The sequence below is a fragment of the Lepidochelys kempii genome, chromosome 7 (assembly GCF_965140285.1).
Source record: "Lepidochelys kempii isolate rLepKem1 chromosome 7, rLepKem1.hap1, whole genome shotgun sequence".
NCBI classification, from domain to species: domain Eukaryota; kingdom Metazoa; phylum Chordata; order Testudines; family Cheloniidae; genus Lepidochelys; species Lepidochelys kempii.
Genome location: NC_136386.1, coordinates 35,208,849 through 35,280,937, shown reverse-complemented (window position 1 = coordinate 35,280,937; position 72,089 = coordinate 35,208,849). Strand labels below are relative to the sequence as shown.

At 40.7% G+C, this 72,089-nt stretch overlaps 1 protein-coding gene across 1 annotated transcript; it reads right to left on the bottom strand.

The window, feature by feature from the left end:
- Window positions 1–17,839: 17,839 nt before the first annotated feature.
- WNT7A (Wnt family member 7A) lies at window positions 17,840–67,642 on the bottom strand. Its single transcript, XM_073354859.2, has 4 exons — window positions 67,370–67,642; window positions 65,495–65,721; window positions 49,877–50,148; window positions 17,840–18,779 (listed from the first exon to the last, which is right to left on the bottom strand). The coding sequence occupies exons 1-4, from the start codon at window positions 67,438–67,440 to the stop codon at window positions 18,300–18,302; spliced, it is 1,050 nt and encodes a 349-aa protein (XP_073210960.1). The 5' UTR covers window positions 67,441–67,642; the 3' UTR covers window positions 17,840–18,299.
- Window positions 67,643–72,089: the final 4,447 nt, after the last annotated feature.

Here is a 72,089-nt window from a genome sequence, read left to right as displayed (position 1 = left end):
TTATATATACTCCCAGTTACTGAGCCAATTGCCTAATTAGCCCAGCTATCACCACCCATGTGTCAATAATTCCCCTACCACAACTGGTTAGTTAACTTCATTCAAGCTTGTAGTCCTCCGTGTGGCAGCCACTTCAGCTACAGATAACGCCTATCACAGGCCTATATTTGTTTTCCATTCTGTGCACAGACCACTTCAGAGGATTCATAAGGAACAGAAAAAATTACTGTTAGGATCACTGTGTAGTGCAACTAATCTGAAAACATTGTGCCAAAATGTTCACACCCTATGGAAATGTCCGTTTCTCAATCTGCTGAAGATCTCCTCAAAGTATTTGCAATGAGTAGACTTGTTAAAGCAGAACAAATACATGAAACTCAGTGCTGAAAACTCAGTTCATGAACAGAGAGAGATTACTGGCCAGATTTCAATAGTTGAAACTCTGAGGTGCCTTTGTAACATAACCCTTTATCAATTATAGAAACTGGGTAAAAGCAAACTTTCGCAACCCACAGAAGGTAATCAATATGCCACTTAAATATAAATGTAGTTTGTGTTATCTGTAACTGAATAATGTCATGGAATCTATGACTTGCATTGTGAGCTTCCAGTGCCAACAAATTAGCATCAAAACCCCTGGCTTGACATACAGAGAAGAGCAATAACTAAAGTCCCTGAAAACGGCTCAACAGAGCTGCAAATTTAGGTGAACAAACCCCTTCAAGCCTGTGATCTTACTGTCCTTTATTCCAGCAGCCTGGCTCCTCATCACAAGCCTCAATGTTACTAGAAACAGTCACCTCAGCCTTAAAAACAACCACCAAAAACAGTGATGCCCAACCAGCTAGCGGGAAACTGCACCCGCGCAAAGCGCAGGCATCAACAGAGCTGCTGAAATGAATGGTAACACACTGAATAAATTCATGATGGCATCATTGCATTTTGATTCTCAATTTGTTTTTAGGGGGAGGGGCAAGAGTGAAGGGACCCAAAGGTCCCTCCTCCTTGTGAGGGAGACTGAAAGGACAGAAGGAGAACCAGCAAACGGAGAGCAGCAACTGTGAGCGCTTCTTTTCTCCTGAATATTAGAGTGAGGGACTGAGGGGGAGTGAAAAGGAAAGAGTTTGCATGAGCTTTTTGTGTGTGAAACTGAATGAAATAGGGAGGAGAAAAAAAGTGGAGCATCAAAATGTTCAACCAGTCACCCGCCATCCACAAGTAACTGAATGTTTCATATACTAAAGTACAGTTGATGAACCCCAAAGCATGCTATTATATCTATAGGGTTTTCCCACCTTTGGATAGAATCAAATTTGCCCTAATTAATTAATTAATTGTTTATAATCTGTTAAATACCGTGCAGTGCTGAGCACACTGTCAGGATAGAAGGGAAGACCTGGCCTCTTCCTTAGGTAGTTCAGTCTTGGAACTTGACTGGCATAATCCACTGGGGGTGGTGCCAAACCACACATGGAGCATTGGGAGGAAGAGGCTGGCTACTTACACTTCTTATGTGGATCAGTTTACCCCCTGTGCCATCGTCTGTCTGCCCCTTTTTGGAGTAGGGAAGGAGCTGTTACCAGAGCTCAATGGACCGGGATTCTGCTTAGCCCTGATGCGGAGAAAGAGGGCCTTATTTTATCCTTATGTACATACACACAAATGGTACTCCTGGGGAGGTAGAGTCTGGCCCTCAGATCACTTGTTTTTTTCATTTGAAGAACTTGAACGATTTCTGTTTTCTGGCTATTTTCCCCAATATCAACCAACTCTTTAAAAAAAACAAAACCTCAATGTGTTTGGTATCCAGATCTTACTTGGAAAGGGGAAAAAAAATGTAAAAGAGGGATCAGGTCTCAGTGCCATAATTATGTCTGCTACTGTATACTTATCAGGAACCAGATATGAGCTACCTTAATAACAACATTCTATTGCCTATTGACATGCAGAGCAGTTTCCTTTGATGGCAGTGCAATTGATACAAGCAGGACCTGTTAGAGTAAATCAAATAAAAAGTGGATTTCCATAATCTCACGTTGGAATAAAAAGGATTGCTGTAAATGAGATTCAGTAGAGTTTCATGAACATGTGAGTCTGACCTAAAAAACACCTTGTAACTTCTGTTATATTCATACAAATGTAGGATAACATGAAATATTAGAAATGAAAACAATTTTTTAACTTAAGATCATAGAACTAAGTCAGACTACTCAATGACTGATGAGCTATTTAACTTTGTGTATTTGACATGCAGGTTCAAAATTATTTTTAGATGTGGGGAAAGGGGTAAATTTGAGTTTTGATAGTAATCCTAAGTGGTCATTTTGGCCATGTTATCAAATTTGCAGTTACTTTCAGACTCTCCGTAAATGTTTCTTTTAGTCAATTAAGAATCAAGAGCATTGTAGCTTACAGCACACGTGTGTACTTTACATTTCCATTAATGTTATCTAGTGTATCTTAAGTGTGAAATTCACCCCTATGCAGAGGGCTACCACAAGAGCTATACTCTCAAACATCTCACGCATGCTCTCTGTATTTAGTTACCGCTGTCATCATCAAATATGGCTTCAGTGTGCTTAGAGCATCGCATTGGTCTTGTGTTGGCATTCCTCACAGGGATGACTTTTACTCTAAGCCAAGTATACCTAGAATGTAATGGGCCTGCTCTCATAAAAGACAAATGTGACTTGTGCCATTGATCTCAATTAGAGCAGGATCTGCTCCTTTATGTTATCTGCTATATTGGGTACAGCTAATGTCTCTGGTGTGCTACAGATATGGTATTTTGAAATCAATTTAAAACATGTGTGCCACACTGCACGTTTTGTGAATACACAGATCTAAAATTGTTAACATTGGAGATACTGTTTCATGTTTTGCAAGCCTGTTTAATCAACCACTGAATGGCCTATTGATCATACACTATCTAACTGAAAAAGAGTTTATCTTCATAATGCATCTCTTCATTGTGTAGTTCCTCTAAATTATAAATAATCTGAGCTATGAAACCATGCTTGCTCACAGCAATTTATTGGAGTTATCAATATCACTAATCAAATTCTGTTATCAAATATAACTTAAAGTGTCATCCATGACCTGGGGGAGATTTTCAGCCTAGAGTCATTTTATGTGAATACAGTGAGAACTTTAATGTAAATTCCATTCCCATGATGTTTCATTTTATGTTTACTCTGTGGGTTTTGCATGTTCTCTCCAGAACTTTTAATTAGATGGAACACGGGGAAAACAGTTGATAAAACACATTTTATGGTTCTAAAAGGTGATTTTTGCCTTATTTGGGGACACAAATGGTAACACTTAGAATTATGCTTAGTAGATTCATCTGGTCAAAATGTGGTGCGCAGAACTACAGTTCTGAACTTTACACTCTGATTGTAAACATTATAAACTGCTGAAATAGAAACATCAGAATGACACATGGGCTAATGATGACCTTGGTGAGGTTCCTATTGGGCTTTGGTGATCCTAAGGAAATTCCCCAGGATACTGATGAGCTTTAAAAAGTTCAGCAACCTGCTGGTTCAGCTATGCTGCCCCAAAGAATCCATCAAGCTGCACAGTTAAGTCTGCACCCCGCAAAAACACTGATAGTTTTCCGGGCATTGGAGACACCAATCATCCTTCTAAGGCACTGCATACCTTTCCCTCTCATGCGTCCTTCAGGCAGTGATAACCTCCTTTACAGTAGTGGACCCCAAACTAATAGAAGAACTAATGGATGTGTCAAGGTCTTTGTTGGTGTATTCAGGCTCGGTAGACTTTCTGAACACACCCCAAAGCAGTGTAGAAAACACAGTGGGCTCTATTATGAACATACTATATAGCCCAGCGTGCAACCTGTGTAATTTGAAGTGTGTGTGAAGAACTTGTAGTGGGAGGTAGAGGCATCCTCCTCTATGACACCTTTTGGAAATGCCTGGCATTTGGTCCAAATTGATCCCTTCTTAAAGGGGGAAGAAAATTACTCTTCCAAATGAATTTTATAAGCCCCTGAAATTAAGACATCTCTGACGAGGGTAACTGAGCAGTATCTGGAAAGGTGTGACATCTCTCTGACAGAGAAATCACTCCAACACCCCCTTCCTCAGTGTCCAAAATTTAACAAGGGGCTCTGAGTAGCACTCAAAATTTTTCTCTCTAGCACATCACTTTCCCCCATTGATACAAGCCAACTTCTTATTAGTTTAACATCCTATTACAATTACACATTGGACCAAGAATTTAAAGTTTGGGTTCATCAATCTGCCTAGATCTGTTTCCATGACTCTATTAACTAATTAAATGCCATTTAAACTACTCTTAGCTCTGGCATTATTTCTGTTCAAGTGAACTATGTCTAAGTCTGAACCTCTCCTTCTGTTTTTGTATCAAGTGTGATGATCATACTTTTTGTCTGAATTGCTAATACAAGTTTAGAATATCTAGTCTCAAGTACAACTCTGTGGGACTCTGCTTCTCACCAGACTCCATGAAGATCTCTCACTTCTAAATCCCAACTTTCTGTCTCGGTTCTCTCATATAGAGTCATCAAACTCCTCCACCACTTCAAAACTGATGTGTAGATGAAGGTCATGATGTTGAGATCTCATTCTTCACATACCATGAGCTGTATCAAGCTCCACTGTCTCCAACCCTTGGGGAGAGATTTAACTTTCCCAGTGGCTAAGCAGTGTGGTTTTTAGCAGATTCATTAGATTCATTTTATACCATGAACCTAATGGGCAAACCACAACTGCTAGGCTCACGGTGATGAGGGATTTTAATGGGTCAATGGCAGGGAATTGTCAGCCAAAGCTAATAAATTGGTGGAGCTTGTTCACTAGAATCAGAATTTTGGGGAACAACTACGTTGCAGCTTTAATTTAACCCCAGTTAATATTCAGCCTTCCAGAAAAACAAAGAGCATCTCAGACAGGTGATGCAAGGGGAATGTTGGCTCAAGGAAGTAATTACATATTAGGTGGAAAAAGTAAATTTAAGTGCTCAATAATTTACTTAAGTGGTTTACTTGACTGATGTATTGTCTTGACCCAACAGGGCATAGTAGTAGACACTAAGTTATGGCATAATTCCAGTAAAAACAGCCGTCATCACTGTCCAACATAAATTATTAACTACTGTCTCGTTCCAGGTGTACACAGGTGCTGTTTTAAAAAAAAGGTGATACAATTTATGTTTGTAAACACAACTCTGTCAAAACTAATCCTGTTTCTGGCAGATTAAGATGTTATCCATGCCTCTTTGGTAAGGGCATACTCATATTTTCCGGAAATAATGCTCCAAGTATATAATTAGGTTTAAAATGGCAAACTGTAAGATAGCAGGGTTGGGTTTTCTTTTTCTAAACTCAGCAGCCATGAAACAAATGACTCTGCTGGCTGAAATCCTTATGCTCTGCTCATGCAAATCAGCGATAACACAAGGAACCTATGTTGGTGGAGAGCAGGGAGATACTGATAGAGCATGCTACCCATTGACACTAATCTATCGTGCAAATAGGCTCAGGGCCTGTGCCAACTCCACCATCTCTCCCTTGACTCTGAGTCACTATCAGATGTTAGTGGCTTCTTACAGATATTATTTCAACTCGAACAGAATGTAATCTGGTAAACTTGCAAGACAGAGAGATTTCAGTTTGTAGTCATGACGACAAGGAGCACCCGCCTTCTCCTGCTTACTGTACCTGTAATAAACAGAGCCCTTTTGACTTAGTCATAAGAACGGCCATCCTGGGTCAGACCAAAGGTCCAGCTAGCCCAGTATCCTGTCTTCCAACAGTGGCCAATGCCAAGTGCTCCAGAGGGAATGAAGAGAACAGGTCACCATCAAGTGATCCATCCCCCTAGTCTTTTGTTCTACATAAATTGTGAGAGAATTGCATCTCAGGAAAGTGAAGCACTGATAGGACATTGGGCCAAATTGTGTTCTCACTTACTCTGGATTTCCACCCACGTAATTTAATTAAAATAAATACTTATTCCAGATTTACACCAGTGTAACTGAGATCAGAATTTAGCCCACTGCTTAGTTACCCTAATATATCTGCCAGTATTCCTGAATCCTGACCTGCAGTAACTCTATATCTTACCAGGCTTTGGCTCAGCTGAGACTCTCAGTTGTAGCAAAGCTTATGGTGGTTTTATTAATTGACCAAATGGGACCTATGTTGAGAGCAACAAAGTAATAATTTGAACCCAGGAATCTCTAAGTGATGAGCAATAACATAATAAGTTGCCCATTCCCCCGGTCTTACATTTACATGTTCTCTTGTATTTGTGATTTGACAGGTGGGTATGGTGTTCTGCCCTTCAGATTCAAAAATAGATTACATGTGGAATCTAAATGGGAAATATTTTGAGTAGGAATTCCAAATATGGGCATAAGGAGTTTTCTTGCAACGATATGGGGTAGGAGCAAAAATTTCCACCACTACTTCTGAAACTTGAGCAATATTTTAAGCTTCAAGAAGGGAAAATATTTTCCAAGTGTATCTTCCCTCCATTAAGGTTTGAAGAATAGAATTTATGCTGTGCTAATATCCAAAGCCATGTTCCCATTTTTCAGGTGCCTTTACGGTTACAGGACTAACATTAATAGTGGAGAGCATCAAGGAAAGTCAAGAAGCCCCTTCCCTTTAAGATGAGATTGAGCAGCCTAAAGCTTTATGGGCTACAACATGACTTCCCATCCAAACAATGTATGGGGAGTGTAGATCCCCTACCGATCCAGGATGTGATCCATTTTATCCCACAAAGCTTCCAGATCCCCCCCATTCAGATGATGGTGAGGAACTGCCATCATTTCCATTGGCCTGTTGGCACTTTGTTTATATTTGTAAAAAGATATTTCATAAATGTGGTGGTGACAAGGATAATATTAACATACATTGTCTATTTGTTATTTCAGAGGTGATGGAAGAGATGGAAATCCCAGTACTGGGAAAGAAGAGCATATATAGAGAAAACTTCAAAAGATTAATTTCATTTGGTGGCCTCTTGTTCTTGTATTATGAGAAGGAGTAAATAAGGAAGTGTTATTTACTCCTTCTCATAATACAAGAACAAGGGGCCACCAAATGAAATTAATAGGTAGCAGGTTTAAAACAAACACAAGAAAGTATTTTTTCACGCAATGCACTGTCAATCTCTGGAACTCCTTGCCAGAGGGTGTTGTCAAGGCCAATCCTATAACAGGGTTCAAAAAGGAGCTAGCTAGATTCATGGAAGATAGGTCCATCAATGGCTATTAGCCAGGATGGGCAGGAACGGTGTCCATAGCCTCTGTTTGCCAGAAGCTGGGATTGGGTGACAGGGCATGGATCACTTGTGATAACCTGTCTGTTCATTCCCTTTGGGGCACCTGCCATTGGCCACTGTCAGAGGACAGGATACTGGGCTTGATGGACAGTTGGTCTGACCCAGTATGGCCGTTCTTATGATGCCAAGGACAGGGTTAAAAAACATCAAAAACCAGGTATGTTCTTCATTGTAGAATACTTGTTATGTTAAATACTACAACTGTACTGGTTTATTTAGTCAGCTGACCTCGGCATAAGTAAATTGCTTAATATGTAACTTTTTTTGTAGCTGTTTTCTCTGTTATTATTTTTTTCTTCCTCACACAAGGTATTAACACTGTCTCACTATCTCGTATGTAGGATCTCTGTGACTTCCTGAGCTTCAATGGCTCCTGGCAGTTTTTTGGCCAGATTCCACCTCCCCTCTTCTCCCAGTAGTGATGAGTATCATCTCCAATCTGCCCTGGTCTCAGGTCTCTGAATGAGCTTTAGATCTACTGGTTCAAAACTTCAATGACATACTTTTTTTAAAGTACTATTATATTTATGATTTTTAGAGGTAAGTGTTGAAATTAGTTGCTTAGAAATTATTGGATAATTATGTCAATAAAGCTGTTAAACTTTTACTTCTGTCACGCTAATGTAAATCCTTTCTGGCTGTTCCTTCATACTGCATTTGGACTGTAAATGAACACAGCAGACTTACATTAATATTACCTTAATATTTTTAGCATCCAATAAGGTTAAATATGAAGAATGAGGCAGATCTTGCTGACGGAATAAAAATGAAGGGAGAAGAGTGGTTCATGAGTCATTTGGAAGGTGTGCAGGATAAAAAGAATTAGGAATAAAATGTTATTCTGTGGAAAATACTGAGAATTTATTTGGGTAATAAATATAGTGAAGTTACTTGCTTTAAAAGAAGAAGAGTGCTCTCTGCCCTCAATGCCTGCTCTATGCGTGATGGGTGCTGCAAATTAGTTCTCAGCTGCAATGGGATGCAGACTAAGCCTTAATCCCGTTAAGATAAAATGACAAGCAACATTTTTTCTAGTTTGAGGGAAATCAGATCCAAATTTTGTTGCTCGGGCTAATCTCCTAAGCCTGTAGTTGCTGCCACACTAGATGTATCAGAATATTTGTCCATTGTCCAGACAATGAGTGAGTTTTCACTGGACTGTTCATAGCTAGTTGCCAATTGGATCATTCTCCCACTCCTCAGACATCACTCCTGCCTCATTGGGCACATCATTCACCCTCCAGTAGGAGTACCCTATCCCTCCCCAGCGTCACAGCAGCATTCTCTGGCTGGAAGAAAAAGACACCCTCTTCCAGATGCCTGTGAATACTTTGTCTATAATTTGGTCCTTTGTGGGGACTGGTATATAGGAAGACAAGGTTCCCTTACCTCCCATGGGAGCTGGAAGCAAGAGACTTTATCTGGTATCCAAATCAGATTTCTCACAGTGTTTAGCAGCCCTTGGCATCTTCTGAAAATGTTACGTGTTAAATAAGTAAATAAATAACCCCCTCCTTAGCAAAGGATTGCTGTTAAAATCCAAAATAGTACACAGGAAAATGGAGGGCAATGTACATGTCGGAATGCTGCAGACACCAAGCTGTTCTGTGGAAAGTGCATTTGTTCTTTCTGTTTAAATCTCATTATTTATTTTCTCCATTCTTTGAACCTAATGGCTTACTAATGAATTCGGGGGGGGGGAGGGTGGAATCATGGTGATATCATGGGTTAAACCCCCTCTCTACTTTTTGAATGTAAATTCTTTTTGACAGTCTTACTTATTGCAGAACGTTGACTTTTTTCCAACAACAAAACCGGACGCTATTTGGTTTTGCATAGTTAACATTTTGCTAATGGGTAGCCAAGATTCTCTCAGCAGCTCAACAACATTTTCTAAAGCACACTGGCGTTGTTGTAGCAACTGGTGGCTGATCTGTGAATAAAGCAGATGTCATTGTAGCAGGATAAAGAATGAACAATCTATCACCCCGCTACTACCACTCTTTCTGCCCAAACAAGTCATCAGAATGACAACTTTGGTGCCATAGTCATCAATTCAAGTCATTGTATCACCTTTACTCATCTTGTTATTAAATAAACTGATGTTATAAGTGCTAAGAATTTGTCAGCCCTCTGCCACTGGCTTTCTCATGGAGGAAGTGAAGATCTGCTAAAGCACTGACTGTTTGCCAGCTTCCTTTTAGGCCTTGATTGATTTTGTACTTTCATACAAACTGGCCTGGCCTAAATAAACACAATATATGTTCCGAGAAGTTTTTTCTCTTTAGTGTTTAATCTGAATTCAGTTCATTAGAAATGCAATTAGAGATGGGCAAGCGTTGAAATAATCTGACTGGTGCCCAAACTTAGTACAAAGAGAGAGACAGAAGCAGATAAATTGCCTTTCTAACTTTTCAGAAAGACTCCAGTCCATTTTTTGTACTTATTCTCCAAGTCTCACCATGCGTACTTAGTGTGAGCACAGCTTGTCATCTAGGTTGAGTCACCTCACATCTCCCTCTTTAGGTGGCAGGCCGTTCCCTGCAGACGTTAAATATAGAAGTAATAGAATTTACCACTTCCATTTCCAAACTGTTTCCTAGACCTTTCCGGATAAAGCATCACAATACCGCTTGAGAGGTGGATAAGTAGTAGTATTCCCATTTTACATATGGAGAGCTTGATCCATTATATGTTTGCTTTTGATTTGCCCAAGCTCATTTACTGCCAATACTGGGATTAGAATGCAGGTCTTCTGACTTCTAGGCCTATTCTCTATCACCTTCTTTTTAAAGCTAGTGTTAAAAATGTGTTTAAAGGTGAAATTGTTAGACAAACCCTGAGCTCGGGTTTTGTCTAAGTTCCACTGCAACATCACTAATAATTAAGCAATGTGAAGGTTCTATTTATTAATTATTCATTATTATTCAGGAATTGGGGAAGTCATTGTAGGAGAAGAAAGAGGCAATCTCTATCCTGAGTTATTGGCATATACAGTAAGAGGAAGGAAAGCTGATTTTAAAAAGACTTCTGTTTAAAAAATAAATTTTGTCATTAAATCTCAACATGTATTTTGTTTGTTGTTGTTATGTTTAGAGACCAGACGTTAATCTAGTTCTTAAAGTAACATCCTAGAAGTCAGGAGACTTGGTTTCTATTCCTGACTTTTCCACAGACTTCCTATGTGCCTGTGGACAGGTCACTTAACTTCTGTGCCTCAGTTTCCCTTCATTATATGGGGATAATAATGCTGGATAATCAAACCAGAGTATCATGAGGTTTAATACTATACTTTTTGCAGAACACTTTCGCTGCTTCACTGGTTAGTACTACAAAAGTGCAAAGAATAATTATCTTAACGCAGGGAAACCCTATACATTTTAGTTTATTTCTACAAGATATAATTTAAGTACAAGATTTTAGTTCAGTCATCACTCTCATCACAATTGTACTTCCTTCTCTTCTTGAGATGGATCTCACTATATATCTGGATAAATCAAAAATCTCTGGACAAAATGTGCTCCCTGATAGCTTAAGCCAGCATTTAACTTCCCCTGTTGCTTAAACCAGATCTGTCTATCTTTAAACCAATGAAGGATCAGATTGCAAATGAACAATATATTTGCAGAACAAATTGTCCATATGTGCACGCACCTCTATAGTCTTATGTATAGATGTGAAGTTATTGAACATAAACTGAAACTGAGGAACCTCCTCACAAAAGAGATTTATTACTGTCTCAATGCAATTGATAAAGGTCTGTTAACAGCTAGAAATGTTTTCCTCTGTGTTCAAGCTTTTTCTCCTTGGTCATGTATCCTACGGGTGCTAGACTCCAGTGCACCACACCAATAAATATTATTTTTAATTTTGAAAAGGGGACATGGGACAGGTGAAATCATCTTGTGGGCTAATTCTGACCTTTGGGCCATCAGCTGGACAGCACTAACTTAGGTTACAAAGCAAGTCATTTTAGTCAAGCTACCAATATCCCTCCCTCCTTTCCCCAATGAATCCAATAATCTTCTTTCTCTGTCTTCCTTAATGGTTTTCAGTGACCTTCCTTTATTTCTTTCCTCCACTCCAACGCATCTCTGGGCTTCATTTTATTCCTCTGAGGTCATTTCTTTCTTTCTCTGTGATGGGCTATAATGTTCTTTTCACTACTTCTTAGGATGTTCCTTGTCCCCTGACCTGCCTTCCCCTGCCTAAAGCTACTTCCCAAACACTCCAACCCCCAGCAGCTCTTGCTGCTTTTCTGCAAAGTCCTGATACCATTGCTTTAAAAACACCATGCTCTGCTGCTGAGACTACAGAAAAGTACTTGAGATTTTAAAGTTACGGCATTGGAGGGCTCCACAAAACTCCCCAGCCGATTTTGAATATACAAGGAGAGATGGCCATTTGCAGAATCTTATAAGTCCACCTTATAATCAGTTTGCATTGCAACAATTTAGACTGTGTGTTGTTGCGGTGAGTTCAAAACTAACTGCATGAGAATAGGGAAACATATGCATGAAGAAAGGGGTGCAAACAATATGAGTAAATACTTTGAACAGATCTTCTTAGGCACCATCCACTGCATTTTGCTCTTTGCATACCTCTGCAATCCCATTTAAATCAGTAAGTGTACATGACTGAGGTCAGAATTTAGCACTATTCCTCCATATTTTTCACTACAACCCAGTATTTACAACAGACCAGATGGAAGTGGAAATTTGGTCACTAGTGAATGTTTAAAATTCTCCCTGTGTAGCACAATTAAAGAAACAGCTGAGCTTCTCTACTCTGCTGATTTAGTATGAAATAACCTTCAAACAGTCTGACTTTTCATTCTAGACCTGAATTGGTCTACTAGCTGGATATCATGCTGTAGGTAAAGACTGTTTCCAGACTTCTCATACCACGTGCGATAGAATGATAGGAACACGTCAAGACTGGATGGACATTTTTGTTTTATACCATATGCCTTTCTGTTTTACCATATTCTTGCATCTAGCTGCTACGATAATTGGCAAACCATCAGTAATATAGGGAGGTAGACTAGATAGCTAAACTTAATTTCACCCCCCCACCCAATTAATTTCCCTGCCAGTGCAAGAGGGATATAAAATACTAGCTAAACTATTGAGCAGGCAGCACATCCATTCTCCAAACTTGCACACTGGCTCCAAGTAGAGGTGAAAATGTGACAGAAGGGTTTTCAGAATAGGGTTCTGTGCACAATGCATTGATCCCAAGGCACACTTGTGCATATCTCGTTTTTTAAAATAAGATTATGACCTGTAACTAGTAGTGTTAGGTTTATGTGGCACGAGGCTTGTGACTTGTCAGTTAACCTGGGACTATGAAGTGGTATTTGCAGTCTACATTACCGATTGAGGGGAAAACGGATGATTGAGTATAGCAGGCATAAAAACTAGAGCTGGGCTTATCCATTTGGAGAAAATTCAGGTGCATCTAAACATGAAGGTGCTCACAGGTGAAGTGGGTATTTTGATTGTATCCTTTCTTACCACCCCACTTACTTGCTCTCTCATGCACGCAGCCAAATCTGGCATCCCTTTCCCCCAGAAAAAAATAATAGCTTCTTCCAGTGGAGTTGGTTTGCCGAAGAAGGTGGTAATATGGTGGCTTCATTGTCCAAAATACAGTCATCAGAGGAGATACAACAGACAGCCAGTGGAGAAAACAGGCAACTTAGGGTGCCATACTTCACAGAATAAGAAGTGTGATCTCTCTTGTAAGATACTCACGAGCATTTTGCAGATCCCACATCCAGTATGTTTATTTTGAAACTTAACATGTGTCAATAATTAGGGAGATCGCTCTCTCACACAGCCCCCCTCTATTCAATGTTTTGCTGTAGATCAAATCCAGGAATACACAAGAAATAACTGGTGCTTTCACATAACTCCAAAAGCATGATCAGAAATAGTCTCAATGGTTTAAAAATGTATCTGGAATGGTAAGAGTGAGAGAATTGCAAAGCTGAGTGATTCTGGCACCTTTACTTCAAACAAGGAGTACCTTAACTCCAGTTGTACCTCTTCGTTGATTAACTTACAATATATCATTAACATTTGTTCCCAAAGTTAGAATTCTCTGAATTTTTGTTCAGTGTTAGAAAATATGCCTTTAAGAAGAACTCCCACACACTCCGAATTAATGTTTTCCTGGAGGAAAACATCCCTTGTTAACCAGTTGGGAGGCATCATATTCTGAAAGTTGCACACAACATTACTCAGTTGAGTGTTTTAGAATTTAGGAGAATTCTATAGGCCACGGCCAGTACGGCATGATGCATGATAAAACCCACTATGTTAAATACTGCAAGCTATGTTGTAGTTTGCACTACATGTAAGTGCATATGCTGGAAAACTTTGTTATTGGCAGCAGAAGCACATGGCAGAACTTGCTATCCCAGTTCTGGCAGGTTCATATGCATACACTCCGCAGAATAGTCCTAGCAACAATAGATTTGGGGGACTTGTGTGCAACTAATCTTATTTTATAGGTGCGTGTGTGCTGCTGTGTCAGCATACCAACTTGGGTGTCCATTGTGGTCTTTCCAAATGTCTATTATTTAAATGTACAAATGTTATCTGAAGTATTTATACTGAATTTTCATTTGGGCAACAGAAGCCTGCCCCATTTCCAAATTTAACCATACAAATGGGCTTTTAAAACTGAGTTTTGCTTAAACAGTTTTATAATCTCTGAAATATACTATTAAATCCTGTACTCATGAGATGGTTCATATGTATCTTTCCTTGTCTCAAGTTAACTGTGCAACCTCAGAATAACCTTGCCATTTACCAAATGAGCCAATTAACTTTACATTTTAGGGAGGTTTTCAGTTTAATTATCACTGTTGAAAGATACGTCTCCATTAGTTTTGTGCAAACATGGCAAAGAAAACTTTAGGTCATTGATGGATTCTTGTTTTATGCAAGTACTTTTCCAAGTATGCAAGCTAACTGTGATCAAGATAGTTGTCAACTTAAAAAAAAATTAGGGCCATGAAGTGAAATAGATTAATGGAATCCTTTTTAATTTTCTTTAGAATTCCACTTGGAATTTATTTTCAGTTTTACAAAATGGAATTCCAATGTGGAAAAAAAAGAGTATAAGTCAAGTAAGGTTTTTAAAATTTCCAAACTCATAATTATCCTTGTTCAAATGTTTTTCTTAACTTTCTTACTGTTTTTACAATATTGAACATGTTTACTTTCTGAACATTACCCAGGTTATTTACGTGAACATCAATCCAGCACTCCACTCATTTAGTAGAAATGAAAAGATGAATTTTTCTATTGAAGGCTGTATTCCTCTGCAGTTGTATGCATTTCATTCCCATTGTGTGGTTATTTACCAAGTACAAACAGAGCTCTTCTATTCCCTGAGGACAAAGAACAAACTGTTTGGGGAAAAAATATCTACAAAATCATAAATCTTTCTTTCGCCTATTTATTCTTCATGCCATTCAGTCAAATTTAGGGAATGGCTAATTAACTCCGGACTCATGGCTGACTCAGATGAGCCAACTTTCTCTTATCTGGTAAGATGTAGCCAAACTTTCAGACACTTTCTAGTAGACTGCAGCTCTACATTTTCCTCATTTCTGAACTTGTAGGGCTACTTGTCAAATGCAGTATTCCTAACTTGAAATTCAACTTCAAAACAGATGAAAGACACCCTTCCTAATATTTGGACCACCAGAAAACTGCAAATATAGGAACAATGTCAGGGCCAGTGTTGTTTCTTATGTAAATGTTAAACTGATTTCACAAATGAGAATATTTCCACTGCAAAACATTTAAGAATTGGTAAGCTAATCAATCTCTTTTCTAGTTCTGCAATAAAAATAAATAGATTTTCTTTGTATATCCATCCAGTTCTTTATTATTGTGATTAAAATTCTTTAAAGAAATCTGTCTTTTAAGAGTTAATGTGCTAGTTGTACGCTGTGCATCACCAATGTATCGAAATATACAGAAAGCAGCAGTTTTACAGAATGCTTTTCCTATGGTCAAAACATACTGCAAAAATAACACTTTGTTAGATTACTGTAATCAGTGAAGAACAACAAACTGTTGACTGTGTTGTGTATCTATTTAATGAAAGCCAATGCATACTCTAAAAAAAAATTGCCCCATGATTAACTATATCAGAGATCTGCATTATTAAACCATGTATATAACTGTAATTAATCTCCATATTGTATGTATATTCTTGAATTTTAGGTCCCATTTTCAATCTTTAATACACAAAATTTAGAATCCTGAAAAAATATAAGCTCCATTATAAAAAAAATACTACTTTTAACTTGTGTCATGTTGACAAGTCATAAGGTTGAAAGTAAACTGTGTTAACCTTATCCGACTTCTACTTTGATATCTCATATATTGGTGTCTGAGTTGCTGTAACATGGTAAATGGCAGATCTGCAAAGAAACACTATATCCTTAATCTTAATTGTACATTGTAAGGAGCAGGTATTTTGTGTGTGTGTATATGTAAACAATAGTCTGCATTCAGGGCAATTCTGAAAATACATTATATTACCCAAATCCTGTAAAATTATATTGTACTACTTCCATCATTTCCTTTCTCAAGTGGTCCCAACCTTGCAGTCCTAGTACAGGCAAACGCCTACAAAAATCAATGGATCAGACCCATTCCTAATTTGCTTGTTATCTATTTGTTCTAATACCTATTAATATCAATGGGAGTCATTGGAGAGCACAGCCTCCTAGATAAGTTGTTTGTTTCCCTTGTTGTCAGTTGTCTCGACCTTTTTGACTGAGTGATCTCACATTTCTCAACGGTGGAAGTGTTTGTCATATGTCCCAAACATTGGAACATGTGATATCAATAAGAGCACAGTCCTGTATTCCTTACTCACGCAAAACCACCATTGAAATTAGAACTGTGGGTCAGGCTTTAAATGATTCAGGCAGGAGAAGCAAGCAAAAAGATTCCAGCTGGAGTGGGAATATTTATTTACTCACCCACATCACTTCTAGTTTCCCAGATGAGAAAGGAAATATCAAAAGAAAGCACAAGGAGGACTTAATGGGACTTTGGAGAAATAGATTGTTTAATGTTTGCCTAAATGTGGTTTGAGTTTTTTGACTCAGAACTTTTTGGAGAGAAAGAATAAGGCAAATGCCAAAACCAGTTGAACAAAAACTGTAAGCTTTGTATCTTATCTATGAGAATCAGGCGATGTGTGTCATGCTAGTTTTTACAGTCATAGTCTATAGTCTTCCACTGATAAAATCAAATTTGACAGTAACACAATATAGAGGTTTAACTGACAGCACACACAGCACATTTGCTAGTCATAACACCACAGTTTAATGACTGACGCATGTGGGAAGCTAATTCAGATTTTTTTTCTGAATGGGATAAATGAGCATCCAGTTAATACCAATCATGAATTCAAGCCATGTGACAAAATTGATGCTACATACCCTGTTCTTGTTTTGCATATTCTGCAAATTGAACTGCAGGAAAAGAGCCAGTTTGTACACACATCCGGAGAGAAAGTTCATTCTGCATTTTGACACATCTACCAATTGCAGCTAAATGTATCCTGCTTGCTGCTGTTGTGTCCACAAACTAATCAGCCTTTATCTGTTAAATAGCCTAAGAGTTACAAATTATATGCCTGTTTTGAGGAAAAAGTACAGGTTATAGAATTATACAAGCAGACATAGTATAAATAAAATATTCATATAAAAATAGTCTCTTACAAAATATACTCTTATCCTATGGTTCATTTTCCAAAGGTGGAAGTTTGTCTGGAGTTTCATATTTATTTTTGATGTATTCCAAACTGGATTTTCATAATGCTCCTCTTTAATTGGAAAAAAAAAGTGTATTGTAAAGAGATTATAATCACTACCAGTTTGATTTTTCCAGACAACTAGCAGCAAACAGAAAAAAATTATAAAAGATGCCTGCTTTTGTACTTAAACATCTAGTACTGCAGAAAATATCCTGCAAATCCAACTAGTAGAAATATCCAAGTAAAGAATAATATATACAGCTTCAGTTTTTTCCTTGCCGTATCTACAAAATAATTATTCCACAAAGAAAGCAAGCTATCTACTTTAATTGCAGAATAGTTCCAAAAATGTTGTAGAGTTCTTTTTTATTTAAATAAATTAATATTAGTTTTATCTGAATAAATTGTTAAATATTGCTATTATTATGCCCAGATGTCCCAAATCCCTGTGCTAAAATCTGCAGCACAAAAAAAGAAAGGCAGATAAACCAGTGTCTATGGAAAACTTCAACAGTTCTACTTGCTGTAGCAAATTGTGTGAAATGGAAAGACAGGCAAGACCAGCAGAAGCTTTTCACAAGTGTAGAAACCTAAATCTGCATAATCCACACTTAAGTAGGAATTCACACTGGGGCATTGTCACCCCCATCCTGTGCAAAGACCATTTTAAAGTTTTGTTTTGTTTCCCCCACCCAACCCATCCCTTATGCACAGTAGCTTGTGTATTTAACCATCTTTTTCCAAACCGAAAGAGTCAGTTGCCAAGCTCTCAGATTTTTTTCACTTGACTGGTGAAATTGGTTAGTCTCTAAGGTGCCACAAGTACTGCTTTTCTTTTCACTTGACTGGGTGTTCTTTTCATAAGGCAGCCCCTGCATTAAGCTTTGGAAGTGCAGATTAGCTGAGGTGATTTTTTTTTCCTCGGTTTTGTGCGTCAGGGTGGCTTGTTTTTCTGTTTTGGTTTGGTTTGGGGGATAATTTATACAAGCCTTTAATGTGTAGCCACCTAGGTACTGAAACATGAAAGGAAAAGACAGCTCCGTTCATTAGCTTTTCTTCTGGAAGGAAGCGGGGCCTTTGCTACAGGCTTGAGTAGTTCTGTTGAGCTCATGTGCAAATGTATTCATGCCTAAGGATCCGGCGTCACCTTCGCCAGCCACGCGGCTATTTGCAGGTGTGCACTTCTGTTCTTTCGCTGCACGTATTACACTTTACGTAGCAGCACCAGTGAAATTTGCAGTTGCACTGCCACACGCGTGAGTACTGGTGAGTATTGTAACCTCGACCACAGCACATCAGATCACAGCCATTGGACTGCTGGGCTGTTTTGTTGCACATTCTGCCCTGTGTTCCCACGCTGCCAGTGACAGGGTCTTCTTCGCAGTAGTTGGGAGATTTTTCGATGTACACTAAATCTGTATCCATGGGTTTGCGGTAGGACAGTGGCTTCTTTATTTTAAGGAAGGTTGGACGCTTGTTGCGACTCGCCCTCACCGGTTCAACCTGAACTGCGTCATTGTATTTGTCCTTAAGGATGTAGCCTAGCTCCCGGAATTTAGGAAGGGTTGTCCAGCATGTCTTAGTCGTACAAGATCCTGAAACTCCATGGCATTTGCACTCTAATTTCATGTTTTCTTCAAGAATCTAGATTTGAAAGAACACAGACTGTGTTAAAACAATAAGACTCCATCAAAGAGACATTGATCGGATGTAATGAACTATTGTTCTCAAAAGTGCTCTTTATAGCAACGGCTACTAAACCCAGGTCAAAATTCATGACCGCCCTGGCTGCAGATCTCACGTGCTGGGGCTGTGTAATTGTCACAGGCATCAAACGCCTATTGAGGTCAACTGATTCCCTCCCTACCCCATGTTGATCAGAGAGGAGAACTTTATCCAATTTCAAACAAAAGCAAAAATGGTGTCTTTAACCACCAACTGTGGTCTTCCCATTGCTTACTATGTGTTTATACTGTGCCCAGCCTGATGTGTCTATATTGCAATTTTGGCATATGCCAAGAAGATGGGGAGTTGCAGAGAAGCACAAATAACACACCTCGAGTATGGTATTTTCACATGGAATCTCATATGTACCAAATTCTGAAAATGCAATGATTTTTGCTACAAATGGATTTTGCAAACCAAACTGGGAAAATAAATTCCATTCCAGTATTTAGACCTGAAAATGGCATGAAACAAGCTAGTAAAAAACGTTGCAGAAAAACTTTCACCAGTTTCGCCTCATGGTAATGTATAGATAGACATACACACATAAATGCTTCATATTAATGTTACATCTAAGAAAATCTATACATTACTTTCCTATGTAGTAGTTTTATTATGTGCCAGGTACTCAAGTCTATTCTCCATGTGGAGAAGAAGACAAGACCCCTTAGTCTGTAAAATTCTCAGCCTTCATTGTAGTACAATTGTAGATTTCTCTTCCGATGTAAACTCTATATGTTCAAAAAAAGGTTTGCTGTGTACTTAGGAGAGTCTTAAATCACAACACAAATGGTGGGCTTCTTAAATTGTGTGCTACTTAATCCCAACCACAGAATTTTAGTTAATATCTGGTGCTGACCAGACCAATTCTTGTGCAAGTTGGGGCTACTGAAGATGGAAACAATCAGGCTACTTTAAGCATTGCAAGTATAGGTGCTACACTTACTGTTCTTATATACTGTAGCTTTATAGGTCGTATAGTAAGTGCTATTGCTTAGCCTTCTGAGGAAAGTTGGAACAGTATTGCATGTCTGCTACCAAAAAAAATGTTACTAGGCTTTTGTGTTTTTGTTTGAATTTTCCAAACATTGAAAAGTTGGAGTTCAAAAAATATTAGATATGGCCTGATCTCGCTTTTGTTCCATGTGTTGGACTGTCATGGAAGTCAATGAGGTTGGACTGATGCCAGGATTGGTAAAGTATCTGGAGAGTATAATTCTGAACAGACGATGGCAATAATTTTAGGGTACAATAGATCACATTTTGGGGAATTATGGGACAGTTTGCATCCAGATCCAAATTTAATGAGTAGCAGTGATCTATCTAATGGATGGACCAAAATCCAGATCTGGAAAAGTTTTTAGATTCAGATCTGCATCTGAACATCTTTGCAGCTCTGCTTAAATTTAGGCTTACATTATGGATTATTTTGGTTATTTTGAGATACTTCCTTACTCATTCAGTTACTGCATTGTTATTGCTCAGTCATTCATAATGGTAGTACACCAAGGAGCTAGATGGGGAGACAAAAAAGGAGCCAGAGCTCAGCAACCTGAAAATAATATAGATTCTCTCAGCCTTATTTGTAATGTATCCATTTTTTGAGGTGATCTGTGATACATTTCTCATTTTGATAACTTGTCTTGTTCAAGAGGCTGGTTTTGCAACCTAGTGCAAATATTCAGAGTGGCAAGAAAAATAATAAGGCCTAATAGCCTTGTACTAATTCTCACATGAATCCTCCATCCCAGAATAGTACAAATTGTCTTGAAATTGATGTTTTATTATCAATCTAGTCATGAGGTTTTTTCCCCCCTAAATGTAGTTTACATTTTAGATAGCCTCAGTTCCCTTTCAGTAACATCCCGTTTACAGACAGTGATCACTGAGGGAATAAACAGTTCGGTTGGAAAGAGCTGAGTAAGCTGATGCAATGGATCAACAATTGAAAGGATCTATGCCATGTGTTGAGCTTGCTGTTCTGTGTGACATATCTTGATGCCAGCTGGAACTAGCTGAGGAAGTTTTCTGGTCTCAGTTAGGACTGGGCGCAAGCCATTGGGATAAAAAGACCTGACTTCATTTGAACATGATACTTTTGAATAATAGTAAATGAACCCAAACATTATGGGTTCCTTTTAGAAGAACAAAACAATTATTTTTGTGTTGTGCCATACCTGATGGTACCCTTTTAGTTGTTTTTAATGTAAGTTTAGACGAAAAAGCTAACTCTTTTTGTGTTTTTATGCATCATCTAGGTGGGGCAAGTTTAGAGTCACTGTGCCAAATTCATCCCGACATATCTCCATAAGTGATCCATTGTAACTTGCAAATGCAAGTGCACTTCCCATCCCACCTCTGTCTTTCCTCCTAATCCACTCTTCCTACCTTCAACCCACCATCCCTCTTATAGATTATTCTCCTCTATCCCTTTCTTCCTGCTGCTGCTTCCAATCCACTACCGAGCAAGTTTGGCAAGAGACCAATCAAAAACATAACTCTGTATACAGTCTATCCTCTACCTGAAACAAAGCAAAACTCTGCAATATGGTGGTCTGTTACACTGTAGTATTGTGATGTCAGATGCTTGGGTTATTTGTCCTGCATTAAAAGGTACATACAGTGGCACCTTTATGCTTTCAGGTTACCTTAATATCCCACCAGTAATTCAGTTGTCTTCATAAATGCAAGGAAAGACCTGGGTGATATGTGGCTACCTAAAGTAGTTGGTGAGGAGGTGTGGAGCTATTCTCTTTGGCCTGGTCTACACTATGAGTTTATGTCAGGTTTAGCAGCGTTAAATCGAATTAACCCTACACCCATCCAGACAATGAAGCCATTTTTTCAACATAAAGGGCTTCAAACCAATTTCTGTACTCCTCCCCAATGAGGGGATTTGCGCTGAAATCGACATCGTCGTTTCCAATTAGGGTTAGTGTGGACGCAATTCAAAGGTATTGGCCTCCGGGAGCTCACACTGCATGTTTGCTGCTCAAAGGAAGCAGCTTACCCTTAAAAGCCCATCATTCTCCATTACAAAAAAATAAATATAAAAATGTCAAGTTGCCATATTTTGGGGAAGTCAGGATCTGTTTGTTTGAAGATTTAGTTAGTGGCTCATATTTTTCACATTAGACTAGGAATTAATTTACCATAGTTTGATTTGCTTTAAAATACTGGGGTCTGGGGAGTGCCTAATTGCAAACCTCTGTCCTTTGTTTCTTCACTTACCATACCTAACATTATCAGCCACAGAAGGCACATCTGTTGTGTACCAGTGAATGCTCGGGACTGTGCTAATTGCTGACAAAGGGAGTGTTTTTAGTTTTGCCCACTTTTTTTCAAGTTCCTACAGTAAACTGTCAGTATTTGTTGATCTTTCTCTCACCCGCCATTAGCCTCTGGGAAATAGTTTACATTAAAAGGGTGTGGAAAGGAAAACCTGCACAAGTACTCTCTGGTGATATTACCAGCAGCTATCCCATCTTTGGGCACTTCCATGTGGAGTTTAAACAATGGACAAAGAAGAAAAAAGTAGGAGGAAAATATACAGGATGAGAACTAATTTCATGTCTCACTTTTCTATAATATGTTGTCAGATCAGATCTTGTAGCATTTCTATTACCAAAGTTAGTCGGAATTCCATACTTTCTTTTTTTAAAATAGTTTATTTTTCACAATTTCACTTGCCAATCCATTGATACACTGTTCTGGGACAGTTTTACTGGGTCAATATAGCCTACCTTTCAGGGACAATGCAAGATCCTGAGTTTGGTGTGACACCAATGCACTGAGAGTGCTTTACTCTGTCAGCACAAACTAGGACACAGGCCCTTGGTGGCAAAAAGTCACCCAAAAAGTGAGTAGGGCAGGCCATAAGATTCACAAAGTCATTATACCTCCTGAGCAGCCTTCACCAACAGGGTTTCTGCAGCGTACCCTGCTCTGGGGACTCCTAAATATAACCCCTGAGCTGGAGAGGACCTCTCTACCAGCAGAGATGAATCTGGCCCCGTTCTATATATGAAATATGGATCCTCAGTGTTTGAAGGAATGTATGTAGCCACTGCAGTCAAAGCATACTCTGATCCCTGCCATAACCGGGGTATAATCTTTTGTAACTTTGGCTGATGTCACGTGAGGGACCAGGAAATATACCAGTCTCCTACAAGTATTCCTATGTGTACCTTTATTACATGGCATTCAGGAAAAAAAATCAGCCATTGGAAAAATGAAGCCACCCTCTATCTGGAAGAGAGGGTGGCAGAAAAGTGGAGGAGGTGGTTGCAAAACTTACCTGCTGTACTGTAAGCAAGTAGTATGAGAGAAGTTGGAGAGGATGAAATCGTTCCCTCACCCTCTGGTTGCCAACTTTCTACTTGCACAAAACCAAACACCCTTGCCCCACCCCCTACCCTGCCCCTCCTCTGAGGTCCTGCCCCGCCCCTTCTCTGAGGCCCCAACCCTGCTCACTCCATCCCCCCCTCCCTCTATCGCTCGCTCTCCGCACCCTCACTCACTCACTCATTTTCAGCGGGCTGGCTGAGGGGGTTGAGGTGCGGGAGGGGGTGAGGGCTGCAGTTTGGGGTGCGGGCTCCAGGGTGGGGCCAGAAAAGAGAAGTCAAAGGTGTGGGAGGGGGCTCCTGGGCTGAGGCAGTGGGTTGGGATGTGAGAATGGGTGAGGGCTCCAGCTGGGGGGTGTGGGCTCTGGGATGGGGCCAGGGATGCGGTATTTACAGTGCAGGAGGGGGCTCTGGGCTGGGGGGGGTGGAGCCAGAGGGTTTGGAGTATGGGAGGGGGCTCCAGGCTGAGGCGGGGGTTGGGCTGTGGGAGGAGGTACAGGCTCTGGGCTGGAGGTGCAGGTTCTGGGGTGGGGCCAGAAATGAGGGGTTCAGGGTGTGGGAGGAGGCTCTGGGCTAGGGCAGGGGGTTGGGGTGCAGGGGAAGTGAGGGCTACAGCTGGTGGTGCAAACACTGGGGTGGGGCTGGGGATGAGAGGTTTGGGGTGTAGGAGGGTGCTCTGGGCTGGGACTGAGGGGTTTGGAGGGCAGGAGGTGATCAGGGTTGGGGCAGGGGTTCGGGGTGCAGGAGGGGGTCAGGGATGTAGGTTCCAGGCGGCACTTACCTCAAGCAGCTCCTGGAAGTAGCAGGAGCTACTCTCCTCTCCGGTTCCTACACTGAGGCATGGCCAGGTGGCTCTGCACACTTCCCAATCCCCAGGCGCTGCCACCACAGCTCCCATTGGCTGTGATTCCTGGACAATGGAAGCTGCAGAGCCGGCACTTTGGGTGGGGCAGCATGTGGAGCCCCCTGGCTGCCCCTACATGTAGGAGCTGGACGGGGGACATGCCACTGCTTCTGGGAACTGCGCAGAGCCAGGGCAGGAAGGGAGCCTGCCTTAGCCCCGCTGTGTCACCAATTGTACTTTTAACGGCCTGGTCAGCAGTGCTGACTGGAGCCAGCAGGGTCCCTTTTTGACAGGGTGTTCTGGTCGAAAACTGGGCAACCCTACCTCACCCGCAATTTACATGTGCCAGACCCAGAAATATTGGAGATCTACATAATTTTCTAGTGGGACCATGAAGGGTAAAGCCAACCACTAGACAAAATCCTTCAGAAACTTCAAGACAAGTACTTACAAGAATGTCACGTGGGAAAGAGACATTTTCTTTACAAGAAACCACATACCAGAAGAGACTGTTGATCTCTATGGGTATGTCTACCTTTCAGCTAGGGTTGTAATTCCCAGCTTGAGGAGACATACCTGCACTAGCTCAGCTCAAGAATGTGCTAAAAATAGAGTATAGCCTTGGTGGCTGGAGTCATGGGAGGGGCTAGGCCTCCCTTCCCCCATGTATGTACCTAGCATTGCAGGTGGGTACATACTCAGGGTGTCTAGCTCTTCATGCTCCTCATTCCACCACAGCTTTTACCTTGCTAGCTCAATAAGAGTGAATATGTCTCCTCAAAGTGGTAATCGCTTCCCAGCTCCAAGTGTAGACATACCCTGTGTTACAGACTGATGTCATAAAGCTAAGTCATATAAATTTGACCAGTTACCAGATGAACTAATTAAAGACCAAATTATTTGTGCTGAAACTGGTAATCTGGGCAAAGCAAGGTTATTAAAAGAAATAGACCTGACTTTGAAAAGAGCAGTGGAGATCTGCAGAGCTAGTGAAAACTGTACTTCACAAATAAGAGTTAACAAGCAGTGAAAAACCTGAAATGCATCTAATTTAAAAATGACTACTACCACCTAAAAATAAAAGCAAACAAATAGCAGAGACCAGATTTGTTTACTATAAATGTGAGGGCAATCACAAGATGATGCAAAGGGGGTCAAGCATAAGGGGTGTGTTGTCATCCATGCAATAAGAGCAAGCATTTCCATAGAACCATAGAAATGTAGGGGCTGGAAGGGACCTTGAGAAGCCATCTAGTCCATCCCCTCATGGTGAGGCAGGACCAAGTATACCTAGACCATCCCAGATAGGTGTTTTGTCTAAGCTGTTCTTTAAAAACTCCAATGTTGGGCATTCCACAACTTCCCTAGGTAACTTGTTCCATTGCTTAACTATTCTTCCAGTTAGAAAGGTTTTCCTCATATCTAACCTAAATCTCCCTTGTTGCAGATTAAGCCGATTACTATCTGTCCTATGCTTGGTGAACAGTTGATCACCATCCTCTTTATAACAGCCTTTTATATATTTGAAGACAGTTACTAGGTTCCCCTCATTCTTCTAATCTCTTTAGACTAAAAATGCTAAAATCTTTCAACCCTTCCTCATAGGTCAGATTTTCCAAACCTCTTATCATTTTTTGTTGCTCTCCTCTGGACTTTCTAATGCGTTCACATCTTTCTTAAAGTGTGGTTCCCAAAACTGGACACAATACTCCAGCCGAGGCCTCACCAGGGCTATGTAGAGTAAAACAATTACCTCTTGTGTCTTGTATATGATACTCTTGTTAATATGTCCCAAATGTTTTTTTTCGCAACTGCATCACATTGTTGGCTCGTATTCAATTTGCAGAAGTGTGATGCCTTAACGGTAAGATAGATTCACAAACATACACTTTCAGGATAAAATGATAAGGCAGAAACAGTTCTTTGAGTCTGTAAATACATTTACAAATCAAGTTTCTACAACAGGTTGGGTTGGTGACATTGGATTAGATACTGGAGCAGGGTGCTGTAACCCCAGAATGCATACACACAAAAAGATTAGTGACCACCCAATGTTAAAACTAAGCTTGGTTCACGTAGCTGGTATAAAATGAGCTCGGTGGCAAAGCCACACTAGAATGCCTACATAAGGACAGGTTTCACTCAGAGTTTAGAATAATGGAAGGGAAAGACAAGTGTATTTGAGTTGAAGAGCAGAGTCCACATGCCTGTGATCAAACAGGGGTATAACTTACCTGAACAGGAGGCAAAACAATATGATGAGGGGTTTAACAGCATGGGTTGCATTACAGATCAAATAAGTACATCAATATAAATATATGATACACATATTTTTGGTGGCACAACTGATAAAGTCCTATTAGTAATGGGAGCTTAGCCAGATGGTAAAATAAGATCATGTCTCTGCTTCCAAATGTAAGAGTTGTTTAAGTTTGGGATGTATGCCAAGAGTTTTGGCAGGTCCAATTTCATACTGAAAGTACAAAACTGTGTACCTTCAACTCTCACTGTGGTAGATATGTTTGAGCAACTTCCCTTTGGGATTGCCTTGAACAGGAAGTGTATCAAAGCATCGTACCCCAGACCTTTGAGGATCTGGAAATAATACCTGAGGATCTGTTGATTTGGGGTAAAAACATTGGTAATACCATGAGAGAGTATACAATGTGTGACAATCAGGTTCGGAGGAGTTTGACCATAACCAAGAAAGGTAAAGGCATTTGTTCAAATTGGACCAGAGAGAGAGAGAGGGAGAATGACACCTGGGAGGTGGGAGACCAAAGTCCAGTCCCCCTGCACCAATGACTCTTTATTTAACCAAAGTGGAACAGCTTCAACAGGAAGGACTGAGGGAACCCTATATCTGAACATCCCATAGCTCAGTGGTTAGAGCACTCTTCCGAGAGGCGGAGGAGATCCCTGTTCAAACCCTTTCTCCCCATCTGCCTGAGGGAGGAATTTAACCTGATCTCCCACATCCCAAGTGAGTGCTCTAACCATTGGGCTAAAAGTTATAAGGTGGGCACCACTACCTGCTCCCCCAGCCAGAATTTGAATGGGACCTGACCCACTGGGTGGCCTCTGAGCACGGGCTACTGGATTGGGCACCACAGGTGAGATAGGCACTGCTGAACCTATCTTTCCCCACTTTTGTGGATTGCACTGGGACTTAGCTCTGAGATGGGCATCTGGAAGCCTAGAGTGAGGCAGCAATGCACATGCCCAGAGGCAGAAACTTAGTCACCTAGGGAACTTTGACCCTGAAAATTTAGGAACTGAGTGAGTTTAGCAGGCAGCCAAGTGGCAATTTTGTGGATTGCAGTGGCACCTGCCACTGGGACTTAGGTGCCCAAGTGCTTTTGTGGATCTGAACCATACAAATTAAGCTGTTGCATATTCTGTATGAAGGACATCTTGTTTATAGTACTATACAACATGATGTCAGAAATGCTAAGCTTTGTATACAAGACCCCTCTATCCATTGAGCAGTGTATGAAGAGAGCCTGAGATGTCAATTTCTGGCCAGGCATGAATGCTGCTATCAAAGATAAGTGTGAAATCTGCTTGAAACAACTTGGAAGAGCACTGAAACTACTTGATTAACCTTGCTCCAAGGTTAGCAAAGATCTAGTTGAATTAACCAGGAAAGATGATCTCTGTTCAGTGGACTACTACTAAATCTCTCTTTTTTAAAAGGGAGCTGTTGCAAAACAGTGTGTAGTAATGTAAAAAGAAAAGGAGTACTTGTGGCACCTTAGCGGCTAACACATCGGATGCCGATGAAGTGAGCTGTAGCTCACGAAAGCTTATGCTCAAATAAATGTGTTAGTCGCTAAGGTGCCACAAGTCCTCCTTTTCTTTTTGCGAATACAGACTAACACGGCTGCTATTCTGAAACCTGTAGTAATGTAGTAACATTTTAAATTGAAATTCCATGGTAAACTGGGGGGAAAGGACTTCAGCATCTAACAATCTTCTTGAGTTAAAGGCCATTACCCCTGAAGCTGTTAGCAAAAAACTAATATGGCAGCCGACTACTACAGAAGAAATATTACAACAAGAATTCTGAACAGTCAACCCCATTGATTGCAGGTGAATGTTCAGTTTCAAATAGAAAGTGGCTGGCAAACTGCCAATCATCTATGCCAAGGTCATGTGGCATCTTTACCCCCACCACCACCCATAAGAGTCAATCTTACGCTAGGAACAGAAGACAGCTAAACAAAATCAAGCAGGACCATTGTTCACTTGTCCTTGAGGACGCCCAGAATACTATTGATAGACGAAACATACGCCTGGTAGTGACCATGCAAGAGGTGCTTTCTAAGGTGCAGTATTTTCTGCTTTGGGACATAACTCAAGAATTTCACCCAATAAATAATCCTACCTTGATAATAAATGGTCTGTTTCTGAAGGGCAAATAGATTTCTTCCTGATTCTAGCTGATGACCTCCATATGAGCCTAAACGTGAAGACTGGTATTCCGTGTAACTTTTTCATGGCTTATGCAGTCATATGATGGCTTTGATTCTTGGCCTCCATGCTGAGTTCCAGAGTTTTCTTATACATCGTTGACGAGGGTTTAAAAAACACAACACCCTAATCTTACATGTGTTACCCTTGGATATCAACCGTCCCTTTGCTTTTGCATTATGGAAAAGTCGCCATCCCATAATAACTGTTTTCCAAACATGCTTTGTATTTGCATGAGATAAACAAGTAAAGAAACTAATGTCATTGCACAGGCACGCTACCCCCTGTCGCTGTCAGCCCAGGAAAATTGAGTAGTATTCAAATAAATGTAGTTTGTTTCTCCCTGAGGTCGATGTCATTGGGGAAGAAGAGCTATTGTATATTTTATTGATCAGCACTGTATAGAAAAAAAGAGGAAAAATACCCAGAAGGACACAGAAGAAGTCTGAAGAGAAAAGTTGGGAGGAATGTAGTGAAACTGCTTTTTTTAGACTATCCTATGTCTGATTTTCCTGTGATGATGATAAATACCACACTGGACTACTATGCTCTAAATCAGAGGTTCTTAACCTTTTTTCTTTCTGAGCTCCTCCTTCCTTCCCCGCTCCCCCTCCCCCACATGCTATAAAAACTCCACAGCCCACCTGTGCCACAATAACTGGTTTTCTGCATATAAAAGCCAGGGTTGTCAGTAGGGGGTAGCAAGCAGGACAATTGCCTGGGGCCCCACAGGGGCCCCCCACAAAGCTACATTGCTCAGGCTTCAGCTTCAGCCCTGGGTGGCAGGGCTCAGGGACCCGGGCTTCAGCCCCATGTGGTGGGGCATCAGCTTTCTGCCCTAGGCCCCAGCAAGTCTAATGTTGGCCCTGCTTAGAGGTCTCCCTGAAACCTGCTCAAGGCCCCCTAAGGGGACCCGGACACCTGATTGAGAACCACTGCTCTAAATGATTTTTTTTTCACCTCTGTTGATACCAAAGAAACAAAGAGAGGAAGAAAATACACTTTACAGGACCCATTAATGTGAGTTATTGTTTTAAAGAATAGTTTTGAAAAGAGAATAGAACTCTGCAGAAACAATATCACTTTTGAAGAATATGGACAGTAAGTGACACAGATTCTCCCATTCTTCCTAAATGCGTGCATGGAATGCCCTCCCTGACTTAATCCACAAGACAGGACCCTCTCCTTCAAATCATAGGAACTGTCATACGTGATCAGATCAGGGATCTATCTAGTCCAATGTCCTGTCAGTGACCACAGCTAGCACCAGCAGCTTCAGAGGAAAAAACCCTGCACTAGCCAGTTTGGGGATAACCCTTCCCCCCAAGGTATAATGCTTTCTAGCCCTGCTCAATTCTGAAAAGTGATTATAAAAATGGCCTTATAGGATTCCATGTATATGTCTCAAAGATTCTGTATCAAACTTGCTCAGTACTTAATCCCCCCCCTCCCCCGACAACCCTGAAAACATAATTTTGGACCCAGAGGTCAAACTAGATTCCTAAGTTCTCAGGTGTCTTCACCAAGATGCTGCTTGCCATATTATGCCCACAGTTACTTCTATCTCAGCAACACCTGTAGATAACTGAGCAAATCTGATATCGAATCCGAGGCACAATAAACATAGAATGCTCCATATTTGAGTCCCTTTTCAGAGTAGAACCATATATTAAGATTCTTACTTCCCCTTCCCTCCTTTCTCCCAGTTCTATCATGTTTGATAACACAGTGGTCTCCTGGATTGCTTCCTTTTAGATATCATATGAACAGACCTCAGCTGCCACCCACTGTCCATCAAAATGTAGATTGAAACTAACAAATTCAGCTTGTTTAATTAGGACCTTTGAAATGAATGATTTAATCACTTGGCTCAAGGTTGGATTTCAAACATACTCCTAAGGTGAATGTCAGTGACTAAGCTTGCAATCTAATGGCAAACATTTTAAACCACCCTTTCTTCTGTCAGTTGGCTCTGGACTAATAACAAAAGTATTTCATGATTATGCATTCAAGCCTTTTTACCAGTATGACTACATGAGTTCCTGTATCAGGAAATGCATTGCAAATTACTTATCCCCATTACTTTATTGGCAATCAAGCTTTTAAAATAAAGTTGCAAATAAAACATCTCTGCACTTACAAGTAGTTTTAGAAAAGAAAATTCGAATTTTGTTTATATCAAACCAGTGGCTACTGTTGTTCTTGGTGAATATCAAAGACCAGCTACCTCCAAGGCTGGCACCAGTTTCGTTTAAACGTCAGAATCTACAGACTGCAAATGTTAATCCAAATATTTTCACAGAGAAAATGGAATTATGTTTGAAAACATAACTATCACTGTTGTTGCTAAACGGCAACCGTTTGTTTTTAAAAAATAACCATAGGAAGATCCATTATCACCTAGATTAGGTTAGATAGTGCAGTGCCAAATAAGTGTCATCACATAGGAAATATAAAAAATAGAGTAATAAAAAGGTACTTGGAAAAACAGCTTTTGAAAAAAAAATCTAAATTTTCCAGCTTTTTCTTAATTTTAATAGGAAAAAGCAACTATCTGATTATTTATTTCATCTGATTTCTGTGCTGCATTGGGAGGAAACTACCTGTTCTGCCATGGGCTAAAAGTATTGTCAACAGCAATCACTAGAAGGTAACCAAACCATAGAACGATTCAATACATAGTTACATGTATTATAAAACATAACCAGAAGTATGATGTCCTGGGTGAAATGGGACAATGACACAAGGAAAGTTTTATTTAGGATTGTCGCTTGCTCTCAGCCAAGCAAAATTCTGACGCTTTGTGGAGATGATAGATTGCAATATATGAGATTAAATGGCCCTGTTGCCCTAAAGTACTGGCTTTTTCATGAAGTGACATTGAAACTGATTGGAAAAAGTGCTGGTGTCATGAAATTATAGGTGTTTGGGTTGTGGGGTGAACATTATATTATCTAGTCCATCTCCCTTTTGATATAAGATTGTGCCTTACTGTGCATTACCTTCGTCTCCAAAGAGATAATGGATGGCATGTTCAAGCCAAAAATGAAGGAAAAGATGATGGATGTGGAAAAGAAAAAAGCAGATTAGGTGAACTCCCCTAACCTGGAGGCAACTTTCATTAACTTGCAAGGAAGATGACGGTAGTGATATTCTGGAATTATACCTGACATCACCATAACAACTTATTACCTTTTGATCTATCTTCCTTGCTGCATGTTCACAGATAGATCATCTATAAAATAAATGACTGGTGTTGTACTCTGCAAGACGTAAGAAAAGCAAAGACATGGTCATGGTTTAAAAAGTCACTTTCTTAGTGCACACTTCGACCTAGGAGCTCAGTACTGCAGTCCAAGTACAGGCAAAAATCCAGTGGGCCACAAGAGAGGAATCTTTAGCCTACGTTTTGCTTTCAGACTTGCTTCTTCCATTAGTAGTGTGTGAAGTTACCATTATAAGGCAGGATAGTTGTGCTTTTTCACTCAAAGTTGCTGAATGTATAGTACACATTTCTGTAAGTTATTTATGAAGTGCTTTGAAGGTACTTCTGGATAAAATGTGCTGTAATAATATAAACCTATTTACAGTGATGAGTTTGAGAATAGAATGAATGAAAGTTCTGTCTTATTCAGGTTTAATTACAACCTTACTCTACTAGGAATGGAATATTCCTGTGTCTTGTCATTGACAGTTGTCACTGCAATCTTAGTTGCAGGGAATGATTCATTCCTCATTATTGTGCAAAGACTGTAATGGAAGCAAGAAATGACACAACTGGAATCCATTCTTGTCGCCGCGAATGTCCACAAAGTGATGTGTTTGATTGTTGACTGATTTCCATTGAATTCCATCTTCCTTGCAACTTTCTCCATTGGGAGTCAAGTTAAGTTTGAGTTAAGAGATGCTGGTGTTCTACATCGAAGAATCATGAGTGACCCAACTAGATCTCTTTAACAAATGCTTAAGCTATCAAGAAAATGACTTCCAAAGAGTGATAGAAACAAAAACAACAGCCTCACCAATTTCCAGACAGCTCATCAGAAAACATCTCTTTTGTGCTATTTTAGTTAAACCCTGTAGTGGCAAGAATACTAGTTACAAAGTAATATCACCTCTTATTGGTTCCAAACATTTCTAACCAATATAACTCACAGAGGCTCATGTACCTGTGTGCATGAACTGAGATAATTAACCCTCCAGTTATTGGATAAATAAAACTGTGCAAAGCATATATATCCCAAAAATGCAGCTAGTGTATTTTTTCTCATTATAATTCAGACTTTTCAGGTGATTTCCCGGCTACTTCTATCCAAATCTCTCAGTTAGGAAGCACTGACTCTGACAGTGTCTTGATAAAGGCAAAACTGACAGACTGTCAAGCCTCTGCTTTGCCCATAAAGGGAAATAAATCCTCTGAATCTGGAAAAGGCACAGTATTTCTTCACGTTTCATTCACAGAGTTAGTGTTTTTAAGCTTCGGAGTCTAATAACATTTTATACTTCACAGTAAATTACTGATGTATTTATCTCTTAACGTTACTTTTACAGTCAGAAGATATGTCCCTGAACTAATTACTTTTTAAATGACACTTTTATTCAATTTTCTCCTGTCTCCTCCCCTGCAATCTCCAAGAGTATTCTTTAGGAAAGAATACCCAGTTAGGCTCAAGTCTTTTTGGTTTACAAAATTGACATGAATTCTTTGTCATGGGTTCAAATCGTATTTCCAAAGATATCGGGATCTAGGAGTAGGCACGTTATGGGCCTGTGGTGATACATCACATTGTACACTCACCAACTCAATATCTTGATACAAATCTGGCTTTTAAAAAAATAGTGACAGTGACAGCTTTAGCTTTTTTAGCTAAAGTGTGGCCTTCATGCAATTTTTCCAACAATGTGACTTGCAAGGATTTCATTGTCATCACACAGAAACCCAACAGTATAGAGTCACTCTGTTGTGAGTTCATCTTTCCACACTGTGTATGTTCACCATACAAAACATTCACATCACCCTCTGAAATATGCAGTTTTAATTAATTTAGTTTAAGAACTGGCTCTTTGTCACTGCTGCATTCTTCTTGCAGAAATAGGAACTTCTTCCAAAAACAAAAATTCTAAAAATTGGACTTGGCTTTAAAGGATTTGCAACCTCTAATTGCAACTGGGATAATACATCAGCACTTCCATGTTTTCAGATAGATTATACTTATCAGAGATAAGATCCTACCATCAGAACCTATCTCAGCAGCTGCTAGGTTACAAAGATTAGCATACTCTTCTTCAGGCCAAGAATTTTAACAAGGAGCTTCTGGCCTGCTGTCAATGAAAATTTCCTCCCATGCATAAGTACCTGGAATTTCCTGATTCCAAATATAATACCCAGAGATTCTTTTTCTAAACAAAGGTTTGTTTAGTGTTTTGGTTTTGCTTACAGAATCTGTAATTAATTTGTCTTGGTCCCAACAGGCATTTTATGTGGTATGATGGCATCTATACCTACAGGTGGGACACCACATGCTAAAAGTTCTAATTTGGGATTCAGATGTACTGACACCTCGGTACATATTAATAAATTCTTGGTGTGCTCAAATGCCCTATTACCTTCTTCATTCCGAACCCAGTTACTATTCTTTTTTAACAGGTTTCAGAGTAACAGCCGTGTTAGTCTGTATTCACAAAAAGAAAAGGAGTACTTGTGGCACCTTAGAGACTAACCAATTTATTTGAGCATGAGCTTTCGTGAGCTACAGCTCATGCTCAAATAAAAGCTCATGCTCAAATAAATTGGTTAGTCTCTAAGGTGCCACAAGTACTCGTATTCTTTATTAACAATCATCTTTCTATTTACTACTGTAGACATGTTAGATAGCAAAGTTCCCAAATAAAATGAATGGCCCCTCTTTATATTAAGGTTCAATTTAGAAATTGCTTATAAGGGGTTAATAAATAATCTTTTAGTAAAGGGTTAATCAGTTAGAGTTTAACAGGACAATAGATTGCTTGCAATCATGGCTTATAACTACCTATCACATCTTGTACTGGTGTGCGTATACCCATCTATAATACATATCACTCATGCCTGTAATATGCTTACAACATCTATTTTATTAATCATTTATTAATCACTTATTAGCCCTGTATAAACCATCTACAAAAGGAACCTTAAATATAAAGTGTCACCCAGTTAACTAGGGATCTGACTACTGTGGCATGCCTAGGCATAGTTATTTTGGAAACTGTTCCACTTTTTTTTTCTGGAAGAGGTTTTAACCCTTCTACTTGCATCATTTATCTTACGTCTCCTGACTAGAAAAAAAGGCAAGTTTCTCCTTTAAAAAAACAAAACAAAAAAACAACCCTGTAAACCAAACCTTTTGGGTTCTTTTAATATGCATTCCAAGCTCCTCAAATAAATTTCATCATTGTCACCTTCATTAGTATGCCATCCAAATGGTTGATCACTTCACTTAAACACTTTCATACTGGACCATTTATATGTCGTAATATAGCCAATGTGCTAGCCACTCCAGGGAAAAGCCATATGGAAATAGCCCCATAAGAATATTGATGGTCAGATATTTAAAGGCTCTTGATTGTGTTTCACCTACTAGTATGCTTAAGGCAAATCTAATTTCATTAATATTGCCACCTTCTAGCAGTGGAAAAAGATGCTCTGTTTTTAGCACTGGAAATGGATCCAAATCTACTTCATAGTTTCTGCAAATGTGGACACTGCCATCTTCTTTCTGTATGCCCACAATGGACCAAATTCTAAAGGAGTTTGGTCCATTGTGTGCTTTGCAGGTTCCAAAAATGTCAGGACACCTTGCCTAACCAGTTCTCCTAAAGATTTTGCAACAGTCCCTGCTTTTGACTTATGGCACTGCTCTGGTCTTGAATCTGGCATCTCCTCTGCAGCCATATGTGACTTAGCATTTTACTAAAGCCATTACAGGAGCAAGCACTTCAATATCTGGTCTTGATGAATCTGGCATCTCCTCTGCAGCCATATGTGACTTAGCATTTTACTAAAGCCATTATAGGAGCAAGCACTTCAATATATTTTTCATCTAACCTTTTTAGAATATTAGGTATTTTAGATACCTTGGATCAGTTTAGGTGTTAAGTGCTTTTAACCATTTATGACCCAATGATGATAAATCTGAATATGTTGTTAAAGTGAAGTCCAGAATATGTTTCTACTCAGATCATTTTTCTAAAACCTCAAATCTTTTGTGCAAGTTTTCAGTACATCATTTTTGAAAACACAAATGATAGTTCTGGCATTAATTCCCACTTTAGCTATATAGTCATGTAACAGTACATGTACCTATTACTCTGTACTCATTAGTAGAGTGCCAGGAAATATTAGCTACACAGTCATCTAACAGTACTTGTACCTGTTACTCTGTGCTGATTAGTAGAATGCTCGGAATTATAATGGGCATTTCATCTTCAGCTCTATGTCTGGCAATATGGGTCTTATCTTTTCCTGGCTGTGCAAAGACTCTGCTCCTTCACAAGCTCTCACAGCGCATACTCTGCAGGTTAGCCTTTTAAAGAGCATGTCACTCTCTCATGTTTCCACAACAGGCATCTTAACTTTTGCCATTGTTTTCCCAAGATGATATGCTGGTTTTTTACTGAGTGGGTTTTAAACTGCTTGCTTCCAGATTTCTGTGCACTTCTTTTCATTAAATCAAACCTTTCTAGCCCATCTGAATGGCCTAGGCTAGTGCCAAGTCCTTTGTATGTCTGGATTGCATTTCGCATTCTCAGAGCTCATGGCTTTGCAGAGCGCAGGATTCTAGTCTCCACTGTGCTACAAACTTCTTAAGCAGCCTTTATAGTATGTAGTGTTGTTGTAGCAGTGTTCGCCCCAGGACATTAGAGAGATAAGGTAGGTGAGCCTTTCTTCAGGTCATCTGTGTAAGCTTGAAAGCTCATCACTCTCACCAACATAACCAATAAAAGATATTCCCTCACCCACCGGGCCACTACAGGCTACTTTGAGAAACTTACATTCATTGGGCTAAACTGTCTGCTGGTTTAAACTATTGCAACTCCATTGAAGCCAAGTGCCTCTCACATGCATTGCTTCAAACATCTTTATTTAGGCCAACTGTAAAAGTGGGCTTATAATGCTTACTCACCTTTGCAAGGCTCTTTAAGAGCATGGGTTTCTGTATTGTCAGTTATGGAACTTGTTAGACCTTTCTAGCACTGTTTACCAATGTTTGGAGGAAGAGGCATGCATATGTAATACCTGAGCTATGGGTACTGTGTCTCACACACAGACCACAATATCTGGCCCACACATAGGGTAAGAGTCAGGTACACCAACACTTCTTTGGCTCAGGTTGTAGAGGCTTGTGCTGAAGGCCCCAGGTTCCATTCCTGCTGACACCCCATGATGGGAGGAGCATTAAACATGTATAACTCATGTAACTGCATAGTGAATGAATATATCTTCTCAGGAATGCACTGAATGAAGCAAGACTGCATAGGAGCCTTAGTCTAATACGTGTTGTAGGTTATGTGTGGTATAAACACCCATCTCTTTAGGTGTGTGGAAAATGGCATTCCAGAAGGACCTAGCCAAACAGTTATTAGATTGTCAAAAACTTGCAAAGAAGTTAACTTGCCAAGCACCAATAAATCCTTTAAAATCTGGCGGCTCCTCTATTCCATTTATTTAATTTTTAATGGCCAAAATATCCATATTGTCATGCCTAGGGTAGATGCACAAATCCATATTTAGACACCTAAATAAGAGACTTGAATTTCAGAGGTGCTGGATACCTATAACTCCCAATGAAATTTAATGGCAGTCCAGTCATGTTAAGCACCTACCTCTGAAAATCTTACCACCACTTTAAGAGTCCTAACTTTAAGTGCCAAGTTTGAAAATGTTAGCCTATGATGTTCTTTTCCCTTTATGTAGGCAAATGAACATCAAAAACACAAACAAAGTCACTGACCCACACACCCAACTACACAGGGAAATTCCAAAAACAAGTACAAAGGAAAACATATTTCAACATAACCAAGATCAAGATAACAGAAATTATACAGAAAAAGCCTCTACCATCCATGGGACAGAGTTAAGATTGCCGTGTTGTGATGTAATGTAATGTGCATTTCTTTATCTTGACCACAATAATATGTTTGTGGTTTTTAGTATGTGAGTAGGGTAAGATTTACAATGCTCTTAAACATTCCATTTCTTTGCTTTCAGTGTTTATATTTTGTAAGTGATGTGATAAGTAAGTACACTGTTGTCTCTAAACAAGTGTAAAACAAAGTGTTTTGGTTTTGGAATATTAATGGGACACCAACAACTCTTAGAGGGCCTAATCTAAAGCACACTGAAGTCATAGGGCATCTTTCCATAGACTTCAGTGGGAACTGGATCAGACCTATAGAGCAGTGGACTATATAATGTCTAAAATAATCCTTCATTTCTCCTAGGGTACTTGTGATGGTGTGTCCAGGGATTTGAAGGGGTTAAAGTGGCCAGGTAGACCAATTAACTCCACATGCTGCACCTGGAGGGAGAGCCAGGGAGCAGGGAATTGATGGTGAACAGAAATAAATGGGGTCTAAACCCCAGGAGCTGAGAACAGACAGGGTGCCTGGGGAAAAGGGCAGTCACTCCCTTGGAAAAGAGAGGAAGAAGTTGGTTTGGAGCTGGTACTCTCAGAGAAGGGGGGAACAAGGAAGAGTAGGAAGCAGTCCAGGAAAGGAGCAGTGAGGGCTGAGAGGGTAGAGCTCAGAACTGCTGAGCTGAGGGTCCCTGGATTGGAACCCAGAGTACAGGGCAGGCCCAGGTTCCCCTACCGGCCACTGGGTAAATGGCATCATCAGGGCAGCACAGGAGAAGACTGCCTGGGACTATTTCTATAGAAGGACTTTAGGTAACTCCAGAAGGGAGAATAATGAAGAGGATGCTGCAGTTCCTGGAGTGAGGCGGGTCCGCAGGGTGAGAGGACAACAGGAGAGGCACCCCCTGAAGAGGGCGCACAACTGACAGAGCTAATCCCCAGGATGGCCAGCAGGAGGTGCCGCTGTGGTGAGTGGACCCCGTGACAGTCGTGGATCTCAGTGGTCTCTAAATGACATATGCTGCCAACTATCCAAAGAGCAAACATGGATTAACTTTGGAAACATCTCCCATGTTCCTTGAAAAGTTTGTGAACCAGCCAGTGACTTTGTATTATTTAAGCAAATTAATCATTACAGTGATCCTCTGATTGTTTCTGTTATGAAAAATTCATGATATTAAATGTGGAACTTGAGAGGGGTTTTATTATTTATTAACAGGACATGGCCCTTTCTTACCTATCATTGTCAGCACTAGTAATCACCCACATGAAATGCCTGTTTTGCTCATAATGCCAGAATCCTCTAAAATTGTGACTGCAGGTAAGTGATAGCATTTATCATTCCCTAATCTTTGGTGTAAATCAGGAATTCAATTTTCAACCACATAAGATATAAGAGGGAGTTGAAAGCCAAAATACAAGTAGGACCATGTATCACAACTTCTGATGAGTTGAAAGTGGAGGACAAGTGGAATGAAAATTCATTCTTGTGGATTACAGCTCTTGTGCAGTCTGATTCCTTCTCATAATTTAGAATAACATTAATGTTCCCTTTATCTTTACTCTGGGCTGTTGAGAAGATGCAGAGCTTGTCTGTCAAGTTTAGTCTTGTTTTAAGACTATTATCTAAAAGCAGTAGGAAAGCCATAAAATAGATCTTTGATCCCTTCAAATACAAACAAAATACTGTGAGAGAGCCCAGGACCTGTAATTTTTTTTTCACACCTAGGAAATTACCCTGCATAGGCCTGTCAGGTGTAGTGCAAACATTCATGCCGGCTGCGGGCGGGGGAGCGTTAAGAGAGGAAAATGGAGGGTGGAGGTTCCAAATTGTTCCTCATTTCCCTTACTTTGTTCCCATTGAAATGAATGGAAGTTTCACCATTGACTTTACTGGGAGCAGCGTTCATTCAATGCTGGGCCCTCCTGAAAATCCTACCTTACAAACTGCATGTCAAAGGAGTTGTAGGTGGGCTTGCCAGAAACAACTTGCTGTGTCTAATGCCTCTTCAGGAGATTGCCTGGAACTATGACATCAGGGCATCGTTATAGTGATGGGTTGTACAGGCCCCATTCGGTGGTCATCAAGGAGAAGGTAAATACACTCTCCCTGAGCAGAATGTCTACAATAGCACAGGGATTGCAGGGGTGGGATATGTCCAGGTCTCACTAAAACAAGCTGCTCTGTCAGGAAAGGACTCTAAATTGGGCTGACTCATCCTCTTCTTCTGCATTTGGCTGGACCTAGGAACCACACCAACTGGGAAGTTGGAAGCAGCTTGCTGGGAGCAGCCTTGTTACCTTTGTTTATACCCATAAACATTTGGATGAGCCCCATAAGTCCCCAATTTTTTTGGTTTGTTCTTCTCCTGGCTTCAACCAAGCTGACTTGAAACACTGTTAAATCATTGAGCAAGCCAATGTGTGGGGATATTTGGGTGCCTAGAGGAGTATTTTCAAAATGGTACATGCAGTTTTAGCAGTAGAGCTTCCATATATTGAGATCACAGGTTTGAGTGAAATGCCGCACGCTGCTTTTGTCAGTTTATCGTGTAAGATATTTTCATTTGTGTTTTTGGTGAGTTTCCTTTGAGATTCCCTTTATTTCTTCAGCTCTATGCATCCCTGTCTCCTCTATGTCCTCACTCACCCTGCCCCACACTTTTGGACTCCAGTATTGCAATAACCTCCTCTGGCCAGAAGGACTAAATACAGCTCCTAGTGGAACCTGACAACATCTCTCCAGCTACCATCCAGAAGGAAAAAATGACCTATGTAAAAAGCATTCCCTCTTCATAAAGGAATGAACACATACTAGGCTTTATCCTGAGCTCACATCATTGCACGTTAGGAGCAAATCCACTGAAGGCAATGAAGTTAAACCAGTGACGTAGTCTGTTTGTCTCCACAAGGCTCCCAGCCTCCGTTCCTCAGGGGCCTAGGACCCAAACTCTGATCCTTTGTTTCATAGTACAATACAGTGACAGACTCCCAGACGTAAGGCCAATCCTACTTCTTTGTAGTCCGTGGGAATTTGGCCATTGTCTTCAGTGGGACAGGATTTGGCTGTTAATACTTCAGCGTTGTACATGACAGATTTACCATTCATTGTAGAAGCAAACAGACAAAGAAAAGAGAAAAGATTGGACCAGTTCCGTACACCATACATGGGATTTCTGTGACTAAGTGGCTTTCCACACTCCGAAGCCAGACATATTGGTGTTTCTACATGTTACATCCCCTTTTGAAATGGTATGGTGCAACAGCCAGTTCTCCTGGATATATTTGCCTCTCCAAATGTTCCTGACACCCAGTGATACGAGCAACTGAACAGAAGGTGGAGAATCAACTCCTGAGAGACTATTTACAACTTTAAACTATTTTCACTCAGGAATAACTAGCAATTGTGGTTATTCCATTCATATTTACTGCCTAACTGTAATGGGGAAAGTGGATTATCAGCTTTACATTTAAAGGGCATGCAAAAAGTGAAACACTGGACGTTTCTAAAAGCAAAGATCAGTAGGTTTTTGAAGCAAAGTTAGAAAATAACTAGTGTAACTTTTTAAAGGGCATTAGGAAGTTCTGAGCTTCAAGAAACATACGGCTCTGCTGCAGATACTTTTGGTATCAGTGATCAAGTGATATTATGGTAACAGAGCAGCCTCACCCAGGTTTTAATTATTCCACTATAAATTGGTCTCTTCGACTCTCTGGAGTCTACCTTAATTTTCAGCAGCTCCAGACACAGTGGAGCATTTATCCTGATGTATAACCCATTTAAGACACTCCTGTTAGTGTGACTGTTGGGATATTTGAATACAAAAGTACATACGTTTGGTTACTGTACATTGGTCAGTTGGTCTCCGTTCAAAGCTCTCTAAGAGCCAGATTGTGGCAGGCTCTTTTCCCAGTACAAGGGGCATTCTCCCCGTGCTCACTCCTCGTGCTGTCATGGCGCTGTGGCTGCTCCCTGCTAGCACTCTTGTGACACAGCCATCTCTGATGAGGTGGGGAGGGCAGGCATGGCCTTAGCTCCATCTCTGTTCCACAGTGGCTAGCTCAGGGAGGGTTTTGCACCCTGCTTTGCACCTTGCTAAAGGATAGTACAATGACTGCGCTCTCCAAGAGACACTATAAATACATAGGTTTCAGAGTAACAGCCGTGTTAGTCTGTATTCGCAAAAAGAAAAGGAGGACTTGTGGCACCTTAGAGACTAACCAATTTATTTGAGCATAAGCTTGAAGTGAGCTGTAGCTCACGAAAGCTTATGCTCAAATAAATTGGTTAGTCTCTAAGGTGCCACAAGTACTCCTTTTCTTTTTATAAATACATAACAAAGCTGCAACACAAATGATGGTGAGTGGCAGTCTGTTCAAGGGTTGCCACAGGCTTGATTTCCCCTGGGGTTCCACCCATGCAAGTGTCACCCATGCCTACTTGGTATGGTGCTCTGTTCCACTCTAGGGGCACCCAGACAATCTAGAGATTGATGAGTCTGCTACCGAGACAGACTGAGCTTTAGAGGTCCTTTGATGTAGCCAGGTGGCTTTTAGCTCATACATCAAAGGCTAGCTACATACACTGAGCTTCAGAGGTCCTAGGTTTGTAATGCTGGCGTCTGTCAGCGTTACACAAGCTGGCGGAGCCCAAGAAGTAGGTCCCTCATCGCAGAAAATCTGACTAGACAAGAGGTTGTAGCTGTGCAAGACAATCCACAAATGCGTTCTTCTGGAGGGCCTGGAGCCAGCCAGCATAAATCCTTGACAGTCTTCACACATGGAGCACCTATGGCACCCAGATTGTACTTTAAAACTGCCCTCCCCTGGCTGGACCCCTTGGAAGGACAGCAATGGAGGTATCCTCCCTCAGGTGCAGCTGCTCCCATTTGATCAACTGCATTCCGTCCCTATTCCACACCAGCAAGGGTGAATCAAGCCTCAAGCATGCACAGGCAGGGGGTGGGGTACAGTGGTAGAACTCTTGGTAGCTTTTACAATGCCTGACTGCATTTTGTCTGGCTCCAGGCAATGTTGTTAGTTCCTTTAAAGCTCATGCATCAATTTGAAATTTTAAAATATTTACCTGGCCTTTAATTTCACACATTTTTTCAAGCTATTGCTTACTGTTGTTTTAAGTGTCAATAGTGTGCAGGGTGCTATGTTAAAAAAATAGTTCCCGCCCCCAAGAGCTGACACTGTTATTTCATGTTCATGTTACCATGTTCGTCAGCATGCATGGACTGAAGTCAAACATGTTCAGATTGAATTGAGTGAGAACTGCTGTCAACTGCAGATTTGCAGTTAACTTCTTTGACCTCACTGTGGGGGTCTGGTGATACTAGCACCAAAAGAGGGTGGGGAAAGTTACAAGGCAGCATGTCTGAGGAATCCAAACCTATTTCTGAGGTTAAACTCTTTGCTAGGCAATAAAAGAGACATGGACAGGAAAGGGGACTAGAATATCACGTTAGGCATCACACAATAGTTTTGTGGGAATCCTATGGCACGGTTTCATCTCAACTTCCTCTTCCCAAAAAATAGGACAGTAAATATTACAGTAGATTAATTCTCAGAGTTACTGGATCAATTTGGGGGGCTGCACCCCTTGTAATTTCTCACAGCCTTGCTTGATAGTTACAGTAATCCTCTGTTATGCTCGCTCTGAACCTCATCTACAATGCATATTTAAACTCAAGAGCCCAAAAAGCATTGGAGCACTACCAATGCATGATAGAATTACAAGTTAGCACACCTATGTGTGTCTGCAAAGAGAAACATCAAATAAAAATCCACCTTGATGTGCCCTTGAATTGCAAAAGCCTTCTAATGTAGCCTGTGTCATGATTTATAACAATGACTCATAATGTGGCGTTATATTTAATATGATGTAACTCTGATGCAAGATGTCATTCACAGAACTGCAATGTCAGAGAGAGAGGGAGAGAGAGAGAGCAATTTGATAATGTCCTTGCCTCTGACTCAGAATGAAAATCTTTCAGTCAAATCACCAAAATCTCTAGGCCCTTTCATGCGTACTTTGCTATTTTAGCAGTTATACTGGTAGAAATGTAATCTTTTCCCCCTAGACCAGAACTACCCTTCAGCAGTGGGAGTTACCTGCAATAATTCAAGTACCTCTGTATGTGGTAAGTCTAATTTGCTAACTGAGGATTCAGTTCCACAGTTGTTCCTTGTATGGGATTCCCATGCAGTTAGTGGAAATTCTAAGAGCAGGTCAGTAGTTGAATCATGCCTACAAATTAATAGGAGCTTTATTTCCATTTTCTGACACAGCTGTTATGAATTCTCCTACAATTCTCCCTATGTTGCTTGCTTCTCACTGTGGTAAATCAGCATTTCAGGACATACTAATTCACTGAAGCAAGGGACACCTGATGTAACATGTCTCAGATATGGGAGAGAACTACAGGAGCCCTCTTAACAGAGACAGACATGCCAGACAAATGAACTACGGCTTCTAACATTGATTGGGCCATTTTTCAGGGTGCATGCAAAAATCACCTGGAGAATGGTCAGTTTAGATGAGCTATTACCAGCAGGAGAGTGAGTTTGTGTGTGTATGGGGGTGGGGGGGATGTGAGAAAACCTTGATCTATGCAGGAAATAGCCCGACTTGATTATGTAAAGAGTTGTCACTTTGGATGGGCTAGCACCAGCAGGAGAGTGAATTTGTGTGGGGGGGTGGAGGGTGAGAAAACCTGGATTTGTGCTGGAAATGGCCCACCTGTTGATCACTTTAGATAAGCTATTACCAGCAGGACAGTGGGGTGGGAGGAGGTATTGTTTCATGATTTCTGTGTGTATATAAAGTCTGCTGCAGTTTCCACGGTAAACATCTGATGAAGTGAGCTGTAGCTCACGAAAGCTCATGCTCAAATAAATTGGTTAGTCTCTAAGGTGCCACAAGTCCTCCTTTTCTTTTTGCGAATACAGACTAACACGGCTGTTCCTCTGAAACTTCCAGGACTGTAATTTGTAATTTCCATCTTGGGTAGATGTTCATGTGCGAACTTTGATTGAGCTAGTGCACTAAAAATAGCAGTGTATCCCGGGCGGTGGCATGGGCTAGCTATGCAAGTACTTAATGAGGAGGGCCTGGAGGGGATTTTACTTGGGTGGCTAACCTGCACCACTGCAGCTATGCTGCTATGTTTAGTGCTACCTCAATCAAAGTGAGCATGTGGATGCCTACCCAAGCTGGGAATTATACCTGCAGCTGCAGTGCAGATGTACCCTAAAAAGAGTTTCTGGGAACTCCAGCGCTGCAGTACAGGAGCAACTATTGAAGAAACTGGGAGAACTTCTGCTTGCACAGGTCAGACGGAAACGCAGAGATACAGATGAAAACTGTTTATCCCTTGACCCAAGCAGATAAACCTTTGTAGATACCGTACATACATGAGACCAGTTGCTGACACCCATTGTCAGTACTGGGTCTATTTCCTAGCATAGATGGGGTTAGGGACCAGGAACACATTGTACAAATTGATTCTACATGAGGGCACTCATTATATTATCCTTGATCTGAATGTTACTGCTTTCTAGGCATCAGAGTTCATTAGCTATTACACTAGTGAGACACTGTCAGGAGAAGAACAGGTGTACTTGTGGCACCTCAGAGACTAACAAATTTATCTGAGCATAAGCTTTCATGAGCTACAGCTCACTTCATCAGATTCATTCAGTAGAAAATACAGTGGGGAGATTTTATAAACACAGACAACATGAAACAATGGGTGTTACCATACACACTGTAACGAGAGTGATCAGGTAAGGTGAGCTATTACCAGCAGGAGAGAAAAAAACTTTTTGTAGTGATAATCAAGGTGGGCCATTTCCAGCAGTTGACAAGAACGGCTGAGGAACAGTGGGGGGGGGGAGGAATAAACATGGGGAAAATACTTTTACTTTATGTCATGACCCATCCACTCCCAGTCTTTATTCAAGCCTAAGTTAATTGTGACCAGTTTGCAAATTAATTCCAATTCAGCAGTCTCTCGTTGGAGTCTGTTTTTGACGTTTTTTTGTTAAAGAATTGCCACTTTTAGGTCTGTAATCGAGTGACCAGAGAGATTGAAGTGTTCTCCAATTGGTTTTTGAATGTTATAATTCTTGATGTCTGATTTGTGTCCATTTATTCTTTTACATAGAGACTGTCCAGCTTGGCCAATGTACATGGCAGAGGGGCATTGCTGGCACATGATGGCATATATCACATTGGTAGATGTGCAGGTGAACGAGCCTCTGATAGTGTGGCTGATGTGATTAGGCCCTATGATGGTGTCCCCTGAATAGATGTGGACACAGTTGGCAATGGGCTTTGTTGCAAGGATAGGTTCCTGGGTTAGTGTTTTTGTTGTGTGGTATGTGGTTGCTGGTGAGTATTTGCTTCAGGTTGGGGGGCTGTCTGTAAGCAAGGACTAGCCTGTCTCCCAAGATCTGTGAGAGTGATGGGTCGTCCTCCAGGATAGGATGTAGATTCTTGATGATGCGCTGGAGAGGTTTTAGTTGGGGGCTGAAGGTGACAGCTAGTGGCATTCTATTATTTTCTTTGTTGGGCCTGTCCTGTAGTAGGTGACTTCTGGGTACTCTTCTGGGTCTGTCAATCTGTCACTACAAAAGGTTTTTTTTCTCTCCTGCTGGTAATAGCTCACCTTACCTCATCACTCTCGTTACAGTGTGTATGGTAACACCCATTGTTTCATGTTGTCTGTGTATATAAAATCTCCCCACTGTATTTTCTACTGTATGCATCCGATGATGTGAGCTGTAGCTCACAAAAGCTTATGCTCAAATAAATTTGTTAGTCTCTGAGGTGCCAAAAGTACTCCTGTTCTTTTTGCAGATACAGACTAACACAGCTGCTACTCTGAAACCTGTCAGGAGAAGGAGGCTGAGATTAAAATCAGAATAAACTAAAAAATGCATGGCAAAAATCAACACCTACACCTGAAGTACCTACCGATACCTACTAACGTTCTTCCCTTGTTACTCTTCTTACTTAATCAGTCTCAAACACGCTTGCTGAAACCCAGCTGATAACTCTCTTATACTGTCTGCACTAGCAGTTAAACTATAGGCTGTTCCAGAGAACCAATTGCTGACAACTGTTGTCAGCAGTAGGTAAGTCTCCTAGAGTAGACCAGGTTATTCCTAGTATTTGGAATCTCTTGGAAAAAGAGCCCCAAAAATATACGGATCTCAGATATTCCTTGAGTGCTGCCTGTTGACACACAACATGCCAATCTTTTGCGTGTCCAATTTCAGCATTTAAAGTCAGCAGTCTCTCCCACGTTGATGTAAGCCCTCAATCAGTGCTTGCTGTAGAATGGAACAGGTGATGAAAACATTGTGATCCCTCACAGGTATATGGGAGCAAAGCCTGATCTCTGTACAAAACACAGTCATTAGTTCTTCATTCTCTACTGGTTTGTGGACATGCAATAACACCTTCCCAGGCTTGTGTTGGTCTCGCACCCCACTGGATCATTAAAGATTTCAAATAAGATCAGTAGTTCGGCACTGTGAGAGTTTCAGTAACAGGCATATAAATATCTCCATATCAGAATAGTTTCTGAGCTTGCTGGAGACCTGGCAGTTTGCCAAAGATAGCACACACCACAAGCTCTTCCAGATAGTAACACAAACACAGTGAAACTTCCCAGGCTCCAGTTTTTTAGGACACACAAATTTGTGCACACAAATTAGCCATAAAGTCATTGTGATTGTGTGCACATTGGTGCTAAAAGCAAAGGACCAGGAAGAACATTTTGTGCTGCATGTCTCAGAGGCACAACACAAAGCTCACAGTCTAGCAAGACAAGAGGCAAATGTGCCTCTGCCTTGGCTGGCTCCAGGACTTCTACGACCCCTGTGCTCTGCCACAGAAACATACGTACGGCTATAGTGGGGCCCAAAATCACATCCTAGGATCCTGATGTCTAATACATTTTTGTCTATATAATTCTGAAAACCTGGGCCCTGTAACTATAATATGTAAAGTTTGGGATGCTTTGCCCCATCCTTCAGCTGTGCACTAGTGATGCTTTCCTAAAACAATCCCCAGTGCCAAACAAGCTTACAGCCAGCCAGATTTCAGTAAGCCATTTTAAGCTTCTTCTCTTTCTGCCAGCCCTGAGCTGTACCAGTTAGGTGGAAATGAGCCTCTCCATGAACCAGCTCTTGCAAGTGACAACACAAAAGGTGGGAATCCACATATAATGGTCCAATTTCCTCTGTTATCGTTGACTTCAGTGGAGTTACACTGGTGTAACAGAATAAATGTGACCCTACGTGTTAAACAAGATGGTGGAATACAAACAGGTATGCTAACTCATCTGCTGTAAGGAGCCTAGCAGCCAAGAGGCTGATTCTCAGAGCACTGGAGCCTAGCACAGGGACTGTTAGAATCAAGCTCTTTGAACAGTTACTCTATATGAGATAAGTTCAGGAGACATTAATATTCTGTTGTGATAACAACTTAGTGTTCTGAGAGATCATCTCTGCACTGGAGTGCCAGACCCAGGCGTTTGGAACACTGAAAAAAGAAATTGTTAACATAACCTCTCTAGCTTTCAGCGGGAATAAGTCTGAGGAAGGCTATGCTGTTGTTTGTGACAGAAGCCGTCGTTCTTTTTCAAGTCCCAAATGCTGTGGTCTTGTGATCTCTCAGAGCCCTAATTATTGTTACTGCAACAGAAATATTAGTGTCTTCAAGCCACTTTCCACTTCAATCTACTCAAATCCAGCACCAAGACAAAGACAAAGCCACCACTTATGGGCTGGCTGAAAAATTCCATTGAAATGCCAACAGTGGAGAAAGTGAAATAAAGAGCTAAGAAAGCATGGGAATTATTTTAACTCAAGGGGCTGGAGCAAGGGCCAAGATAGGGCTGTAGGACAGTGAATTACTATGTTCAAGAGCCCTTCCACTCTGGAAGGGAACTGTGTATCAATAACAGAACTGTTTGCTGAGTCTCATTCAGTTACACTGTGCAAACCCAGCAAAGGCCATGGGGCTGCACAGGAGTCACTGAGGCCATTATTTGGTGAACCATTCTGTTGATGATGCACCTGAAGGAACAGACTCCAGCTCACTGTCCTTAGCTCTCTTGCTCTGTAATACTTAACAGTATTTAAAAGGCGGTAAAAAAATCACTAACCACTAAAGTCAGCAGACAGGACTCTAAACCACAGGGAGCAGATCTGTTCAATAAGAAGGTGTTTTTACACAGTTGCTTTTCAGAGTAGGACCACACTCGCGCATAGTAATTTAATGTCCTATGGGCCAGAGATCCTGGCCCCTTTGTGCCACTGGCCAGTGTAAAGACCCACATTGGGCAATTTCTAGCTATCACAAGTTAGAGTGCTCCGAGGCTGCTCTCATGTATCCTGGGGATCAATCCAGCTCACGAGGATCTGAGGAGGACACTGGTGGCCCGCTTCACGAGTCCTGTGCTGAGCACAGCTCTGCTACACAGGAGTGCCAAGGCCTCCGTCTTTGCCACATGACAATAGGAAATCTGAATACTATATACTATATACTTTGCAATATATTGCAAAGGAAGCAAAACCAAGAGATGTCAAGATTCCCAGAACTGCTGTGTAGATTCCACATAAAATGTACATGTTTAAAGCTGCCAGGGAGACAAGAGTTCAAACACTGTTTCTGCATGAATGTGCTTTAAGCTGCTGGTTCTAAGGAATTGTGGGGGAGCGCTCCATTTAAAATGATAACCCTGCCTTACGTGTGTATATATTATGTTGTGTTAAAATGAGTCAGTCTGTGGTCTCTTAGTTCCACTTCACTCAAGTTTTTTTTCCTTTAGCTGTAGTCCCCACACAAAGAGCAAGGTTTAGACAGTTGGGTTGAAAGTGATCCCTTTTCAACTGAATGATGAGAAGTTCATGTCTGAACCTGAAGAGAAGCAGATTCAGCCACACAGTAGCAGGCAAGCTTTCTATCTTAAGCACCATTTGACTTTCCAGCTAAACTGTTTGTTTGCATTTTCTGTTTTATGACTGGAAAGAGCAACATTTAGACAAATATTTGACAGATGGATCATCCAACAAGTTTGTGTAGCTTACAAAAGTGCCTATTCGGCTACTGTAAAATGGCATTAGCCTTAAAGCACATTTCATTCTGAACATTGTGTTGTAATCAGACCTCTGATTCTAGACAAGGAATTGTCATATGACGGTGGAGAGCAGAGAGATACCTACCTTACGCCCCGCCTCGTTGTTGTGCAAGTTCATGAGAGTCCTTGCGTTCTGTTTAATCTCCCTTGCATCCACAAACACTTTGGCGAATCCTATTCCATATCTGATGTCAGCAGAACAGCCTCCCCATTTCCATCCTTCGTCTTTATGGTACTGTCCCTGTTTTTCTTTATCACAACCACAGTCGCTTAGGTTTCCCTGGGTACAGGCAGCAGTGATCGCATGTGCTACTCCAGCAGCAATGATGGCATATGTGAAAGCTGCTTCTCTGCTACCTGAAATTAAAACAGTGCTGTAAATATATGGGACAACATTTGTGATAGGGTTATTTAGAAAAATATGTGCAAGTCAGTGCAGTGCAAATGCCATATGGTTATAATTAGAAGTGTTGTAAACATGCAGACATAGGCAGTACTCCACCATTCAAAGTTTTGATCTTTGTTGATGTTTAGGCACTCTCTGAAAAAATAGAGCTCCAGGCTGCAGTATATTTAAGCGTAGGTGTTATCCAGATAACCACATACATATTTTTCTGGGTTATCATTAGAGCTAGTTGGGTGTTTTCCAACTAAATGTTTTTTGCTGAAAAAATGTCAATTCATCAGAACTGTTTGTGGAAAATTGATAAAACTCCCAATTTGAAAAAAAAATTAGATTTTTTTTTTCCAAAATTATCAAACTTTCCCATTTTAAAGGAAAAATTTCAAATTTTTGTCACCACTGTAGTGGGTGACAAAATTCTTATTTGCTTCAATAGGATTAGAATCAGGCCTTTTATAAAGAGAGGATGGATAGGAAGATGTAATCCCCTTGTTAAACATCTGCCAACTCAGCCCTGTCATATTCCAAACAACTACTGGTGATAGCTTATGATTCATGGAACAAGCAAATTTCTGTTATTCATCAGACTTCATGAGAAACATCAGTTAAGGAAGGAAATATTACAGACACTTCATTCTCAGCAGCATCTCTCTTCACATATGTGATCTATATTTTTATGTTTGTCTCTAAGTGGTTCATTCTTTTAATGAAAAATATCTACTTTCTTACCTCATGGCAAGGAAGCATAATGGAGAGAAAAAAAAACAACAATCTATTAATAAGGAAACTTCTTTGCCAATTATCAGCATGAACAGTCTTTCCGCTGATGGTACTGTGTGCTATGTTTACAAATGAACTAGCAATCAAAGACTTTCCTAAAAGATTTCTTGATTTGTCCTTCGTAAAAGAAACAATTTATATCAATGTTGAATTGATGGGATATTTATGCCTCTGCAGACTCTGCCGATCTATTATTGTTGGACTACTGGTTTGTCATGAAAATTTAAAGGAGAAGGAGAAGTCTCCAGTAGCCTCCAGTTCAAGATCCTGGTCTACAACTCCAAAACACTGAGGGTACATCTACCCTGCAATAAAAAACCCGCAGCTCCAAGTGTCAGAACCCAGGTAAATTGACTCCAGGGCTCAGGCTGTAGGGCTAAAAATAGCAGTGTAGACATTCTGGCTAAGATTGGAGCCAAGGTTTGGAGACCCTCTCCCCACACGGGATCTCAGAGCCAGAGCTCCAGCCCGAGCCTGAACATTTACACTGCATTTTTAACCTCATGGCCTGATTCCCAGTCAGCTGACCCAGGCCAACCAAGGCCATCCCACAGGTCTTTAGTTGTCGTGTAGACATACCCTTGGTGAACTAGGCTCCCTAAGAGATTGCTTAGTTTGCTTAAGAGCCTTTGATGAGGGACTTTGTCAAAGGCTTTCTTAAAGTCCAAGTACACTATATCCATTGGAGCATCCTTGTCCTCATGTTTCTTTGACCCCCTCAAAGAATTCTAATAGATCAGTGAAGTATGATTTGTCTTCATAAAAGCCATCCTCTTCAGACAGTTATGGTAAACTGGGACATCCTACCTAGTTTACTAAGGAGGCTACTAAAGAGGTTGTGCTGCCAGGAAGGAGGCTGTCAAAGTTGGATGCACTGAGATCTCTAGGATTTCCTACAGTTTATGGGGCATCTCTATAGTAAATGGGCCTTAAAACCCTTTAAGGGATGACTTGGCAACTTTGTGGGGTGAGCCTTGCAGAGATACTAAGCAAAATTATTTCTCATTAGATTATTCTGTGGAAGGGAGTGGATTCTTTAGGTCTACATTTACATCTGTTCGTATTTTTGCTTTAGATGCACCATTTCTCATCTAACAAAGGTTGTTTTCAGGAATTGCTTTTCTTCACATAAGAAAAAGACATGGGCCTGACTCTAATCCTACTTAAACCACTGTAAATCAGAAGTAATGTCAAATTTTAAAAAAAAATCTCCTCTTTTGTGGAAAAACAGTTGTCAGCTCTTCAGTGCTGAAGGACAGGAGATTGCACTGTAAAGAAGGCAGGTATCCAAAGGAATTCACCACATGGGAAGACTCAAAGCCTCATACAGTATTCATAATGTATCACACACTTGTCTCATCTATTTCAGGCTGCTGTGTTTTGCATAGATGACTCATATGCTGAAGCAGTTACACTTGTTCTGTCCTTAGGAATATAAATGGTGTAGTGAGACATTCTGGCATTAGTATATGTAATTTTGTGTTTATCTAATTTTACTGCTTTTGTGCCAGTTCCATGATTGTGCTTTAAATACTCAAAAGGTGCAACAGGACTTTTACCTTTGTATTCAAGCAAGTAAGTTATAAAGTGCAAGATTTAACCTACTCTGTAATATGTGTTTTGCTCAGAACACTGCATATATTATACTTTTTAAAAAAAGAGAGTGAGAGAGATTAACTAAGGGAGGGGTGGGACATGTCTCTTTTTTTCTTTTACTGAATAAAGATTTTTTTTTAAGTTTTTGGTTTTGGCACACTCTGCATTTGGCCAGAAAACAGGTGCGCATTAAAACATCAAAAGCACTGTTGCAGTGTGTTCAATTTCTGGCCAGCTTCTGCCTCACACATCTTTATGTGCAGGTATATGTCACAGCAGGAGTAATCTATTAAGGAGGGGAAGGGATGAGGCTGGGCACAAGATGTCTTAAAATACACTAACTACACCCGCTTACAGTTAGTCTTCACCTTGAAATGTTGCTACAGCACCATGTAAGGACAACATGGGGAACAACCCACGGTGAGTTTTGAAAGAGCCAGAACTAAAGTGGAATAATTTCACTCTACTTCCTCCATCTGTCAGGAATGTATGTATATGCATCTCACAGCCAAATTAGCTCCCTTACCTTCACTTTCCTGCAAAGATTTAGCAGTGTAAAATTCGCGTTCTTATTGCTAGAAGTACCATTCTAAGGGCTCAGGCTTTAACCTCAAGCCAGTGCAGTTATTTTAGTAGTAGTAGAAGTATTTTTAAATCCAGAGCTACTGATGATTATAGCATCAAAAGTGCTTTATAGACGGGACCAGAAACACTTGTACAAGGAAAAGAGGTAAAGTGGCATAAAAAGATTGTTAGAGTCAAAGAAAAGCAAGGGCAAAGAAGCAAGTAATTATTCCTGCCAAGTTTTTATTGTGAGGGGATGACAAAGGGATGCTGTAAAGAAGGAAGGGAAAGATGAATAGGGCTCAGAGCAGTGGTTTCCACACTATTAACCATGGAGCCCTCTTTGGGGGATATCCAGAACACTCACAACACTTTCCCTGGGGGAAGGAGGGTGATTAGGAAAGCTTGTTTCAGTGATCCTCTCTCATCTGTAGAACCTGAAAGGTTGGAGAACCCCAAACAGCATTGCTTGGCACTCTGTAAATGCCTAAGAAAGTCAGACATGGGGTGTAAAAGCGAAAGAGCATGTCTTAAGGGGGAACTCTGAAGAGACAGAATATATTCATAGGAATGATCTGCCAGACTGGAAATATGTCACATGAACAATCCTCCAACCCAACAGCTAAAAACATCAGAAAGGGACCCAGAAATTAAAAAAAAAATATTTGCAAGGTGGTGACATCCATAGCAAATCTTAATAATCTTTACTTACAACTCCTCTTGGAGCTTCAATTTAATATAAATCTATACAATGAACAAACTAAGAGGGGATGAGTAGGATCCATGCAAACCACAATCCAGGAGGTTGGGTCAGTGAAGGAAATGTCATACATCCAAATTATGGTTCTTCCAGCCAATGGAGTGCTGGGGTGCAGAATGCCTGGGGCATCTGAGTGGGGGGTGGAATGAGGTGTGGTGCCTACATAAGCCTCCTAGGATTGCTGGGGGAGGGTGGAGAGTTCTCTACTCTTGTACAAAAGTTGTAGCTTGTACTGACTGGTACTCTAGCTAGAGTTAAACTCATTTTGACGTGCCCCCGTTAGGATATGCAGCACCCCTCTAGTAATGCTAGGCTACCCCTCAATCTTCCCCACGCTCTCCCAAGCAGCTGCATTATGTCTGCCTCTTGTTCCCATGAAGTGCCCATGAAGGGGAAGCCATATTTTGGCTTGTATTGCATAAATACTTATAAACAACTTGGCAAAATCCACTTAGGCTAAGAAGTCAATTGATGGACTGGTACACTGCCCTACTCTCCACTCTTTCTGCTTTGCAAAAGTTGCTGCAAAGCTAAAGACAGGGATGGGGGAGAAATTCAAGCATAGAGACAAAGTCACAGTGAGGAAATTGTCCTTAAGCCTCCTAACCAGCTAGTAACTTATTCCCTCCTTTTTGTCTATGGTGAGCAAGGCCTACAAAGGATAATAACTTTAGAACATCAGATTTTAGAAACCTTTAGAAAAATATCTATTTGTGCAAGTAAAGGTTGCACCTGTAATTACATGGGAGATGATCAAGCTGTTTCTGATCTTGGCTACATTACAGGTACAATCTTTACGTTAAGCTGAACTATACTTGAACAAGTGCTTCAGTGCTCTAGGAACACGGGTTTCTTCTTCAGTGTTGGACATGAATATCTTCTGCTTTTTCTACTTTCTTCTGGACTTAACCTATGCACTGGGCTATTGGAAGAAATTCTTGCTCTCCCACATGTCTTGCTCTACCAGTACCATAGTACTGTTTGCTTTGATGGAATATAGTTTGGTATTCATGGCTCTAAAAACCATTGAGACTTCACTATCACAGAGCAACTGGTAGTGCCTTATCTGTCTTCTGATTCACTGGAGTTCTGTCTTTGGACAATGGAATAGATCCTTCTCATTGTAACATGTGATAATTCCAAAGCTGTCTTCAGTCCTGTCACCAAGGACTGCACAGTAATACCAACCACAGGAGATGCTGAGAAAGCTCATTACATGTCATAAATAGAAGCACTGGGATTATCATGAATAAACTAAACCATAAATACCACCAGTTCCATACTGCTCACACTTTATGAATGGAAACTCCCTCTGTTGCTGAATATCAGATCAAGTATTTAGTAAGCTGTAAAACACGAAGAATTCTTTTGTTTGGGCAGTACAAATCCATAGATAGACAAGCAATACCAAGATATCAGTGCATGGTCAAATATGAAGTGCTTTTTGGTGAAGAGATCACTTGTTCTGATGATTATTAAATACATAGAAATAAAGGGTATGAAATATGCCATAAACAGTAGGTAAAAAATACTTAAGGAGTGGTGTTACGTCTTTTAGCTGCCAAGACACAAATTCATGCTTTCAGGTTCTTGTGTTTTTCTTGCAACATCTAAAGCAAAGTTATATTCTATGAAAAGAACAATATCCTGACCTTTCAGGGGATGGGCTTGGTGATCTACTAGTTCTCTTCTATCTCGAACTTCTGTGAGTTTAGCATCAGTTACACCATCAGCTGCTTCAGGGGGAAACTTTGAACTCAGATTTAGCAAATACTTGAATGAGGGAATAATGTTTTGACCCTTTTAGTTTTTAAATGTGTTTATTTGTACTTAAAAGTGTATGTATGACAGTTGCTTCTTGCACAGAACAGCTACTGAAGTCAAGAAGAGAGTGCAGCATAAACTTAACACTTGTTAAGTTGGCCACAGTGTGGCTCTTCTAACATTTAATGTAACTATAGGAAATGTGTACTGTACACTACAGCCCTAATCCTACAAACCTGCACATCCATCACTTTACCTCCATGAATAAAGTGTTGACAGGACTGGGATCTGGCAAGTCAGTGCGGGATCTGTTTGTGTACTTGAGGCAAACATAGATCCATATTCTGTTACTTGATTTGGGATTGCCAGTCTTTTCCCCCCTGCCCCAAACATTTCTGTTCTTCTTTAAAAGAGAGTTCTTCATTTGTAATTAATTTAAATTAAACCCTTTTGTAAAATGTATGTGTATCAGTGCCGTAATAATCAGGGTATGTTTGGCATTACATAGGAAATTAGGATCTAATCCTGTAAGGTGCTGAGTGCCCTCCACTCCCAAAGAAGTCAGTGAGAGCTGGTGGTGTTGAGCAGCTCAACTCTAAGATTCTAAGTATATTTTTAAAAAGTGTTGTTCCCCCCATATCAGCCCAACCATAAATTGACTAATCTGGGAAATAAAAAAGACAAATTTGTATTTATCTCACTGGAAAACATACGTTGTATTTTCTGCTATTTAAAGCCAAGGGGTCAGGGAGGGAGTTATCTGCAGTGACATGAACTGAAATATATGTTGATTGTGAAAATAGAAAGATGGAAAATACAGCGTACCTTGCCAATTATGTGCCATGACTAACATTACTTCACATCTCTATAGAGATCATAATTCATAGCTAGTAAAATGGAGAGCAGAACTCATCCTCTGACTACTTATCTCGGTCTGCCTTTTTGAGAGCAAGAGAGCGCGCACGGGCTTGATTCTTAAAGTAGCATGTGTAATTAATTTTAAAAGGCAGCTTTAAAAATTAAAGTATGACCATTTTTCCAGTTAAGGGCCTAAACCTGGGTGCTGAGAGCTCCCAGTAATTCTGCTGACTTGAAATGAAGTTGAGGATGCCAAATTAAAAATTCTTAGCTCACCAGTTTAAAGAAATAGGGTGAATTGTATTTAAAAAGGTAAGCAGGAAATATTTCCCATCTTCAGAGGCTTTAGTTATTGCCCATTTATCAGTCTACATTTTATGATGTTTCATCAACACAGATTAATAATATGAAATTCTGAAATGGGATACAAACAGGTATATTCCATTTCAAAAGCAAATTCTATTTTAAGTGTATAAAATAGTTACTCAAGGCACAGATATTGTAAAATCAGACCTATCATTCGGTATTTCAGAAGATATGGATCGTCCCTTTTATATATCTTCACTTCTTATACGACACTGTGTCAAAATGTGTTTTATGTAGTTATATTTTCTTTCAGAAAAACCCTATATAGTGACCCTGCAATAGGCATTTAGTTATTCTACGTTCTAATGTAATGTAATCTTTTTGTTTCTCTAAAACATGTACTCACAAGATACATTTGAAGGCAGGTATGAGAGCCTTCTGATGTGAATTCCAACTAATGTGACCTTGGGGCAATGTTTTTATCTTACTGTGATAGTCACAGCCTAGAAAGATTGACTCTTTGGCATAAAGCAACATGCTGGTTTTTAGATATATTATGCCAGATTTTCAGCCTCACCTCTGTTTTTGCAGGAACAGTTTTTTGTCTGGTGAATAACTAAGCCTGCATTACTGCATATGCAAATCTTTAATCAATTACTGGTTGCATTTGGAAAAAGTAAGGTCTGTATTGTATTAATGGCACAATACCAAACAGAAACCTTTTGCTAAGATGGCAGCTTTGCCTGTTTGTTTCCTTGGGCAAATATCTTCTCTCTGACTATAAAAACTAATTTAATTTTAACCTACTTTCCTTCTGCAAATCATTTTATTGTGATCTCCTAGGCCTAATATTTGCTCTTTGGAATTCAAAAAATCAAAAATTTTAAAGCCTGTCCCATGAAATTACCCTGGAATTGAATACCAAAAAATGTTGGTCCAAAGACGTGATAGAAAAATAATTCTGATGAAATGATATAATTGAAAATGCATTTCTAATCTGAAAAGTGACTAAAGATGGTAATTTTTTTTACTGGACAGATGTGTGTTTACTGCAAGTCAGATCTGTACACATTAGTGACAAAATAAGTGTTACTACGTTTTTCTCCTGCTACCTCAGGTATGGGAAAATGAGCTGAATTCTTTTCACTTTTGTGCATCTACAAAACAATTGTTTAATAAATTCCAATTACAAGGCTAGCTAGTTACACTGCAAGCCCATGGAAGATAAGAGGGTTACACTGGTATTACAGAGGGCATAATTTGGCCTTCAGAATATTTGTCATTCATGGGGAAGTGTGAGAATGGAAGACTCCACTTTCACTCAGACCACTCCAAGAAGTTTCTCTCCCATTACTATCATGAGACTATGTGGAATGTAAATCACTCAGTGAACAAGAGTTAAGGATGTTGCTGGAAGAGAAGCATGGTCTGTTGGTCTGAGAATGTAAGTAGGTAGGAGCTAATAACTCCTAACACCTTGTCCCCTCTATGAACCTGCATAGATCACTTAACTTCTTTGACTGAGATTCTCCCTAAGTTAAAAGTATTGCACAAAGTGCAAATCAGTGCTGAATTTGGCCGATTGTAATGCACATGGGCCAGATTCTGTTCACGTCATTCACATGGGTAGTCCCTTTGACTTCAGTTGCACTACTCACATGAGTAGTATGTGCAGGATAAAGGTCTGTGGAACGTAACTTTCCACATTATAGTGAGCCTCCCTCCCCCCACCCCACGCCCACACACACTGAGGCTGCACATACATTCCCCAAAATGTGTCCTCATTTGTTGAGCTCTGCCAGTGGTACCAATGTTGTCAGCTGCAGCGTAAGCAGGACTCAGCTATTTATCAGTCTCTTCTAATCATCCCTGCCTACTAAAGCTGCACTATTGACTGTACCAGCAATCAATCCAAGGTCCCATTTTTGCTAGCATAGGCAAGGCCAAGAGGATTGTCCATCACGATGGAAGTTATGAACACAATGAGTTAATTTAACAATGTTTGGCAGATGTGTCACTCAGGATATTCTTGCTTTTGTTGTATAATGTACGTCTTCATTATTTTTAGGTTTTTTAACATTCAAATTTGCAGTGAGATCCTTTTGTCTAAAGTTGACTTTTTTAGTCTCAGGCACATGCATGGCAATGTCTCATGTGTTTTCTGTGTAATCGGATCATCGTGTCCTCTCTCCAAAGGTTGTGTTCAATGTTTTTCACAGGCAATGTCTCAGTGAGGGGAGTCTCCACAGACTTGCCTTGAAATTACTTTTAGTTTTGCTGTGTCACGTTATGGCAGAGTCATAGGGTCTTAATAGACTTGTGTTGAAGTTCTTCCTGTTTAATGTCTGTCACAGGATCTTCAAAGACCTTCACTGAAGTTGGTTTTAGTTTTGCCAGGTTTCTATTGACTTGCATTGAATTTGCTTTCAACTTTGTCTTGTCACATTGCAAAGGCACAACTGTATCATAGTGTCATTAAGGTAATCAGAAACAGAAACATCTTTTTCCTTGTGTCTTGCATCATCACATCAGCTTGATACTCTCGTATTCTGGGTGCAGTTAATCGCCACAGGAACTAGGAGTCAGGACTCAGTTGTTTGAGAGATTAACACTCTGTTCGTGTCCTGTCATAGCTATGGCAATTAGCAGGTTCACGTTTGCTCTGTGCATGGTATTACATCCTCTGGGTTGGTCTGCTGAGTATTCAGTGGAAACCCCTCAGGGTTTAATTTGCTCTTTCAGAGTTCCATGAAAGCCCAAACTGGAGCTTCATGTTGTTGCAAAAGACGCATCTGCATGGTCAGGCCTTTGGATCCTCTCTGACACTTCATTTGAATAGATGTGAGCAGAATCCTTGGGCTGTCTTACTCTGAAGACTTTATGGCTTTGGTGATGGAAAGTCCCAAAATGCTGAAGTGTGGACATCGTTATGCATTTGTTAATTTAAAAAACACTCATAAGTGAATCACCACATCACCTGCACTGTTATTGACATTATCATTACCAATTGTTATGACCAGATATCCATATTCAAATATCAGTAAAGTCTTGCTCTTGAAGGACAAACTACTGTATACTGTATAACACTAGAAATGAAATATATGCAGGAAATGGGATGAAGACTCACTGTGAATATATTTGGGAACCCAGTACCTGAACAGAAATATGCCATGTTGATAGTGAATAAATTTAAGTGGTCACTAGCTATAATCCTTTGTCCAAAACTATCTTTGAAAAACAGATTAGCAAAGTTATATGTGACTTCTCAAAAAAAGTTTACAAATAATAATATCTAGCTCTTATGTGGTGCTTTTCATTCATAGACCTCAATGATCTTAACAAAGGAGGTCAAAATCTTTATCCATATTTTACAGATGGATAAAGTGAATCAGAGAGAAGGGGACATGACTTGCCCAGTGTTACCCATCAGATCAATGGCAGAGTTAGGATTAGAACCCAGATCTCCTGAGTCACAGTCCAGAATCAACAAAAGAAAGAAAATTAAACTTGTATCAGTTTGGTTACACTTGCACAATATCAGAATTCAGACTACCAAGTAAAGACAAAAGTAATAAAATAATGATATCCCAGGATTCAGATTGATAATAAAACTGTATCTGATGTCATAGAAAGATAGGGCTGGAGGCGACCCCAAAAGATCATCTACTCCATCCCCATGCACTGAAGCAGTATCAAATATACTTAGACCATGTCTGACAGGTGTTTGTCTATTCTGTTCTTAATGGGGATTCCACAACTTCCCTTGATAGCCCATTCTAGTACTTAACAGTATTTATAGTTAGGAAGTTTTTTCCTAATCTCTAACCTAAATCTCCCTTGCTGCAGTTTAAGATGATTATTTCTTGTCCCACCTATACACATAGAGGGCAGTTGATTACATCCTCTTTATAATAGCCCTTAATATATTTGAAGACCTCAAAAGGTCCCCCCTCTCTCTCTTCTTTTCTCAAGATTAAACATATCCAGTTTTTTTAAGCTTTCCTTATAGGTAAGGTTTTCTAAACCTTTTATCACTTTCGTTGCTCTCCTCTGGACTGTTCCCAATTTGTCCACATCTTTCTTAAAGCTTGGTACCCAAAACCGAACATAATAATCCATTCGAACCTTACCAGCACTGAGTAGAGTGGAACAATTACCTTCCATGTCTTACTCCTCTTAATACACTCTAGCATGATATTAGCCTTTTTCACCACTGCATCACATTGTTGACTCTCATCCACTATAACCCCCAGATCCTTCTCAGCAGTACTACTGACTAGCCAGTCATACACACTTTGTATTTGTGCATTTAATTTTTCCTTCCTAAGTGCAGTACTTTGCACTTGTCTTTACTGAAGTTCATCTTGTTGATTTCAGACCAATTTGTCAAGGTCATTTTGAATTCTAATCCTTTCCTCCAAAGTGATTGCAATTCCTCCCTGCATGGTGTCATCCACAAATGTTATAAGCATACTCTCCACCTCATTTATTCAAGTCATTAATGAAAATATTGAATAGTAACCATTGATGACTACTTGAGTATGGTCTTTCAACCAGTTGTTCACCCACCGTATAGTATTTTCATCTAGATGACATTTCCCTAATTTTCTTGTGAATATTGTGTGATAATATGTCAAACGCCTTACTAAAATCAAGATATATCACTGCTTCCCCACATTAGTTAGGCCAGTAACCCTGTCAAAGAAGGAACTTAGGTTGGTTTATTATTATTTGTTCTTGACAAATCCATGTTGGCTATCGCCCTATTATCCTCTAGATGCACAGTAATTGATTGTTCAATAATTTGTTCCAGTATCTTTCCAGATATTGAAGTTAGGGTGACGAGATCTATAGTTCCTGAGGTCTTCTTTGTTTCCCTTTTTTAAAGATAGGTACTAAGTATAGAACAGTCTAGTATGCATGACTATGCAGTTGTCAAGGTAACCTATTATCATAGATTTACACACACAACTCCAGTTAGCATAGGAGTTGTATGGCTGAATCGGCACAGACTGATAGAATTTCTTTTGGGGTACTTTGTATAGTATTAGTACACATATACGCCCATGTTGTAATCACTGAATGATGCATTTCAACAAGTTACATTACAGTCTTTTTGAATTTGCATCCTAATCTTAGTACAGGCACCACAATGCCACTTTAAAGTCACATGGCACTCAACTAATAGAGAAGGCAGAATGATGTCATGCGGTCAAATGATTTTATTGCAAATTGCAGTTGTGGGATCCTGCCTACTTCCAAGATAACAATCTTAAAGATTCAACCATACTGAGAAACATCATCAGTGTTCACATGTTAACTAATATTTTAGTACCTTTTACACTTGTAGCATTCTAATGGCAATCTGGAGTAATCGTGTGAAAGGAATAAGAAAGTAGAGATCTACAGCTACTACTCATATAGAAAAATATAGTAATGAAAAATATTTTGAAGATTAATATTCAATTGCATTGTAATTAGTGCATTGGTTACCATATGGGAGATATTTTAGGTTTAACACTTCATATTGCATGTGTCATTCCTGTCCCCACTGCCAGTATTTATGATAACAAATCTGAGACTTTCTCTTTTATCTTATCTTAGTTGTGGGCATTAAATCTGGCCTTTGTATTTACTAGGTATAGGATTTGCCCTTCTTAACACAGTGAAATATTAGCTTAGATTATTGTAAATTGTAGTTCCTACTGGTTCTTTACAGGGCTTCGGGAGATGGAAAGAACAGTTGATAAAGGGGAATGGAAAACAGTGAGCAGCTTAGAGAATCCTAGGAACTGAATGATTTTTTCCCCATCTTCTTATAAAATGATATTGTCTGAATCAAATGTGCAAGGGTTTCCACACATGCTGTTACAGACAAGAAACAGAGAAGAACACAAATGGTTACACTAATGTTATTTGCAAAAAGAAAAGGAGTACTTGTGGCACCTTAGAGACTAACCAATTTATTTGAGCATAAGCTTTCGTGATGCTCAAATAAATTGGTTAGTCTCTAAGGTGCCACAAGTACTCCTTTTCTTTTTGCAAATACAGACTAACACGGCTGTTACTCTGAAACCTGTCACTAATGTTATTAATATTTAGTGGCACCCAATAGACCCACTATTTTTCAGTGAGTTAACTCAGCCATAACAGTTTGTACTGAAATCAGACTTGCCATTAAAGATCCCAAGGGTATACTCCTGAGCTCCAAAAAAGCTGCTTTTTTGCATGGGATTGATTGTCTTTCTTACGCACTTTGCGAGCAAGATGCATATAGTGTATTTTGAAATGCAAGTGTAAACATTGTTTAAATCTGAACATAAAACTTATGCATTTTAAGTGAGTTTTGTTCATTATGGTCCACGTTCAATCCTGGTATAAGTTCTGATGGAGCTACACCAGGGATGACTTTGGCCTGATATGTTTGAATACACCTATCTATGTAAACATTATAATGGGTAATTAGATATGAGGTAACACTTCAAAGATGGATCAAATCCACTTCCTTTAATATTGACTTTCTTTAAAAGTACCTAAATATAGCCTACCAGCTAAATCAATTTTGAAAAAAACTGACAGTGTTACCCAACATATCACAATAACTCTGCATGTTTGTTGCTCTTGGGCACACACATTTTCTTTTTACAGATATATATGTAACTGTTGGATTAGAGTGGTCCAATCCTACCAGCCTTCCAAGCAGACCTATGGTTGAGATCAGTCAGACACGTGCCTGCATAAATCAGTGGCCAGAATGAGCCAACTCTATTGAAGCAGTTACAGTTTTCCAGTGTAACGGACACAATTTGAGAAGTATTCACTAATGTTGTATGCCCCAGTCTTTGGGTGACCAATCTGAGACATAGTGCCGGATTTCAGAGGTGTTGAGAGCCCAATGGCCTTCAATAAAAAATCTTCAGACTTTTCCCTGTTTTTGTTCTTGCATAAAACCATGAGCACTGGAAATCACACACACCTACATTTGAGTAATACTAAAACATGTACTTAAACCTGCCTAAGTGAGGAACTTCAGCTATATAGATGCCAATGCTGCATTCTTTGTGTACCAATCCCAATGACTTTGATAGGTATCTTGGGTGCACAAGGAATGCCATACCGGTATTATAGTTAGGCCATATCCTGCCCTGGTCCACCTGCCCTGGCTGGATTAAGACAAAGTGGGGCCTGAATCCAATCCAACCAAAGGGCTTCACAATGAACCAAAGGCCCTGCACAACAAATCAAAGAGCCCAATACTCCTGGTGTAAAAGTGCCCCTGGCACTCTTGGCTCCTTGCCTTGCCAATGCTACATCTTGCTTCCCAAGTCCCACAGAATACTTTAGCTCTCTATTATGACAGCGTTCCCTCCTGAATCTAAACTCGTTGGGTCCCTGGGCACTGTCACAGTCCAAGGCATAGAACCCCAGATCTGTGGATTCTACTGTCGAACATGGAACTCATAATGGTATCAGTGACCATTTTAAATTGGGAATTGAAAGGTGACTATGGCCCTTAAGGCTGAAATTTTATCCTTAACTCTTCTCACTGTTCCCAAGTATGACATGATCAACAAACACAAAGAAGCCCTCAGGTGCCATAAGTTCTACAATACTAGGTCTGAAGACAGTGTTTCCCCCTTCCTTAGAAATTTCCTCACATCTAAATTTGTATTTTTATTGATGCTATTTGAGTGCAATTTTAAAATGTAGCTTCAGCTGTTAGTACAAAAAAAACCCAACATGTATGACTGAGAGAGATGAGCCCAAATTGGAAAATCAGATTAGAACCCCTTTGACTGTGGATGTGGTTCAGACTTGAATGCCCAGATATTAACTGCATCTAAGGTCTGGGTTGGGTTGAATTCTAAACTGGCAGGTGTGTGTTTTCTGATTCTGTTTTCGAAGGAAGCAATCTCTCACCAAATAAACAGTCAGCTTTCTTGAGCTTACTGGTCTAAATAAAAAGAAAAGGAGTATTGTGGCACCTTAGAGACTAACAAATTTATTTGAGCATAAGCTTTCGTGAGCTACAGCTCACTTCATCCGATGTAGCTCACCAAAGCTTATGCTCAAATAAATTTGTTAGTCGCTAAGGTGCCACAAGTACTCCTTTTCTTTTTGCGAATACAGATTAACACGGCTGCTACTCTGAAAACTGGTCTAAATAGTCCACCCTTTGGGGCTGATCTCTAAAGAGAATGGCTCATGAGCTTTGTGTGTAGAGTCCAAAACCTAGCTTCTCTTCAATACCCTGTCTCCCAACAAAACCCCTAACCAGATCCAAATCTCCAAGTCCTGTTGTGTGTTGTACATACATGAAAAAAGGCACAGGGCACAGGCTTTACAAGTATAGGACTGTGGGATATTTAGAGGAAGATGGCTTATTTGTTATATAAGTGCTTTTTTAGAGTATTTGGGAGGGTTTCACTAGATATCCTATAGGGAAAATTCACAGATATCTATTTTGGTAATCCTAGAGAAGGGGGCAGGTGAAAATACACTAAAGGGACTGATCCTGCACTGGCTGGCACAGACTGGGTGCCCTGGCAGGTCTTTCCCAGCCCTAGCATGTATGATTCTGTGACATTTTGATGTGTACCAAACCCTTTTTGCTAACCTTTTGGTGGACTTCAGGTCCAAACCTTGCAATAACCAGTAAAGAGGTAACATACCCACTTTCAGCTCTTTTCCGAAGACCGTCCTTTCCCCCAAGGCAGAGCAATTCCAGCGTCCATTTCGGAATTGAAATTGACATTCGTTGATTCCCATTTGAGACCCTTCTCCGATCACTATGATAGCATCGGGTCTGCTCTGACAGATTGCCCTCTGTCTAGGAGCTAAACCCGGGATCTTGTTACAGATGATGCTGGCCCCCAGAGCCACCACAGAGGAAAAACCCCTGGAATGAGAGAAGAAGGGGGAAAGACTCAGAACAAATAAAATTAGTAGCGCAGCTTTCAGAGCCAATCGATTCCTGAGGCGGCAGCCTTCTTACAGGCGCTTTCAGAGGGAGGCATCTTCTCACTTCAAAGCATGTTCTCTGCCTTGAAAGCGCTTTCAACCTAGGATTTCCACATTCACGCGAAAAGAAAAGGAGCACTTGTGGCACCTAAGAGACGAACAACTAACACGGCTGCTACTCTGAAACCTGTCACATTCACGCTGTGACGGTACCTTTAGTGACCTCTCCCCGGAGCAAGCGGTTTTCAGGCCGCTTTGTGTCAGTCAATAGACTGGTGTAAAGGAGATAAAGGGGCTGACCCCCAGCGGAGGACAGAGAAAGCCCCATCCTCTGTAACCCTGCTGGGGTATTCACGAGGCACCGTGCGTTTAAAGCCCTCCCCCGGCTGTTGGCTCATGCCACTGATAGATTACGGCACATACTCCAGCAAAACCAAACCATCATTTTACTCAACCAGCCCCTGGCCAAGACCACCCCAACTTTCTGCTGGGCTTGTTGCCCTCCCCAGACCGTCCCTTGCGGAGCCTGGGGATAAGACTAGAATAATGACGTTTAAAGGAAAGAGTGGATCAATTTCACGGACATCAGAGCCTCGCCCTCCCCTCCCCCCCCCCATCATTTTTTTTTCGGTCTATAATTAAAAGAGAGATAAAGAGCGCGTGGGCTTTTGCCATAACGTGACCCAACTTCCTGATTCATAAATTAGAGCGCATGCAACTCTAGCGCCCAGAACAGGCACACGCTCCAAGGGCTGGGGGGTTATCATTATTATCATCGTCATTGTTTTATTAAGCTATTAAATTAGTGCAGTTAGGAAAAATAAAGCGGCCCCTCCCCTCCGATCCTGGGCTGCCGCCCCACTCCCCGCCCTTGCAGAATAACGCCTCTGACTTGGGTGAGGTGTAATGCTAAAAGGTGCTGCTGATCTACAAGTGAGCGGAGCGGGTCTGGCTCCGGATAGCCGGAGCGCTGGCGCGTATTTTATTTCCCGTTGCTTTTAATAAATAAAAGCGCCCACTTTGACCAGTCCAGCAGCTAATGGCAGGGTGACCCATGGCGGCCCTGCGAGATCGCTGTTGCGCGCCCAGGGGACAGGCGCAGGTCCTTATCCCCCCTCAGCAACAGTCCATCAAGTAGTTTGCACCTGGGAAGAGAGGAGATGGTTTCCCCGGAGGTCCCGGGGGAGGAAAGGGTAGGGAGCCGGCGGCCACTCTCGCCGGTGCTCGCTCTCCTGAACGGCTGACAAATGTCCTTTCAGATCCCATTGAAGCGATACTCGCCATGCATGTGAAAGCAGAGTTTGGTTTGATTTCAGGGGATACGGTAGGTACAGAAAGAGCATAAAAATAACCCCAGCACATTGCCATTCCAGTCATGCTTCCGGCACATCACCAATGACTTTCACATTCCCCAGCTCTACACGACACACCAAGAATTCACTGAAAGGCAATAGCATTTCTGCTCTGTCTTTAATAAAAAATAACAACAGTCTTCCAAACTTTCCCAGATAAATATTAACAGGTCTGGACAGGATAGGCAGAGAGAAATCGTTTGTGTGTGGGGTTTTTTTTTTTAAGTTACTTACCCAATTTTGATATATACAATCCCTAGGCTCAGAAAGATATGGAAAATCCAACGCCTTGTTTTCCTGTTCATATTCCTTGTTTGCTGTTTTTCAGATCACCATGCAAAAGGATGCCTCTAATGCTATTCGTGCTGGTTAATTTCTCGTTGCCTCAGACAGTGCAGCTCCGGGTCAAGGTAGTGCAGACAAAACAGACAAACCCTCTTGTGATCTGAACAGGCGGTGTGTGTTTGTAAATCCCAAGAGACAAACACCATATCCCTCAGCTGGGTCTCTCTCTCTCTCTCACTCACCCACCCTGTGTCTGTCTGTCTCTCTCTCTCTCTCTCTCTTTTTCTTTTTATTCCGGATTTGTATGCCTGTCACACGTAATACTTTAGTGCTGGGAATGTATAGGCTGCAGTGATCGCTCTCTGCACGCAGCAGCTCTGGATCTCTCCTCAGGTTCAATGTTACTATCTATCTCTTCTTTTTCCCCCTCTCTTCTTCAGCTACTTGGGCGTGTTCTCCAAAGGAGGGAGTTGTCCAGCCGGGAGGTGGGGGAGTGAGGGGGGAGAAGGGAATAAGAAAGCGCAAACAGACCACCTGCTTGTAAAGAAGCACCACCGATTCTCCTAAGCGGAAGGTGGGTTTCTGCAGTCCTTCCTTAAGTCAAGGATCAGGGAAAGGAGCATAGACTCTACTGAATGACAGTCCCAACTAGAAGGAGTGTAACAGGTTAATTTCCTTATGAGACACTGCAGTAAATACGCTTGTGAAGCTATGCAGAACCCCCCAAAGGTGTGCAAACCTCCTAACACTTTAGTATGCTAGGCTACACCGATCTGCATTGCTTTAATCTTTCGCTAGGATGATCCGTTTTCCCTTCTCCTTTCTCTTCATCGTTTAGGGTTTTCCAAGCTTTCTTTCCCTCCCACCACCCCACCATCCCCCCGCCGTACTCTCGCCTCGTTGATGTGTGGTTTTGTTCCCTGTCAGGGAGGGAAGGGGGATCTGAAGTTTTATGTGGGGATAGTTTTCCTGTTTTGCTCTGTGGGGTGAACATACCGGCTGGTTTTATGTGTTTGCCACCAGCCCAAATGCTCCTCCCCTCTTTCTGCCTACCCACTTCTTAATTTTTTCATCTCACTTCCCTGCACCCCCGTCCCCCTCACCGCCCCCCCGATTTCCGAGTCAGGATTAACAAATGATCACTGAGATAAACCCTCTCCCAGCAGCAGCGTCCCTGTCAGCCAGGGGCATGGCAGAGGCTGCTTGAGAAAGAGAACTCTTTCTGTGTTCAGCACCACTGAGCGAAGTCCTCAGCCCAGGACAATTTAGATCGTATCTACTTGTATTAAAGGAAGGCTAGACTACCAGACAACAGCCCAGAGAGAAAAAGCTCATTGTTGCCTAAAGACTTCGTCGGTTGCCCTTTCCACTTATTTTTTGATTGATGTATTTAATGACAAAGATGGGGGCATTTAGCTGCTCGCCAGGTGGCAGTCAAGTGTCCTGCTAGGGGCTCTTTGTGTCAAAGCCGAAAGGATGGTTTCGGATCAGGTATCACTGGGCATTAGCCTACTAGCTGTCCCCCATCAGGAGAAAGTGTATAGCAAGGAGCTACTGGACATCATCATCAGTACAATGCTTTTAAGAGAAAGCAATTCTATACAAACCGGCTGAAGCATTTACCTAGTCTGCTTGCCCTTCACTTTCTTAACCTTGTTTGTTGCCTGGTTGCTAGCGAACCTCACTGGTTTTGCAGCATATGTGCCTATTCCTCATAGCTGTAGTTCTTGATTACCTTCTTACAGTTGTTTGTCAGGTTTGGGGGTGGAGGCTGATTTTGCTGCTTAAAACACCGTGAGCAGGAGCCTTTAACAATGCTCACTTGTTGGAGAGGGTTTTGTGCGGTCATGGGGTTGCGGGAATTAACGCGGATACGGTGACTATATTTTTATCTGCTTAAAATATAACAGACAGGGAGGGTTACCTAAATGATAACAGGGGTGTGGTGCTGGAATTGTTCTGCTCATAGTATTTTTCTGAAAACCAAAAACAATGACAGGGCTTCATGATTTGTACTAGAAAGTTGATTTGAAATAACTGAGTAAGTTTGAAAAGCTAGGAATAGGAAAGCAATGTACAAACGTTCTATTAATTGACTGGTTAGTGGCTGGGCACTGGTACTCAAGGCAATATGAGCTGTTAAAAAATCCACACTTAAATCCTGAAGTGTTTGCTTATGGAACTGGGTGGCTCTACCCCACGAAGATCCCCCAGATAGGTGTGAGATTGTAACCCTTTGGCGTTAACACAAAAACAAATCACCATTATTCTGAGCTATGTTCACAATCATTTGTGTGTATACATGTGTACTGTGAGGGTGGTTCTTCTTTCTGTGTGTTTTGATGTAACAAAAGTTTCATTTTTATATCAAGTTTCTTTGGCAACTGTTCCCTTAGGCATATATTTACCCTGGTTCAGACTGCATGAGGTGGATGATCAGCTCTGCACCTTGTGATCAAAACAAAATAAAATGTGAGGGGGAAACCACATGTGCAAACTTTACACACACACCGGGGGGACGGGGCGGGGGACGACTATTTGAAGCACAGATGAACCACAGATTTGTTCTGATAATACCTAGAGAGGAGACAAGGTAAGTTTTCTTTGTAAATGCACCATCTAGTGGAAGAAAATGGGTCCTGCATCTAGCACTAAATGTTAACGTCAGTACCTGAGAGAAAATTATGAGTAAACCCCACGGGGGGATTTGACTTTGGTCTCAACTAAAATGTTCTGCTTTTAAAAAAAACTTGCAGAACCCAGAATTCAGATAAGACAGAAATTTTTTGGTGGTGTTTTAAATCACTTATTGAAGTGTTAGCACTGGCAGTCTAGTTTGCACTGCACAAGACAGCTCAATTTTTCAAAAACAGGAGTCAAAATTAGAACCTTAAGGTCAACATCCAGCAGCTCCCATTGAAATCAGTGGGAGCTCAGCACTTCTGAAAATCAGGCCACTTTCATTTAGATACCTAATTGTGGATTTGGGAGGTTAACTTTGGGCACTTGGGTTTGAACTTTTTGGCCGTGTTTCCTGCCCAAGGCATTTGCAGTCTCAGATGGAAAATGTTTTAAGGTATGACTACAACCTACACTAGGTCAGAAAGTTACCCAGCACCATGTCCAGAGCAGTATTACACATGTTCTATATTGCATACGGTATTTTCCAAGCACCTCAAAGGGCATATTTCTTAGAAGCAAGGCAGCAAATAAATGTTAATTTTAGATACTAATGATAAAATATTAATTATAATGATTCCTACTGTAGGAAAACCCATGGAAAAGGGTGAAATCCATGAAAAGGCATGCATAAAAATGTTGTTCCTATTTGCACTGCATTATCCCCCCAGATCAGCATGGCTTATCACTTTGTGTTGTTTCTCACAGTGAGCCCCACCGCTGGCTATCATGCTGGAAAATGCATGTAACACCATCTACTGCCATATGGATCAGGTGTGGAAGAGGGGGACAATAGCATTCTGTAGTAGGCATGCTGAGTACTTTGGAGAGCATGGTGTCCTGAACATACACACTCTCAGAATTGATCGCATTTGTATTCAAATGGGCCCCTGGAGAGTATATAAACAGCCTATTTGGACTGTGTAGGACAGTGTTGCACAGAGGAACATTTTCCCGTGAATGTGTTTCACACCCAAGTTACATTGGTTTAGTAGGGAAGCATATGCACTATCTGTGTTTCCCAGACCCCCAATTTTACACTGTGCAGAAGTGCTGCAGATGTTGGAAACACAATTTATCTTTCTAACCTATCTGCATTTCCAAAGTACCTATTGCCATAGCATATGCTTTGCCTGTACCGAATTAGGGCAGGGACCATATTTTTTGTGTTTGTACAGCACCTAGCACAATGGGGTTCTGATCCATGACGGTGGGGCATCTAGTCACTACTGCCATAATAATACAGACAGTTCCATGGGATTTGAGGAGTTTCTACCCAGGGATCTTGGCCTTACATGAGAGTGGGAGGCCATTACCCTGGCCACTAAGTGCCCTATAAACCTCCCTCAAGGAAGCCAGACTGTGACAGACTTAAACTGCACCTCCAAGCCTCCCATATGAAAATAATCCCCACACTTCCATGTGGATGATCCCAAGACTTTTTTTCACAACACTGTTATTTAACTTTTGGTTTTTTGTCTCTTACTACTTTGCTGTCATGCAGTGCTGTAGCCATATCAGTCCCAGGATATTAGAGAAAGAAGGCCGGTGAGGTAATATCTTTTATTGGACCAGCCTCTGCTGGAGAGAGAGACAAGCTTTTGCTCTTACAGAGAGCTCTTCTTCTTCTGTCTTGCTGACATGTGATTAAATGGTTTTGTATTCACGTTAAAGAGGTGCACAATGTACTCCTGTTTCTGTACATTTTAGAATTCCAGACCTTGCATGATTTTCTGTATATTGTTGCTCCTTGGCCAAGTGGTGGTAGACTTCGGAGCCTTGCAGTTTTGTTTCTCATTGGAAGAGAAATCAGTGATGCAGAGCCTGGGTATTTTTTTAGTGTAACTTGTTTTATTTACACGATATTCAACAGTCATTGAACAGATGTGATCACAAACAGCAGGCAGACAATCCCCTTTCCAGAATCTCAGCCCAAACACCAATGTCTGCTTCCCTGAGCTAATTTCTGCCCCAAGAAATTGACTAGTTA

What these genes read in the sequence shown, in the direction of transcription:
- WNT7A (XM_073354859.2), bottom strand. Translation starts at nt 67,440, where the DNA reads ATGAACAGGAAAACAAGGCGTTGGATTTTCCATATCTTTCTGAGCCTA. An exon ending in ATTGTATATATCAAAATTGG is followed by an intron (nt 65,722 to 67,369) that starts GTAAGTAACTTA and finishes CTCTCATTCCAG; the next exon opens with GGGTTTTTCCTCTGTGGTGG. An exon ending in CGGAAAAGAGCTGAAAGTGG is followed by an intron (nt 50,149 to 65,494) that starts GTATGTTACCTC and finishes TTTTAATTTCAG; the next exon opens with GTAGCAGAGAAGCAGCTTTC.